Source organism: Oncorhynchus nerka, linkage group LG12, assembly GCF_034236695.1.
Source record: "Oncorhynchus nerka isolate Pitt River linkage group LG12, Oner_Uvic_2.0, whole genome shotgun sequence".
NCBI classification, from domain to species: Eukaryota; Metazoa; Chordata; class Actinopteri; order Salmoniformes; family Salmonidae; genus Oncorhynchus; species Oncorhynchus nerka.
In genome coordinates, this window is record NC_088407.1 from 42,694,617 (window position 1) to 42,766,705 (window position 72,089).

A 72,089-nucleotide genomic window follows, 5' to 3' on the forward strand; every position below is an offset into this window, starting at 1 on the left:
CGTTACTGTACTTTTCATTTGTTTTGTTTTTGTTATCGAAGAGCCAATATCCTGTATTGACTGCAGGCTTACATATATATTTAAAAAAAAATAAAAAATGTTTATGTTTAAGAATAAAACTCAAAAGCCCCCCCAAAAAAACAAGAAAAGAAAGGGGGGGCGGGGGGAGTAATTTTACAAATGCATGCACAAGGCTGGGAAGTCATATTTTGAATAACAAATGGCAGTGCCTTTTTTGTACTCTAGACATTTACCCCAAATGTAAATAATTTTCTATGGATGTTAGAAAACTGTAATATTATTACATGAAGCAACCCAGTTAGAGCTATGTTGACAGTTACATGGTGGCATCCTCCAAACTGCATACGAGCTCCTCTAGGACACTTTGAAACTTGTCTTGTTGGTGTCACGTTTTCAGACAAAAACGATATGGAACACTTGTCTTCTTCTGGCTGGCCTTGTGTTGTCAGCAGATTTTTTTGGTTTCTGTACTCTGTAGGTATTTTCAATGCTGATATGAAGTTATGAATTGTACCTGTCTGTACAACAAACAGATGTATATGTTGTGTGTGAGAAAGAGTGTGCTTGCGCATCATGCTGTAACTGTAAAATACATCTTGTCAAATGTGCCAGAAATGCTGCGACATGACATGGCCCGGTCCAATAGAGGCTGCTGTTATTCGGCCCTGATGCCCGGCCAAAAGCCTGTCTCAGGTTCTGTGTTCCTGTAACTTGGCTACTTGCGTCGGGCAGGGTTTGGCTAGTGAGAGGAAGTGTAGATGGTCATCTGTCCTGTTCTACATGGACCTATGGAGACTCCTGTGTAAATTGCCATGTAGTCAGAATGGGAGAGCTGTTAAGTGTGTGAGTGAAAGATACTGAATGTTTTGTGGGGTCTGTGTTAAAATGCTTGACGTCTTTGTGATAACCACAGACAAAAAAAAAGATTAAATAATAACTTGTAAAATTGTCTGGATAATTTTTTTTTTTTTACTCAATTCAATTTCTAATGAAAGTGATACTACGTCTTGCATTCTGGGAGGTCACACCATAGCAGGAGACGATTCTACTGGCTGCTCATCCAAAAATTCCACGAATCAGAGGAACTGAAGCACATTCATAAAACCTGTTGCCAAGAGACGGGTTCCAATGTTAATTTATCTGGGTGTCTGTCACCAAGTGGGAGGTGGGAATTTACGAGTTGGATGCATACGTGTGCTTTGAACTCGTTGAGAAACGCTGATTGGCTAATGGCCAACAAGCTGCGTAAACCATAAACTAAGGGCTCTACTCAATCAGATCCGCTGTAGCCGACATCTGCATAGTGGTTTTGACAGGAACTTAGAATTTGTGTTCAAAAACCATATTGCTATACTGAACAAAAATAAACGCAATATGCTCAAAGATTTTAGTGAGTTACAGTTCATATAAGGATTTCAGTCAATTGAAATAAATTCATTAGGTCCTAATCTATGGATTTCACATGGCAGGGGTGCAGCCATGGGTGGGCATAGGTCCACCCACTTGGGAGCCAGGCCCATAGGGCGATGCACAAATGGCCGGGGTAGGCCGTCATTGTAAATAAGAATTTGTTCTTAACTGACTTGCCAAGTTTAATAAAGGTTAAATAAAATAAATATTACTTTTCATAGATAATGTTTTGTTGCATTTAACTGCCGAAACTTGTCAGAGGTCAGCATGTGGGAGCTCAGGATGATAGACGAGTTCCCCATTAGTAAATTATCAGTTTGGAGGGCTATTCAAGTGGATTTTTCCCAGTCGTATTATGTAAATTCCCACTTGGTTACTAACACAGCATTAAGCACCGGTTATATTATGCTAGCATCCTGTGATCACAACCAGTTATTTTAATTATTTAGACCAATCTAAAAATGAGCCCAATCAGAATGTGGACAAGATCAGGACAGGCATGTCACCACCAGGTATAAACGGGGCTTTACAAATAATAGCACAGTACCCATGTTCCTAGTTCACACATACAGATTTATTTTCCTTTGTTGAAAACTCTTTCAAATGAACACAGTAAGAAGTGTAATGTAAACGACAGTAGTGAAGGAACCCAAAGAACAAATCCTCCTAAAGAAGGCCACAGAGACGATACAGGAGCTGTCTGACTGACTATAGCGCTCATCTACTCCACACACACAGAACCCCAATGATCAAATCACATTGGTTAAAACCTCCCCATTTCAATATGAGTGTTATATATTTCCAATAAATAAAAAAATATACCGCTCATCAGCATATGTTCCTTGCTACTAAACCTATTTATCCTAACACTGTACGTCATTTTCATGTAGGTTACTATATTTTAATATCCCTAATTTGCTGAGATAATACATGAAATTGCATACATACAATATATGTGACGTAGCAAAGAGGGATGTACTGTACTCTGTAAACTGCAGAATATTTTTTACATTTAAAAAGGTAACTACAATTCTGAAACATTTATACACAGACATACGTAGATATTTAGAAGTGTAACAGAATTGACATTAGAAGGGTAAGAGAGTAAAACGTGTTTCTTTTCCAAGAGATGAGTGGAGACAGCCGATTCCTTTGTGTCTAGTCTCTTCAAATTCATAGTCGGAAGTGAACTCTACTTATCAAGTGAAAAATCAGTAAGGCAGAAGGACAGCAGAATATATACTGGGCTGGCCTTCAACGCACACAAACAAATACACACGCACATAGGCCTATACAACTTACAGAGAGATACAAAGGGGTGCCCAATAGAAATCCTCTCTGAATGGCGAAATGCCCACTTGAGGGATACAGAAAAAGAAGACTATATCAGTCACACGTCTGTGAATCTGTACTATTGTGACATTTTCAACAAATAACTACAATAGTGAGTGAGACTATTAGCGAATAATCTAGGGTGTCCATATTAAGACAGGGTGACCTAAAATGGACACTTTTTAGTCCCGTCTGATCATCCTTCATTGCACTAGCCAGTTATCGTCCAGTCACTTTAACTGCACCCTTGGAAACCTTGGTCCTTTGGTTATAGAACAAATGCAAAACTAACAGTGACATTACCTCACATAATTTGAACACCACAGTTAATTAAGGATCGGGGACCCTTTTTTTTTTTTTTCGCCTAAAATGAATATGCATATTCTTGTTACCATTTGAAAGGAAACACTTTGAAGTTTGTGGAACTGTGAAATTAATGTATGAGAATATAACACATTAGATCTGGTAAAAGATAATACAAAGAAAAAAAGTGTTTTTTTTGTTCCATCATCTTTGAAATGCAATAAAATGCCAATATATATCTAGGCGCAATTTAGATTTTGGCCAATACATGGCAGCAGTGTATGTGCAAAGTTTTAGACTGATTCAGTGAACCATTGCGTTTCTGTTCAAAATGTTGTGTCAAGTCTGCTCAAATGTGCCTAATTGGTTTATTAATACATTTTCAAGTTCATAACTGTGCAATCTCCTCAAACAATAGCATGGTATTCTTTCACTGTAATAGCTACTGTAAATTGGACAGTGCGGTTAGATTAACAATAATTTAAGTTTTCTGCCCATAATAGATATGTCTATGTCCTGGGAAATGTTCTTGTTACTTACAACCTCATGCGAATCACATTAGCCTACGTCAGCTCAACCGTTCCCCGGGGGGACACCGATCCTGTATAGGATTTATTCAGTTAACCCTCGGAAAGCCATCATTGTTAGTTCCCTGAAGTTGCAGGGTGCAGTATACTGTATTTAAAGCAGTGGCTACCAAATTTGAAAGCGAGCATTTTGCTCTCCTTCCTTTACTAGTTAAAGATAATTACAGTAGACCAGGACTGAGCCTTGTAACCAGCTGACAGATTGACCAAAGTGTTGATTGTTTGACGAATGGGTTTGATGCATTTGGCTTGAGCAGGAATATGATGCCATGTGAAAAGGGCACTTGCCACTTTTGAATAGGTTTGGCTCAAGGCAAATTCATGTAGTGTTGTGTTATCTCTCTTGTCTTGATGTGTGTTTTGTCTTATGTTTATATATATATTTTCATTTTAATCCAAGCCCCCGTCTCCGCAGGAGGTCTTTTGCCTTTTGGTAGGCCGTCATTGTGAATAAGAATTTGTTCTTAACTGACTTGCCAAGTTAAATAAAGGTTCAATAAAATAAATAAAAAAGTTAAACTGACATATGGTCCTACTGGGCCTAGCTTACTTTGGATAAAGATATTGATTTTAATGTTAGGATGGTTCTACGTAGGTGTAAGTATCTTTACCGTACTTGGAGGTTCAATCTAATGAAAAGTTACAACAACAAAAAATGTTTTTTAACAGGATCAAAGTCCTTTAAATTAAGTAACCATAAGAAACACTAATCATTGATCCAAACGATTCATTTTTAGGTTAAGCCAGCTGACAGACACCGTTTAGTAAGACTGTCATGTACACACACAAGACAGCTATGTCATGCGACCATGTGATGTGTGTGATTATTTGGAAGGGGGTGGAGGGATAGACACACACATACACACAACTCACATACACTCTGCAAGCCCGGACTCTAGGCTTCGTACCAAAACTGCTGTGTGGACTGCTCTAGCTCCAGGCAGGCGACAGGGAGATGGGTCTGTGCTGGGCTGGGCAGCAGGTTTGTGGGCCAGCCGTCCCTCTCAGTTCCTGATTAGGGTGAGGAACTCGTCCCGTGTCTTCGGGTCCTCCCGGAACACCCCCAGCATGGTGCTGGTCACAGTCTTGCTGTTCATCTTCTGCACCCCCCTCATCACCATGCACATGTGACTGCATGCAGGAAGAAGGGAGGAAGAAAGGCATCATTATCCATGACTGTTATAGTTATTAGATTTGGGTGTATGGGAAATATTTGGTTAATGACACATTGAAGATTGTCCAGATGCGGCCTCTCCCTTTATCTTTGGTTTCATTTGTGCGTGTTTGTGTTTTGACTGCCATGATTGCATCATTTTAAAAAGGGAATAAGGTACTTTTACCTAATGGGGTATACCTAAATGGACACATTGAACAGAAAGAGCACACCTTGTGAGCAAAAGCATTTGGTTTTCCTAAGGATTTGTGAGATTATGTATTAATATTAATTTGTGTGTATGCACCATCCAGCCTACATTCCAGAAAAAAATTGACAAACGATTAGCAACTAAAATTCCATAGTGTATCTTTAATGTCTGCCTGTATGGGCCTGTTAGTATCAGTGGTGAGTGTAAAAAACAAAAAGGGAGAAAGAGACATACGTTGCCTCGATGACGACGCCCACCCCAGCAGGCTGCAGAGCTTCAGTGATTGCCACAGCGATTTGTTTGGTCAACCGCTCTTGAACTGAAAGAGAACAGACGGATAAACAAGGTCTAAGTCAGAGAACGTCAAAGAGCAAAGTCAAACCTCTGACATCATCGCCTATGACATGGTAGGTTCATGTTAGGTTATTGGTAAGGTTTGTTCTAGGTTCCAACAACAACACTGTTACCAGTCAACCAACTGACCTTCTCCAAAAAGTAATAGAATTTTAATGGAATTACTCAAATGTTGTTAGTGTAGTAATTACAGTGTAAGTGTACAGGTATAAGAACAACTTAATGTAAAATGTTACATAAAACAACAATAAAAATACACAAATACACAAAAGCTCTAGGTGCAGCTCATTTTATTGTCCGTCAACTATCAAGTGTATAAATTGATTATTAAAAAGTATGGAAGTACCTTGCAGTCGACGGCTGTAGATTTCAACAATCCTGGGGAGAGATGAGGGGAAAAGGCAGGATGAAATACTTCCATTACATGGGAAAACCCAAGTGGCAGGATTTACAATGAGAGGCACAGAGAGGCTTACATAGACAAAGAGGGATTACACATTCTTCAGGGACAGAGTGGAGACTTGAGAGAGACATGGGAGCTCTTCACAACAGAGGTCGCATTTTACAGTGTCAGTCAAATAGGTTGTTTTGTACTGGTTCGGGCAGGTTGAAGTTCCTAAGAGATTACGCTTTTTACAAGTGGGTTGGTATGCTGTTGTAATTTGTGTGTTTAAAGAGTAGACATCCAATTCATCACAGCAATGATTATACAGAATTTGTGCATATACAATGACTGTGAAATTAGATGATCTATCAACAATAGGAGTTCATCTGCTACAGTGTTTCTTCAAAACCCATATTCTTCAGATCCAATAATAACTTTGATTTTTTCATGTATATGGTGGTAAAAACTGCTTTTGACATTTTATTGAAAATATTCTGCAATTAGTCTTTGATTTAAATAAGCCCCAAGTCAACATTCACCACAGGCCTGTCGGTAAACTTTCCAAATGTCGACAAAACAAAATACATTAGACATGGTGGGATCTGTCTGTAAAATGATATTTATGAGCCAATATTGATACAATAACCATTATATCGACGTAAACTTGGAGTCATGAGATGGTATGTATGTGTGGTCCTCATACTATGACTCAGGAAAATATGCAGTTTTAGGCTACAGATGAAAAACTTCACTGGGGGTTGAAAGTGCACATGAGCGTGATGCTCATTTCCAATAACTATCAAGGGTTTTATTCTGATGACATGATTGATGCTTGACTGCTGTTTGACAAATAAAAATAATCTTGCTCTTTTGTCCATAATAATCTCATCATATAGGCTACACCCCACTGTATCTGTGATGAAGCTGTTGGCTGGAGCACATGTGCCAAAACCTGAGCAGGCACAATTGCTATACAGTACAACTTTTTTTGCGACAAAAAGTACCGAATATATTCATTTTTTTTATTCAGTACATGGCTATTTAACAGCAAAAGTTATTGTTATAATTTTTTTACATTTTACATTTTAGTCATTTAGCAGACACTCTTATCCAGATTGACTTACAGTAGTGAGTGCAGACACTATTCTTACTTTTTCCCTTTTTCTTTTTATGTGCGCCACATCATGACGCACAGCCTTTTATCTGCAACAAGTCAATTTGATGAAAACATCTCTGGTGGGAAAATGCGCATATTGTTTTTATGTAGAATTTGTTATATTTGCATGAATATCTTTCGCCAATTGGATCAAAACTTAGCTACTAATACTGATAACCAGCTGCACGTTCCAACCACCAGTGAGTCAACGTGAGTAGGAGAACGGCGGGTCATACTAGACTCGTTATAGTTTGACATCCCTTCCACTTTGAACCAATGCTCTTTTCCAAACATGACCTCTCCTATCGCTGTAGCTCTGTCACTCTGCGCAGCAAAATGCCACAGAACAAGAGGAATCCGAAGACTTTCAAATGGGCAGATGCATCGATATGAAGGTATAAAGGTGTTGCATCCATCTCAAAGAAGCTCATTGGTTTTTTGGGGGGGATGCAAAGCCAAACTCTGAGTTCACTTCATAGAGGCCGATACCTCAAGTGTACTCTACAAAAAAAAGTACTGCAGGTGTAGGACAGCCCAACCCCCAAAGTGACTCTTTACACTGTATACAATAATTCCCTAGTATTGTCTTAGGAAGTCAGTCTTCTCTGCATAATCTCACCAACCCCCTCTTGTCTCACCTCTAAGAAGCAGAGGTTCTGCTGTCTTTAAACCCTGTAGGTCTGACATCTGATTGGAAATTAAATCAACAGTAATGCCACTGGTCAACAACTCCAATTTTGAATCCAAACAACTCAGATGTTAGTTATCACTTTTGCCTTATGGCAAGGTGCTCCATCATGCTGGAAAAGCCATTGTTCGTCACCAAACTGTTCCTGGATAGTTGGGAGAAGTTGCTCTCGGAGGATGTGTTGGTACCATTCTTTATTCATGGCTGTGTTCTTAGGCAAAATTGTGAGTGAGCCCACTCCCTTGGCTGAGAAACAACCCCACACTTGAATGGTCTCAGGATGCTTTAATGTTGGCATGACACAGGACTGATGGTAGCGCTCACCTTGTCTTCTCCGGACAAGCTTTTTTTCCGGATGCCCCAAACAATCGGAAAGGGGATTCATCAGAGAAAAGGACTTTACCCCAGTCCTCAGCAGTCCAATCCCTGTACCTTCTGCATAATATCAGACTGTCCCTGATGTTTTTCCTAGAGAGAAGTGGCTTCTTTGCTGCCCTTCTTGACACCAGGCCATCTTCCAAAAGTCTTTGCCTCACTGTGCGTGCAGATGCACTCACAACTGCCTGCTGCCATTCCTGAGCAAGCGCTGTACTGGTGGTGCCCCGATCCTGCAGCTGAATCAACTTTAGGCGACGGTCCTGGCACTTGCTGGACTTTCTTGGGTGCCCTGAAGCCTTCTTCACAACAAATGAACCGCTCTCCTTGAAGTTCTTGATGATCCGATAAATGGTTGATTTAGGTGCAATCTTACTGGCAGCAATATCCTTGCCTGTGAAGCACTTTTCGTGCAAAGCAATGATGACGGCATGTGTTTCCTTGCAGGAAACCATGGTTGACAGAGGAAGAACAATGATTCCAAGCACCACCCTCCTTTTGAAGCTTCCAGTCTGTTATTCAAACTCAATCAACATGACAGAGTGAACTCCAGCCTTGTCCTCGTCAACACTCACACCTGTGTTAACGAGAGAATCACTGACATGATGTCAGCTGGTCCATTTGTGGCAGGGCTGAAATGCAGTGGAAATGTTTTGGGGGGGGGGATTCAGTTCATTTGCATGGCAAATAGGGACTTTGTAATTAATTGTAATTCATCTGATCACTCTTCATAACATTCTGGAGTATTTGCAAATTGCCATCATACAAACTGAGGCAGCAGACTTTGTGAAAATTAATATTTGTGTCATTCTCAAAACTTTTGGCCACATCTGTAGGTAGAGTAAATTAAAGTGACTATGCATAGATGACAACAGAGAGTGGCAGTGGTGTGAAGATGGGGGGATAATGCAAATAGTCTGGGTAGCCATTTGACTAGATGTTCAGGAGTCTTATGGCGAAGCTGTTAGAAGCCTCTTGGACCTAGAATTGGTGCTCCGGTACCGCTTGCCGTGTGGTAGCAGAGAGAGCACTGAGAGTGAATGCTTACTTCATCCTTGAACCACAGACTAAGATACCACATTCTTTGAGACCGTTTGAAGCAGAGTTTAGTAACAAAGTGTTACAAGCATCTGAATAGTTTCATAATTGTATTAAATGATGATATTATCACACAATAATGTGAGTGTCTGGAGTCTTTGACCATTTCTAGGGCCTTCCTCTGACACCACCTGGTATAGAGGTCCTGGATGGCAAGAAGCTTCGACCCAGTGATGTATTGGGCCATTCGCACTACCGTCTGTAGTGCCTTTTGGTCGGAGGCCAATCAGTTGCCATACTAGGCAGTGATGCAACTAGTCAGGATGCTCTTGATGGTGCAGCTGTAGAACCTTTTGAGGATCTGAGGACCCATGCCAAATCTTTTCATTCCTGAGGGGGAATAGGTTTTGTCGTGCACACTTCACAACTGCCATGTTGTGCTTGGACCATGTTAGTTTGTTGGTGATGTGGACACCAAGGAACTTGAAGCTCTCAACCTGCTCCACTGCAGCCTCTATGAGAATGGGGATGTGCTCGGTCCCCTCCCCCTTCCTGTAGTCCACAATCATCTCCTTTGTCTTGATCACGATGAGGGAGAGGTTGTTGTCCTGGCACCACTCGGCCAGGTCTCTGACCACCTCCCTATAGGCTGTCTCGTTGTTGTCGGTGATCAGGCCTACCACTGTTCTGTCATCGGCAAATTTAATGATAGTGTTGGAGTCGTGCCTGGTTGTGCAGTCATGAGTGAACAGGGAGTACAGGAAGGGGCTGAGCACGCACCCCTGAGGGGCCCCTGTGTTGAGGATCAGCGTGGCAGATGTGTTGTTACCTACCCTTACCACCTGAGGGTGGCCTGTAAGGAAGTCCAGGATCCAGTTGCAGAGGGAGGTGTTTAGTCACAGGGTCAAGGTGTTGACACAAGGTGTTGAACGCTGAGCTGTAGTCAATGAATAGCATTCTCACATAGGTGTTTCTTTTGTACAGGTGTGTAGAGTGAAAGGGCAGTGTGGAGTGCAATAGAGACTGCATCATCTGTGGATCTGTTGGGGCGGTATGCAAATTGGAGTGGGTCTAGGGTTTCTGGGATGATGGTGTTGGTGTGAGCCATGACCAGCCTTTCAAAGCACTTTATGGCTACAGACGTCATTTATGCAGTTTACCTTAGTGTTTTTGGGCACAGGCTCTATGGTGGTCTGCTTAAAACATGTTGGTATTAAAGACTCAGACAGGGAGAGGTTGAAAATGTCAGTGAAGACACTTGCTAGTTGGTCAGCGCATGCTCGCAGTACACGTCCTGGTAATCCGTCTGGCCCTGCGGCCTTGTGAATGTTGACCTGTCTAAAGGTCTTACTCATATCGGCTGCGGAGAGCGTGATAACACAGTCTTCCAGTACAGCTGGTGCTTTCATGCATGTTTCAGTTTTATTTGCCTCAAAACGAGCATAGAAGTAGTTAAGCTCGTCGGTAGGCTCGTTTCACTGGGCAGCTCTCACGGCTGTGCTTCTCTTTGTAGTCCGTAATGGTTTGCAGGCCCTGCCACATCCGACGAGCGTCAGAGCCGGTGTAGTACGACTCGATCTCAGTCCTGTATTGATGCTTTGCCTGTTTGATGGTTCGTCGGAGGGCATAGCGGGATTTCTTATAAACTTCCGGGTTAGAATCGCGCTCCTTGAAAGCGCCAGCTCTTGCCTTTAACTCAGTGTGGATGCTGCCTGTAATCCATGACTTCTGGTTGGTGTATGTACATACGGTCACTGTGGGGATGACGTCATTGATGCAATTATTGATGAAGCCCATGACAGATGTGGTGTACTCCTCAATGCTATTAGAGGAATCCCGGAACATATTCCAGTCTGTGCTAGCAAAACAGTCCTGTAGCTTAGCATCTGCTTCATCTGACCACTTTTTTATTGATCTAATCACTGGTGCTTTCTGCTTTAATTTTTTCTTGTAAGCAGGAATCAGGATGATGGAATTATGGTCAGATTTGCCAAATGGAGTGAGAGGGAGAGCTTTGTATGCATCTCTGTGTGTGGACTCTAGGTGGTCCAGGTTTGGTAAAACTTATTTAAGTTTCCCTGGATTCCGTTTCTACTAAGAGCGCCGCCTCTGGGTGAGCGTTTACTTGTCCGCTTATGGCGGAATACAGCTCATTCAATGCTATCTCAGTGCCAGCCTCTGCCTGTGGTGGTATGTAAACGGCTAGAAAGAAAAAAAAAATACAACTCTTTCGGTAGGTAGTGTGGTCTGCAGTTTATCATGAGAAACTCTACCTCAGGTGAGAAATTGCTTGAGACTTCCTTAGATATTGTGCACCAGCTGTTGTTTACAAAAATACATAGACTGCCAACCCTTGTCTTACCAGACACCGCTGTTCTATCCTGCCAGTACATCGTATAACCAGCCACCTGTATGTTGATATTGTCGTTGTGCAGCCACAACTCCGTGAAGCATAAGATGTTACAGTTTTTAATGTCCCGTTGGTAGTTTAATCTTCCCAATAACTCGTCCATTTTATTGTACAAAGATTGCATGTTTGCTAGCAGAATTGAGGGGAGTGGGGGTTTATTCGATCGCCTCCGACTTGTCAGAAGGAAGCCCGCTCTCCGGCCTCTCTTTCTCCTCTTCACGCAGATCACTGGGGGTCAGGGCCTGTTCCCGAGGGAGCCGTATATCCTTCGCCTCGAGCTCGTCAGTCGTGAAAGAAGAAAAAGGATTCTGCCTGTCCGTGGTAAGTAATCGCAGTCCTGATGTCTAGAAGTTATTTTCAGTCATAAGAGACGGTAGCGGCAACATTATGTACAAAAAGAGTAACAAAAAGTTACAAATAACGCAGATAAACGAGAAGGAGAGCTTCTGTTGTCTTTACATCCTGTAGGTCTGATAACTGATTAGAAGTTAACTCAACAGTAATGCTATTGGTCAACTAGTCAGATGTTATAAAGGGTTCTCAGATTCCTTGTCTCTTTCTCTTTTTCGTTCCTGACATGTACTGGTAAAATACACTCTTTCTTTCTCTCTCCGATAAACATTTTAATAGGCTGATTGCATAGTATTATCATGGGTCGCATGTGAGGTATATACAATACCTTCAGAAAGTATTCACACCTCGAGTTATTCCACATTTTGTGTGTTTAAAATTGATTTAGGTGTCATTTTTTGCCAGCAATCAACACAAAACACTAATGTCAAAGTGGAAGAAAAATTCCAACATTTGTAAATAAATAAATAAATGTAATATATCTTGATTAGATAAGTATTCTACCCCCTTGAGTCAATACATGTTAGAACCATCTTTGGCAGCGATTACAGCCATGAGTCTTTTTATGGTAAGTCTCTAAAAACTTTGCACACCTGGATTGTACAACATTTGCCCATTATTCTTTTAAAAATTCCTCAAGCTCTGTGAAATTGGTTGTTGATCATTGCTAGACAACCATTTTCAGGTCTTCACATATGTTTTCAAGCAGATTTAGGTCAAAACTGTAAATCGGCTACTCAGGAACATCCACTGTTTTCTTGGTTAGCAACTCCAGTGTAGATTTGGCCTTGTGTTTTAGGTTATTGTCCTGCTGAAAGGTGAATTCATTCATCTTCCAGTGTCTAGTGGAAAGCTGACCGAACCAGTTTTTCCTTTAGGATTTTGCCAGTGCTTAGCTCCATTCCGTTTATTTTTTTGCGGACGACACAACAGTGGTAGGCTTGATTACCAACAACGACGAGACGGCCTACAGGGAGGAGGTGAGGGCCCTCGGAGTGTGGTGTCAGGAAAATAACCTCACACTCAACGTCAACAAAACTAAGGAGATGATTGTGGACTTCAGGAAACAGCAGAGGGAACACCCCCCTATCCACATCGATGGAACAGTAGTGGAGAGGGTAGTAAGTTTTAAGTTCCTCGGCATACACATCACAGACAAACTAAATTGGTCCACTCACACAGACAGCATCGTGAAGAAGGTGCAGCAGCGCCTCTTCAACCTCAGGAGGCTGAAGAAATTCGGCTTGTCACCAAAAGCACTCACAAACTTCTACAGATGCACAATCGAGAGCATCCTGGCGGGCTGTATCACCGCCTGATACGGCAACTGCTCCGCCCACAACCGTAAGGCTCTCCAGAGGGTATTGAGGTCTGCACAACGCATCACCGGGGGCAAACTACCTGCCCTCCAGGACACCTACACCACCCGATGTCACAGGAAGGCCATAAAGATCATCAAGGACAACAACCATCCGAGCCACTGCCTGTTCACCCCGCTATCATCCAGAAGGCGAGGTCAGTACAGGTGCATCAAAGCTGGGACCGAGAGACTGAAAAACAGCTTCTATCTCAAGGCCATCAGACTGTTAAACAGCCACCACTAACATTGAGTGGCTGCTGCCAACACACTGACTCAACTCCAGCCACTTTAATAATGGGAATTGATGGGAAATGATGTAAAATATATCACTAGCCACTTTAAACAATGCTACCTAATATAATGTTTACATACCCTACATTATTCATCTCATCTCATATGTATATACTGTACTCGATACAATCTACTGTATCTTGCCTATGCTGCTCTGTACCATCACTCATTCATATATCTTTATGTACATATTCTTTATCCCCCTACACTGTGTATAAGACAGTAGTTTTGGAATTGTTAGTTAGATTACTTGTTGGTTATTACTGCATTGTCGGAACTAGAAGCACAAACATTTCGCTACACTCGCATTAACATCTGCTAACCATGTGTATGTGACAAATAAAATTTGATTTGATTAGATTTGATTTACAGGAAGAATTTACTGTATTTGGCTTGCAAAAAAATATATATGTTTTTTAGAGCCTAATTCATACAGTCCCAATTTCACCACATTCTTACCGGGATAAGCCTTTTGTATCTCCTGTGCACATGCCAGCAAGTGCAGGAGTGGGAGCAGACGTGGGGCAATGTGGGAAGGCTTCTATTTTAATAGATCCATTGAATCACAAATAAACCCATTATTCATTGGTTTTAGGCAGGTCCTCAGAAACATTATAAGACTAATAAAATCTATTTTCAAAAGAATAGACTGGCATATTGTGAGTTGAATTATGTTATTGGCCTGTACAGCCTATATGCTACATGGCAGCGTCATGCACATGAAATCAATAGTTATTATGTTCATTAAACAGACAAGACACACTTAGGCTACCCTGACCACAGTAAACACACATATATTTTATAGTATTCTAAGAATATAATGAAACATAACAGAATAAAATACAAATTATATTTTTCCCACACAACTTGCGTCACGGCAACGTGTGGAACCGCTGTCATATAAAAAAGTTATATTTTGAAACAGAGCCCAAGGCAAGCCCATACTTTTTCGATCCCACTCTGCTTTGTTAGAGAGCAGGCATAGCCTACAGGGTCTTACATTGAGAGTATCAATTCAATTCAAGGGCTTTATTGGCATGGGAAACATATGTCAACATTTCCAAAGCAAGTGGAGTAGATAATAAACCAAAGTGAAATAAACAAAAATTAACAGTAAACATTACACTCCAGGCACGGCGCCAGGATTTTCTCTCTCCGGGTGATACGGTGCGGCTTGACCAATACGTGGGGGTGCTAAGAAAATAGTACATTTTCGTGACTATTTACAAGTGCATTTATGCCATATGCATAATCAGACAACTGTGCATCTGTAATAATGTTTCGGGTGAAATGGCTACGTCAGAATTGAAATTAATAATATCCAAAGTACAGCCACAACGAGAAGTGCAATGCATTTAGCCTATGCCTGTTAACTGTGCACACACACTTGTAAAACGAACTGGCTATCATGCCCAATCTTAGTGATTATATTTCTACTGCAAACAAAAATAACGCGTAGGCCGACGATATACATGCATCCTGCTGTGCATTGGTTATAATGTTACGGATTAAATGTCTAATGTCAGAAATTAAAGGAATAAGATCCACAGTGCAGCCACAACGAGAAGTGTATTTACCCAATGCCTGTCAACTGTGTACACATGGTGTAAAACGAGCTGCCTATCATCACAATCTTAGCGATCATATTTATATTGCAAAAATACTTGTAGGCCGACAATATGCATGCGTCTTTTTGATCCATTTAGATCCAGATCAGCGAGATTGAATAATGTTCCCACAACCGGACAGGCACACTCTGTCAACAAATAAAAGACCTTTCAGTTACTCACCAAGTGTTGTTTTATAGAAGGACGATGTTGTTGTGGTTCAGTGCACATGAGTCTATAATCTACTGGACATCCAGGGCCTTGGTTCTTTCTGCTTATATGGACAGGCAGGCAAGGTTGTAAAGTTGAGGGTTTGCCCAGTATTTCATTCTGTATATCATGCATGATGTGTGTATTTAGCATTTCTAGGATTATCTGAGATTTTCTGTGCAACTGTTTTGTCGAATTTGCCTATGACCTGTAACAGTTCAAGGAAGTTTCCCTTGTTGACAGCCATGCTTTCTACTGTATGTCTCCTCTCTGTGAAACACAGGCAGTTAGGAAAGCTGATACTAACTTTTTTAACTGAAATTTGCATCCTGTAGTTCAAACTCAAAAAGGTTCTGGGACACTGTAAAGTCCATGGAGAATAAGAGCACCTCCTCCCCGCTGCCCAATGCACTGAGGCTAGGAAACACTGTCACTACTGATAAATCCACAATAATTGAGAATTTCAACAAGCATTTTTCTACGGCTGGCCGTGCCTTCCACCTGGCTACCCCAACCCCAGTCAACTGCACAGCGCTCCTCGCAGCAACTCGTCCAAACTCCCCCCACTTCTCCTTCACCCAAATCCAGATAGCTGATGTTCTGAAAGAGCTGCAAAATCTGGACCCCGACAAATCAGTCGACCTAGATAATCTGGACCCTCTCTTTCTAAAATTATCTGCCGAAATTGTTGCAACCCCTATTACTAGCCTGTTCAACCTCTCTTTCGTATCGTCTGATTGGAAAGCTGCCGCGGTCATCCCCCTCTTCAAAGGTGGAGACACTCTAGACCCAAACTGCTACAGACCTATATCTATTCTACCCTGCCTTTCTAAGGTCTTTGAAAGCCAAGTTAAACAGATCACCGACCATTTCGAATCTCACCGTACCTTCTCCGCTATGCAATCTGGTTTCCGAGCTGGTAATGGGTGCACCTCAGCCACGCTCAAGGTCCTAAACGATGCAGCCATATTCATCAACCTGGCTAAGGATTTCGACTCTGTCAATCACAACATTCTTATTGGCAGACTCAACAGCCTAGGTTTCTCAAATGATTGCCTCGCTTGGTTCACCAACTACTTCTCAGACAGAGTTCAGTGTGTCAAATCGGAGGGCCTGTTGTCCAGACCTGGCAGTCTCTATGGGGGTGCCACAGGGTTCAATTCTCGGGAAGACTTTCTTCTCTGTATACATCAATGATGTCGCTCTCGCTGCTGGTGATTCTCTGATCCACCTCTACGTAGACGACACCATTCTGTATAACTCTGGCCCTTCTGAGGACACTGTGTTAACTAACCCCCAGATGAGCTTCAAATGCCATACAACTCTCCTTCCGTGGTCTCCAACTGCTCTTAAATGCAAGTAAAACTAAATGCATGCTCTTCACTGCCCGCACCTGCCCGCCCGTCCAGCATCACTACCCTGGACGGTTCTAACTTAGAATATGTGGACAACTAGAAATACCTAGGTGTCTGGTTAGACTGTAAACACTCCTTCCAGGCTCACATTAAACATCTCAAATCCAAAATTAAAATCTAGAATCGGCTTCCTATTTAGCATCAAAGCATCCTTCACTCATGCTGCCAAACATACCCTCGTAAAACTGACCATCCTACCGATCCTCGACTTCGGCGATGTAATTTACAAAATAGCCTCCAACACTCTATTCAACCAATTGGATACAGTCTATCACAGTGCCATCCGTTTTGTCACCAAAGCCCCATATACTACCCACCACTGCGACCTGTACGCTCTCGTTGGCTGGTACTCGCTTCATACTCGTCCCCAAACCCACTGCCTCCAGGTCATCTACAAGTCTCTGCTAGGTAAAGCCCCGCCTTATCTCAGCTCACTGGTCACTATAGCAGCACCCACCCGTAGCACATGCTCCAGCAGGCATATCTCATTGGTCACCCCCAAAGCCAGTTCCTCATTTGGCCGCCTCTCCTTCCAGTTCTCTGCTGCCAATGACTGGAACGAACTGCAAAAATCTCTGAAGCTGGAGACTCTTACCTCCCTCACTAGCTTTAAGCACCAGCTGTCAGAGCAGCTCACAGATCACTGCACCTGTACATAGCTCATATATAAATAGACCATCTATCTACCTCATCCCCATACTGTATTTATTTATTTATTCATCTTGCTCCTTTGCACCCCAGTATCTCTACTTGCACATTCATCTTCTGCACACCCTACCATTCCAGTCTTAATTGCTATATTGTAATTACTTTGCCACCATGGCCTATTTATTGCCTTACCTCTCTTATCCTACCTCATTTGCACATGGGGTATATTGTTTTTCTACTGTATTATTGATTGTATGTTTGTTTATTCCACGTGTAACTCTTGTGTTGTTGTATGTGTCGAACTGCTTTCTCTCTGACTATTTTCGAATGTCCATCACTTAGAGCTTTGCATGTTGTTGAGCCAGACCCTTTCTGAATAGTCCACACATTCCACGCTGTCATCGCATATTTATGCTCCACACTAGCATTGTGTGTCTTGAATGAACTTGTTGCCTGCTTCCAGTTCTGGTAACCATCATGGGTAAATGCTGCCTTCTCTCCACCATGGTTTCCTGGATGTTGAAAGTGGCAGCAGGCAAAGCACAAAGCACGGTCCTTTGAAATACTGTAGAATATTCCACCCATTTGTAATCCTCATACCAGCTATGATTGAAGTAGCGATACTATCTAGAAGTTAGCTCACAATGTAGCCTAACATGCGCAAGCACACACACCACCCACCCACACCAGGCACCACACACACACACCCACGAGCACAAAGCTAGAGATCGGATTGGGAACGGAATGGCTGGTTATTTACTTTTACATATTTTTTATGGCGGTTTTGGAGCAGTGGCTTCTTCCTTGCCGAGCGGCCTTTCAGGTTATGTCGATATAGGACTCATTTAACTGTGGATATAGATACTTTTGTACCTGTTTCCTCCAGCATCTTCACAAGGTCCTTTGATGTTGTTCTGGGATTGATTTGCATTTTTCGCACCAAGTACATTCATCTCTAGGAGACAGAACGCGTCTCCTTCCTGAGCGGGATGACGGCTGCGTGGTTCCACGGTGTTTATACTTGCGTACTATTGTTTGTACAGATGAACGTGGTACCTTCAGGCGTTTGGAAATTGCTCCCAAGGATGAACCAGACTTATGGAGGTCTACAATTTGGCTGATTTCTTTTGATTTTCTCATGATGTCAAGCAAGGAGGCACTGAGTTTCAAGGTAGGCCTTGAAATACATCCACAGGTACACCTCCAATTGATTCACATGATGTCAATTAGCCTATCAGAAGCTTCTAAAGCCATGTCATCATTTTCTGGAGTTTTAATACAGTGAATTATAAGTGAAATAAACTGTTTGTAAACAATTTTCTGTAAACAATTGTCATGTTTGTGCATGACATTTACTTGTGTCATGCACAAAGTAGATGTCCTAACCGACTTGCCAAAACTATAGTTTTGTTAACAAGAAATTTGTGAAGAGGTTGAAAAACAAGTTTTAATGACTCCAACCTAAGTGTATGTAAACTTCCGACTTCAACTGTACACTTGATTTAGGCAACATTGTTGCATGGAAAATCTTTCTGATCAGTGATACATGAGCAAACAAATAAGATGAGTAATACCACCTCCACTTATTTGCCCAGCCAGAGAATTAACCAAATATACAAACGGAGATTCAGTGAAACAAAATCACATTGATTGATTAATATGAGTCACAGGCTTTTGGTTGGAAGTAGACCTAGGCTACTCAGCGACTGAGAGTGAAGAGCAAAACAATCCACTTGCTAAACTACATAACATGCTGGCAAAATGTTCTGATCAGTGATAATACATGAGCCAAGTAAAGAGGACCATTAGCAGGACTCAATTTTCTCCAGCCGAAATGTAGCCTAACCAATATCCAAATGGAGATTCAATGAAAACAAAAATCTGACATTGGTTGATTTATCAAGACGAGTCCCCACGCTTGTCTCAAAGCAGCGTGAAACGGTGCTGAAATAGATGAACACACGCGGGTAAGCTACTGCTTCAAATGAATCATGACAATTGGATGACTTTTGGAGTTTCAGTATGCAACAATTTGATGCCTTCAATTGCATTAGCCTACTCTATTCCAATATTTACGTCATTGAGTGATATTTATTAATAATTTATTTATGGGTCCACCCTGTTGTGGTTAAGAAAACAATTTGTAAGTCGCTCTGGATAAGAGCGTCTGCTAAATGACTTAAATGTAAATGTAAAACAGTTCATGGGGGTGGGCTATGCAAAGAGATGGGTGAAGTGACATGCCTCGCTGTCACGTCCTGACTTTAGTTCCTTTTTTTATGTCTCTATTTTAGTTTGGTCAGGACGTGAGTTGAGGTGGGCATTCTATATGTTGTTCTATGTTTTTGTATGTCTGTGTTTGGCCTGTTATGGTTCCCAATCAGAAGCAACTGTTTATCGTTGTCTCTGATTGAGAACCATACTTAGGCAGCCTGTTTTCCCACTATGATTTGTGGGTAGTTATTTTCTGTTTAGTGTTTTTGTTGCACCATACAGAACTGTTTGTTTGTCGGTTTGTTGTTTTTGTTCAGTATTCATCTTTATTCAAATTATTATGAATACTTACCACGCTGCACTTTGGTCCTCTTCTCCTTCTCCCGACGACAATTGTTACACTTGCAAAGTTTACAACTGGCAGGAGGATAGTAGTAACGGTCACTGCCTAGCAACTTTCAAGAGTGTAGTGCGTGCCAATGCCGCATCAGCATTACAGCTACATTTCATAGGAAGCCGTTCGCAGAACTTTACCACAATCATGACTACGGCGGTTGGCAGTAATAAAAATAGAGGCTTTGTCGCTGGCAAAAGTAGGCAAAAAGTTGGCAGGATGCTTTAGTTAGTAGAAAAATATCTTAGTTGGAAAGGTGTATGGGTGTATTAATACATCAGACAAAGTGTAATTAATAGCTTCAGCATGCTTAATGGGATATTTGATGTCTGATTTATTATTTTTACCCATGTACCAGGAGGTACCCTTCTTTGTGAGGCATTGGAAAACCTCCCTGGTCTTTATGGTTGAATCTGTGTTTGAAATTCACTGATCGACTGAGGGACCTTCCAGATAATTGCATGTGTGGGGTACAGAGATGAGGCAGTAATTAAAAAAGCACTTACTGCACACAGAGTGAGTCCAGGCAACGTATTATGTGACTTGTTAAGCACATGTTTACACCTGAACTTATTTAGGCTTGCCATAACAAAGGGGTTTAATAATTATTGACTCAAGACATTTCAGCTATTACATTTGAATGAATTTGTAAACATTCCATTTTGACATTATGGGGTATTGTGTGTAGGACAGTGACACAAAATCTAAATTTAACCATACCAGGTAAAAATGCAGGCTGTAACACAACAAAATGTAGAAAAAGGCAAGGGGTTTGAATACTTTCTGAAGGCAATATATAATATGCACATTAAAAATTAAAATCTAAAAGATTTAGATGCACTATTGTAAAGTGGCTGTTCCACTGGATGTCTTAAGGTGAACGCACCAATTTGTAAGTCGCTCTGGATAAGAGCGTCTGCTAAATGACTTAAATGTAATGTAAATGTAAAATATATAAATATTACTCCACTTTACAGGTATTGTAAATCACATCACTTGGAGGTATCTTTGTGGTTTTGGATATATATTGTGTTATGTGGTGTGTGTGGTCTGTGTGTTTGTGTAAGCACTGGAGTATCAGCTTGTGTGCTACCAGAGTGTATAAGACCATGTGCTTAAAGTTTGCATGCGTAACTGTCTGTGTGCGTGCCTGGTGAGATGTCCGTGAGTGAGACTCCAGGCCAGGGAAGGGAAGTAAGAATAGGTGTTAGTGAAAGGGGCTCAGGTATTGGGGTCAGGTGGGATCAGAGTCCTCGCTTGTCACTTACACACTCCTAATCAGCTTACAGCTCCACCATGAGCAGCCTCTCCACTTAAACAGCCCTACCGTAAACACTAGCGCTATGCTAAAACTATGTTATCTGAATGCTACATTGTAGAAGCTAATGTACCGCTAACCCACTAAACCCAGGACCAGCTTACTCCGAGTTACAACATGAGTCAGGTTCTTAGTTCAGACTCATCATTGCTAAGTGTTCTAGTTCCTATTATTTAATAAGTGACCGTACTCTACTGTCTGAAGGACTCACAAAGAACAGATTATATATTCACACATGATGATACTGCACGAGTCTAGGTAATCCCAATCCCTCCAATATCACAATATTCAACCTTCCTGTTATTATTTTTTTGTCATATGAATTCGGAACCTTGATCGGTTCCCTGGTATATTGACAAGAATTTAAATAGCTAACGATACCTACACACTGAAGAAGGATATTAAAGCCTCTACAGGATCGGTGTCCCGACCTCGGGACGGTTGAGCTAACGAAGGCTAATGTAATTAGCATGAGGTTGTAAGAAACAAAAAAAATCCCAGGACACAGACATTTCGGATATGGGCAGCAAGCTTAAATTCTTGTTAATCTAACTGCACTTTCCAATTTACAGTAGCTATTACAGTGAAAGAATACCATGCTATTGTTTGAGGAGAGTGCACAATTATGAACTTGAAAATGTATGAATAAACCATTTAGGCACATTAGGGCAGTATGGATACAACATTTTTAATAGATATGCAATAGATCATTGGATCAGTCTAAAACTTTGCACATACACTGCTGCCATCTAGTGGCCAAAGTTTAAACAGTGCCTGGGCTAGAATAATTCATTATGGCCTTTCTCTTGCATTTAAAAAATGATGGTAAAAAAATATATCTAAAAAAAATATGATATTTTACCAATGCTTTATATTCTCCTACATTCATTTCACATTTCCACAAACTTCAACGTGTTTCCTTTCAAATGGTATCAATAATATGCATATCCTTGCTTCAGGTCCAGAGCTACAGGCAGTTAAATTTGGGTATGTCAATTTAGACGAAAATTGAAAAAAGAGAGCGGATCCTTATTAAGTCGAAAAATGTGGTTATGAACCAGTCAACATTATTTAGAAAAACGAAAAATTAAGTACGTTTTTTGCGACATCTTTTTGTGTGCGGAGTGCTGACCCATTAAATGTTTTGTTATATCTTTGGCAACAATAGAAAACAAACTGTTAAACTGTCCATACTCTCTTACCTGGCCAGCTTGCTGAGGCCCAGCACCCTTTTATTGGGGAGATAGCCTATGTGGACCTGGGGGAGAAAAGAGAGACCATGTCTGTCATTAGTGATGTCCAAGATCCTTACTATAGCATATCCACAACCACAGACAGCAAATCATGTTGCCCCAAATTCTGCAATCCCCAGACAGACCTAACTGGTATGTCAATGTACAGTATACACTCAGTGTACAAACCATTAAGAACAACTTCCTAATATTGAGTTGCACCCCCCATTTTGTCCCCAGAACAGACTCAATTTGTCGGGGCGTGAACTCTTCAAAGTGCCGAAAGCATTCCACAGGGATGCTGGCCCATGTTGACTCCAATGCTTCCCACAGTTGTGTCAAGTATGCTGGATGTCCTTCGGATGGTGGACCATTCTTGATACACACAGGAAACTGTTGAGCGTGAAAAACACAGCAGCGTTGCAGTTCTTGACACAAACCGGTGCGCCTGGCACCTACTACCATACCCCGTTGAAAGGCACATCAAACTTTTGTCTTGCCCATTCACCCTCTGAATGGCACACATACACAATTCATGTCTTAATTGTCTCAAGGCTTCATAAACCTGTCTCCTCCCTTCATGTACACTGATTGAAGTGGATTTACCAAGGGAAATCAAAAGGGGATTATAGCTTTCACCTCAATTCACCTGGTCAGTCTATGTCATAGAAAGATCAGGTGTTCTTAATGTTTTGTACACTCAATGAATCTCAGTGGTTGACTGTGTTAGCTCGCTAGGCTAAAGCCTAGGCAACCCAAGCCTTCAGGTCTCAGGCAAGGTTACTCATTACACAAAAAAATGTATTATATTGGGGACCTATCATACCAGTGGAGGCTCCTCGGAGGAGGAAGTGGAGGACCATCCTACTCAGTGAATTACATATAAATGAAAATGGTAAAAAAACATTGAAAAAGTTATCCTATTTAGATAAAACTATACTAAATATATTCACGTCACCAAATAATTGATTAAAACACACTGTTTCGCAATAAAGGTCTACAGTAGCCTCAACAGCACTCTGTAGGGTAGCACGATGGTGTAGCCGGAGGACAGCTGGCTTCCGTTCTCCTCTTGGTACATTGACTTCAATACAAAACCTAGGAGGCTCTTGGTTCTCACCCTCTTTCATAGACTTACACAGTAATTATGACAACTTCCAGAGGACGTTCTCCAACCTATTATAGCTCTTGCAGCATGAACTGACATGTTGTCCACCCAATGAAAGGATCAGAGAATTAATCTAGTACTGAAAGCAGAAGCTACAGCTAGCTAGCGCTGCAGTGCATAACATGTGGTGAGTAGTTCACTCAAAGAGAGAGAGAAAGACAATAGTTGAACAGTTTTCAACAAATTAATTGCTTCAAAAATGAAGGAGAAGCAAGAGAGAGAGAAATATTTAAAAAATGACAAACTTTCAGTCTCACTTACTTAGCTAGCCAATGCAGCTGGCTAGTTTAATTACTCAAACACCCAAACAGAGGGATGCTATGTTAGCTAGCTGGCTATGACTATCCAACACAACACTGGAACTCTTCCAAGTCAAGGTAAGCTTTTGGTTTAACTAATTTATTTCCACCGGGGCCCATCGGTCTATGTGCTTACTGACTATACACTAACGTTACTGCATGATTGTAGCAGGTTTACTAACACATTAGTTCTATTAGCTATGTTGACTATAACGTTACTTTAGCTAATATGGGGACAACGATGTAGGCTGTGTGTAGCGGTTATGACATGGTTTGGGCTTGGAAAGGTTTTTTCACCTGGTCACATACAGCTGATGTGTTGTTCATTCAAGTCCACAAAACAAGGGAAAAGGTGAGAGGAGAGTGAATAGAGGCTAGAATGAAAACAGCCGCTGATTCTGTAAAAAAAAAAATCTTAAAAAGGAAGCAAACGAAACATGGATAGAAATACTTGAATTTGTCCAATATACTGTTGGACTAAAGATTACACCCTAGATAAGCTAGGTGCAGGCAAGTGTGCAAGGCGGTACTGACTTGTGTCACGGTCTGTCATCTCAAATTCTTCTCTCAACCTGTGTGCACCTACTTTGTAAACTTTCATTCATAGGCTAGGTTCAACCTCATGATGGTTATAGGGGAAATTAGAGTATCATGTAGTAGCCTAAACCTATCGATGTTACATTGAACTGGGTGAATGTAATATGAATGGCAGTCAACCAAGGCCTTGCTCATGAAAAAAATAAAATAATCCTCCCTCATCATAAACGGCACTGACCGCCACTGCATCATACAGTATGAAGTAGGCAAGCTAAACATTTGTGTTTCACCATGACAGGCGTGGTAAAGACATGAATCATAAGACGCCAAGACAAAAGGCAACATTATCTAAAGGCCATCGGAGGAGTACAGGAGAGGTAAGGGAGTCACATCTGCCCATGGATAAATAAGCAGCAGATAAAAGATTAGAAGCGGATCGAGATCTAGACTCTCCTCCCCATCCAGCTGGTTGAGCCTGCTTCTGCGTATGACTGGGAGGCTAAGTGGCACCCCTCACCCTCCATCCTCCATTCAAATGTCAGCAGCAATTTGATGAAACAGGCTGAGAGAAAGGGCATGCATGCAAGGATTTATCCTCCTCTCCTGTCCCCCTCCCCCTCTCTCTTTCTGGTTGGTTGTGATAAAGACAGCGTCATTTAACTATCTTCGTCCAAGCTCTTCAGCTTCTTCCTTTCGGCTCACTGCTGCACGTTTAAAAAGCGAATTTCTGAACTGGGTAAATAAACAACACTTTCACTTCACTTCGAAAAGACGGGTTAAAAGTAGGGTTCAGAGATAGGTTTCATGGTTTTTCAAAGGTATGGGGTGTAAAGGTATACATTAAAGCCAAACACAAAGAAAAACAATATCAAGTTGTCGCGAGGTGATGACAAACACTAAAAGCGTTATTAAAAGACAACTGACTGACTGGAGGCGTGACGAAAATGAAAAAAAGAGCGCACCAAACGGCTCCATATTTCAGTTGGCGGGGAGAAATCGGTGAGTCATTATAGCACTCAGCGGGCAGCATGGATAGACGTGCAGGGAAATAGATGAGTGCGTGGATAACAGGCGACTAGGCTTGTGACGACGACAGGGAGCTATCAGCGGGGGAAGGAGATGAACGGAAACAAAGTGGCCTTCTGACAGCCAGCTGCTGACAAACAAACACACACAGCACAAAGAGAAAAAGTCACAGTCTGTGTGTGTGTAACGCTTGCTCCCTCTATGATCATGGCCCTTTTGCAGGTGTGAAAGGGATGTGAAAGTATAAATTGCCTCCCTCTTTGTCTTAAATGGCAAACACCTGCACTTTGTCTTAAATGGCAAACACCTGCAGGGTAAGATGAGGGGAGAATAGAGGGCCGAATGCTAGGTCTACGGTACTAAATGTCAAACCGGAGAATTTCCAGAGGCAAGCGTGTCTCACTTGAATCCCTGCTAATGGGATTTCATCTGATTTGCGTGGCGTTCCAAATGTCACCCTTTTCCCAATATAGTCCACTACATTTTCTTAGAGTCCTATGGGCCCTGGTCAAAAGTAGTGCAATAGGGTGCCATTTGGAACACATCCTTGGTCGGTGCTGCGGGACATTTTTATTTACCAGTAGTTTAATCACAGCTGGGCTCAATTACAGGCTCATCAGTGGACAAAGAAAGCCTTTATCAGTAGGTTACTCCTCTCACAATTGTGGCATCATCAGTGGCGATTTTAGTATGCAAATCTTGGTGGGGAAAACTCCCCCAAAAATGTTTAGATGCATGCCAGCAAAGCCACTATGCAACACAACACTAAACAATACATGAATTGCACTATAACAGTGACAAACGGTGCCCACAAACTGTTAGGGCCTACATAAAGCTGTCTTTTCAGCACCATAGAGTGAATCCTTACCACTGCTACACCTGGCTATCAGTGGAGCCTTGTATGGCAGCGAAACAGTTCATTCAGCCTCATTTACAGCCTTTAAAAAAAACATAGCTGATATGGCTGACTTGCATAAACAAATGTGGTTTCTACTGACAATTGAGATGTACAAACTATGGCATAATTAAACATTAACCTCTTCAACCTATGGGGGCGCTATGTCATTATTGGATAAAAAAACGTGCCCGTTTTAAGCTCAATATTTTGTCACGAAAAGATGCTCGACTATGCATATAATTGGCAGCTTTGGAAAGAAAACACTCTGACGTTTTCAAAACTGCAAAGATATTATCTGAGTGCCACAGAACTCATGCTACAGGCGAAACCAAGATGAAACCTCAAACAGGAAATGAGCAGAATTTTTGAGGCTCTGTTTCCCATTGTCTCCTTATATGGCTGTGAATGTGTGATGAATGAACCTAAGCTCTCTGCCCTTCGTCCAAGATGTCTGCAGCATTGTGACGTATTTGTAGGCATATCATTGGAAGATTGGCCAGAAGAGACTACATTTGCCAGGGGTCCGCCCGGTGTCCTTTGTCTAAATTGTTGCGTAATCTTCAGCTGCATGCATTTTGCCATGCGATTCAGAGGGGAAAGGACACTTCCACGAACCATATATCATCGAAGAGATATATGAAAAACACCTTGAGGATTGGTTCTAAACAACGTTTGCCATGTTTCAGTCGATATTATGGAGTTAATTTGGAAAAAAGTTTGGCGTTTGGATAACTGAATTTTCGTTTTTTTTTGGTAGCCAATCATGAAGCACCAAACGGACCGATTTCTCCTGCACAAATAATCTTTAAGGACAACTGAACATTTGCTATCTAACTGAGAGTCTCCTCATTGAAAACATCCGAAGTTCTTCAAAGGTAAATTATTTATTTGAATGTTTTTCTGGTTTTTGTGAAAATGTTGCATGCTGATGCTAACGCTAAATGCTAACGCTAAATGCTAAATGCTAGTTTTGCTATGGTTGAGAAGCATATTTTTGAAAATCTGAGATGACAGTGTTGTTAACAAAAGGCTAAGCTTGAGAGCTAGCATATTGCTTTCATTTAATTTGCGATTTTCATGAATAGTTAACGTTGCGTTATGGTAATGAGCTTGAGGCAGTATTCACGATCCCGGATCCGGGATGGCTCGCCACAAGAAGTTAATGAGCGAGCTAGTACGAACGTAGTCAATATAACAACTTTTTCAACACTTTTGAAATGTACATCGACAGAATTCAGAACATTCAGAACCGTAGGATAAATAAAGGGGGCATATAAGCAGACAATGAAAGCTTACAATATTCAATGATTACATTTCTCTAAAACAGGCACCACCAAGTCAGAACAGTAGGCTACATTATGAGGGGGCAAAAGCCTAAATAATTAGGGTGAGGCACATGGGCTACTAACAGCTTACTACACAACATACACTTAGTATTACTTTCTTTGCTACAGGATACAGATCTCCCTGGAAAATTACAATTTATTCAGCAGCCTACAATACATTTTTGGACTCACCTTGATGTGCTGTGCTCACTTGAACAGGAAGGTGGCACAGCAGTCCTTGTAGGCAAATTTTGTCATCAAACTTTGTAATCAAAAGGTAGGCATTCTCTGGATTTATGGTGCATTGAAGACAACTGGGAACTTAAAAAAAAAAAATGAAATAGGCCTGAGTTCCCGACTTGGAATTCCGAGTTGGATGACTGTTCTAAACTTATTTTCCCCAGTCGGAGCTCGTAGAGAAATGCTTTTTGAAATTCTCGATTATCATGGATTTATCAGTGGTGACAGTGTTTCCTAGTCTCAGTGCAGTGGGCAGCTGTGAGGAGGTACTTTTATTCTCCATAGACTTTACAGTGTCCCAAAACGTTTTGGAATTGGTGCTGCAGGATGCAAATTTCTGTTTGAAAAAGCTAGCCTTTGCTTTCCTAACTGACTGTGTGTATTGGTTCCTGGCTTCCCTGAACAGTTGCATATTGCAGGGACTATTCGAAGCTAGTGGAGTACAACACAGGGTGACTTTGACCTTGAGCCTTCTTTCAGTGATTTAACATACAGTATTACCCAGCAGGAAAAACAGGTTCAAAGGACTTTTATGACATCATGGTCAGGTTGTTTACTGGTTGTAAAAGGAATTCAAAATATATTTTTATCTGGTTGTAGCAGAGAACGTGAGTTTGTAATCTTGTTATAAGACGTCTTCTTTTAGTTTTTTTTATCGCTTTGGTACTACTTTCACAAGTACAACACACAAAATCACACAGTAACGTTTTCACCAAACCTACATCTATAAACACCTTTCATATAAAGTAATTGCCTTTCACAATAGATTTTAAACTGGTTTGTCTACTATATATGGATTTTGAGAATGGACACCATCAAAGAGGTCAAAGAGGTGGGCATGGGCCCCATCAAAGAGGTCAAAGAGGTGGGCATGGGCCCCATCAAAGAGGTCAAAGAGGTGGGCATGGGCCCCATCAAAAAGGTCAAAGAAGTAGGCATGGGCACTGTCAAAGAGGTGGACATCAGAGAGAGGGAGGCAGACGGCTTGGAACTGTTGGGTCTAATAAACAGAGACCTTACCATACATAGCAGAGGCTGCCAGATTAGTTTACCCCAATCTGAAAAGATCAATTGTCAATTCGATCATGAGAACAAAAAAACAGATACATCTACAGGATATGCACTATGCGTTACCATTACATATATACTAAATTACATATTGTAATGCATGTAAATTCACAAAACATTTCACAGTATTCTTACAGTATGATATATTGACAGTATATCTGTTCTACCCTCAGAATTGACAGAAGACCCCATATGGTGGTGGCCGTGACTGTGTGCTGACCGATCAGCAGGAGTGGGCAGTGGTGGAAATGGTAAGGGCCAGGAATGACATACGGCTGTCTGAAATAAAGCAGGTCATTGAAGAGAAAGATGACACCTTTGCCAATGTGGCATCCATCAGCCTACCAACAGTCACACGCCCTTTGAAGAGGAACCAGGTATCTATGAAACACATTTACCTGATGCCCTTTGAGAGAAACAACGACCGGGTGAAACAACTGCAGGCCGAGTATTTTCAGGTACCACACTATATACTGTATTACTGTTACTATTTAATGCACATGCTACTTCACAATTTGATGTTGGAACTACTGTAAAAATAACTAACCAGGGTGATGGTGCTTGATACTGCTGTGAACCATAACAAGCATATCTTTGTTGACGAAGTGGGCTTCAACCTGGCCAAAACTCAGCGCCATGGGCGTACGGGCGACCGTCCAAGTGCAAGGACAACTTGGGGGAAACATCTCCATGTGCGCAGCTATCTCTGAAGATGGTGTGGTAGGACGTAGGCCATTACTTGGATCCTAAAACGCTGCACACCACATTGTGATACTCAATGAAATTGATCAGGCCTGTCAAGGTGAAGGGAATGAGAATTTATGGCCAAATTATTAAGACCGGCTTGATGCAAATGAATGCGTGCTGACCATTGTTTTATTTTCATAAATTTTCATTTCTTTCATTTGATTACAGACAGTATACCTATGTTGCAATTATATCCGAAAAATACAAATGATTTTTTTTGCAAGAATGATTTTAGAGGATGTCTTCATTGATCACACATTGTATAGATATTATGGAAATGTCACGTTCTTTCAAAATCGAACCCAGAAGCAGACCAGGACAAGGAGAGTAGGAAGAAGGTGAGTATTTATTTACAAGTGAATGTGAATGGGTAGATATATCCAGGTGGCGTAGCGGGCAGCGGTGGTGAGTTGATGGGAGTAAATAGGTGGATCCAATGGGGTAGCGGAATCCTCCGACGACCAGGCGGGAATGGGGTAAATGATCCGGGTGAGTAATGTTCATGGCTAACGATCCGGCAGGGAATGGATGTCAGGTCAGAGCTTTTGAAGGGGAGAGGTGATGATCAGGACAGGTGTGCAGATTACTGATGGGATACAGGTGCGGGTGAACATCGATCTCCCAACAAGCTAATTCGCCCGGCAACCAGACAGGGTGCGTTCCAGGACACCGGAAACACACTCCAGGACAGAAACACAGGCAAACACAGACTCAGGAAGCGGGATTCGTGACAGGAAATTATACTTGATAATTTTCTTGGTAATGTAAGTGTATTGCCTAATAAGTGTATTGCCTAAGTGTGTAATCTATTGTAATTTACAGTATTGTCGCCTCGTGGGTCTTCCGGTCGCGGCCGGCTGCGACACAGCCCGGGTTTGAACCCAGATCTGTAGTGACGCCTCGAGCACTGCAGTGTCTTAGACCGCTACGCCACTCGGCAGGCCCACTTTCAGCACTTCTAAGGCCGATTTGAAAGACATCTTACATTGTTTGTTATTGGATTAACTGGTAGTTAAAACGACTACATTGAAAAGATATCATTATGTTGTGTTTTGGTGATTAAACCAATGTTCTCCTTACATTATAAGTGTGACCAGTTTGGAGTTTTGTACTAAGAGTTGTGAAAATTTACCACACACGTGAAAATATTACCAAAGAGATACATAAAAACTGTGATGAGAAAATAATGTAATGTGCCAAATGTCTCCCACTGAGTAATGTACCTTTTGGGTTATGTGTGATGAATCCAAAGTAGAAGAGATCAGAGTTGTGGACTCGAGTCACATGCCTTGGACTCAAGTCAGACTCGAGTCACAAATATGATGACTTGCAACTCGACTTTGACTTTAACACCAATGACTCGTGACTTGACCTTGAGCCTTATGACTCGACCTGCCTTGATACCCTCCCCAAGCTCAAATATTAAAACTGATGTTATTAAAAAAAGTGTGCAGTGCATCAACTCTTCATTTAACGGATTACAGTTTGAATCGGACAGAGGTCAATCAAATTGTGCCAGCTGAGAAAAAGTTGTGCGTGGCAGTGCAGAGGATCGTCGGTGGGTGAATTCAGATGGAGCCCTTGGAAAGATGATACCCCAAATTATTATTTTCGGATATAAAGACTACGCTGTATCAACAAAAAACGGATTGCAACTTGCAAAACATGCGGGAAGAAAATTAGACGGAGGCGCAACCATTTCCAACTTTGTTCGACATTTGAAGCTGCACAAAGAATGGTAAGTCGTGGCTAATATAGTCGACAGCTATATATTTTATTACTTTACTGGTGTATCATGTAGGCTAACGTAACGTTAAAATCAATGAGCCTCCACACAGTCAGTCAGTGCGGGAACGTGATCATTGCACCCAAGATTGAGCTACAACTGGATAGGCATTTGGTAGCCTAAATCCTGCCTGATGTTACTGCTGTTCCTAAAACCATTGACATATGTTAGCCTACTGTAACCACACAGAGTGTGTGTGTGTGTGTTAAGGTTGGGTGATTGTGTACAAACCTACATCGCCCGATTGCGCCCCATAACACTCCTCGATAGTCAATCACTATATTTTTTTTGGGGGGGGGTGTATCTTTCTCATGGCTAACCATGTAGTTCCATGGGAATATAACGTTTATTTGGAAAGTAATAAATATAGAGATATTTTTAAAATCATTCATGATTTGCGTAAATGTAATATACTATTACTCTTGTTAAAAATATGAAATGGTATTACATTTGGTGAAGAGCACATTATGACTTGTTTAGGACTCAAAACTCAAAGTTTAGGACTTGAGACTTGACTTGATACTTGACAGTCTTGACTTGAGACTTGACTTGAGCGCTAAGACTTGAGACTTACTTGTGACTTGTAAAACAATGACTTGGTCTCACCTCTGGAAGAGATTCTCCATAACTGGTGATTAAATTGTACACCTTTGGACTGGTGTAGTGCTGATAGGGGCATGTGTGTGTGTGTGTGTGTGTGTGTGTGTGTGTGTGTGTGTGTGTGTGTGTGTGTGATATTACCCTGCCAAAGATGGGCACCAGGTGGTGCTCGCACATGGAGAACATGTCGATGTCCTTCACGATAACCATCTCATCGTGGTCCTCGTCGAAGATGGCATCGTTCAGCACATCTGCGAAAGCAAAAGAAAATGAGAGCGAGACGGATGAGTGCGAGGGCCATCGAGTCGACGCCATAAAGCTCCGAGACCCTTGACGAGACACTCAAATGAGACAGCCCCCCCAACCTAATCACTCTCCATCCATTCCATATGACATACAGTGCCGTGATAAAGTATTTGCCACCTTTCTGATTGTCTATTTTTGCATATACTTCTGACACTAAATGTTATCAGATCTTCAACCAAAACCTAATATTAGATGAAGGGAACCTGAGTGAACAAATAACACAACATATTGATACTGCTTTAATTGACTTAATAAACAAAGTTACGCAACACCCAATGCCGCAGTGTGAAAAAGTAATTGCCCCCTTACACTCAATAACTGGTTGTGCCAACCTTTGTCGCAGGGGGAAATTTGAATATCTGAACATATATCTGTCCTTTAGTCTGATGAGTCCAAATTTTTGGTTCCAACTGCTGTGTCTTTGTGAGACGCAGAATAGGTGAACGGATGATCTCTGCATGTGGGGTTCCCACCGTGAAACATGGAGGAGGAAGTGTGATGGTGCTTTGCTGGTCACACTGTCAGTGATGTATTTAGAATTCAAGGCACACTTAACTAGCATGGCTACAACAGCATTCTGCAGCGATACGCCATCTCATCTGGTTTGTGCTTAGTGGGACTGTCATTTGTTTTTCAACAGGGCTATTTGACCAAGAAGAAGAGTGATGGAGTGCTGCATCAGATGGCCTGGCCTCCACAATCACTCGACTACAATTGAGATGGTTTGGGATGAGTTGGACTGCAGGGTGAAGGAAAAGCAGCCAACAAGTCCCCAACATATGTGGGAACTCCTTCAAGACTGTTGGAAAAGCATTCCAGGTGAAGCTGGTTGAGAGAATGCCAACAAAGAATGCCAACAGCGTGCAAAGCTGTCATCAAAACAAAGGGTGGCTACTTTGACGAATCTAAAATCCCAAATATATTTTGATTTGTTAAACACTTTTTTGGTTACTACATGATTCCATGTGTTATTTCATCGTTTTGATGTCTTCTTCACTATTATTCTACAATGTAGAAAATAGTAAAACTAAAGAAAAACCCTTTAATGAGTAGGTGTGTCCATACTTTTGACTGGTACTGTATGTTTCATCATTTTTTTATGTTGAAGGGAAGCAATAGGAAGAATATTTTTTTTATATTGTTTTATTATACCAAATAAGGTAACACATTACTTGACACCCAGTGTCATAAGATGAGATGACAAGGTCATAACCATGTCATAACGTGTCATAACTTGAAATAACCTGTCATAATATGGTTATAACACTGTTATGACCCATATATTTACACCTGTTGTGACATATATTGCGTTATTTTATGGCTGGTTATGACACCTACATAAGTGTCAAAACTCACATTTATTCAAATTAGTTATTTCCCTGCCAAGAAGTTTAATTTTAAAGTTTGCTCATTAAATCCTTTCTAGTTTTTGTTGTAATAAATTCTTTACATTCATGTTTTTTTCATCATGTTTTAAATAACATGTAGAAAATAAACTTTGTGACACTGTCAAGAAGCATGATGACCAACATAATCATATAAGCTAGATAGGCCTATCAGGTACAGGCCCTTAAATCAGTCATCAATCAAAAAGAGGGTGTCTTGTCCTGCTCCTGAACTCTGCTCCTGCATTCATCCCAGTCATCACATACAAGAGCATTTGGGTAGGTACATGTCTGACATCAATGTGTGCGCAATTACAGTGATAATTCAATTTTGTTAATAAAAAAAATGACTTCATATAACATAAACATACTGTTGACACGTAGGCTACGGTGTAATGGAATGTTTTGCCTTGTGTGGTAGGTTTTGTGGATTTTGACACTTATGTAGGTGTCATAACCAATGTTCCCTAAAATAAATGTCGGCCCTGAGTAAATTTCAGGTCTGCGGAGTGCAAACTTGAACTTTGTGAAAACTTCCAGCACGCATTTACTGTGAACATTGAGGCTGTACCCTCTTTAAATTAAAGTTTTCACAGTGGCCAAGTAGACAACTGTGGCTATTTGATCATAATATAGGCCTACCAGGGTGGCCACCATCAAAAACAATGGAGAAAAAACACACTCCATAACATGTTAAAATGTTAACAAAATAAAAATCATTATTATTCCCATACCATTATTACAGATAATCAGACAAATTATGCTACACTCTGCCTATTGGCTACTTAGCTTATTCAAGACGTCTCAAAATACAACACTTGCCCTTTTAAACACACATTTTGTGCACTTGTTTGAGGCAAACACTCTCCCACTGTTTAGAAATGAGCTACAACTGGGCTAATAACTCACTAACTAGCAAAGAATATGAACAACTGTGCACAGGTGGCTACACACAGCTCTCACTTTGATCTCAAAACAAGCACATCTACTCATGACTACTGTAGCCTAAACACAGTCCAGTTCAAAGACAATGGCACAGATCCATAAATGCCAATGGCTATTTGCATATAGGACTACTGCAGCTCTGATTGGTTATGGCGCACAGGTTTGTGTAGAGTATGTGCCTGAGTCTAGTCGTGCCTGTCAATGCAATAGAATCCTACTGCAATGCGCTCTGCCTAGAAGAAAATCTCTTGCAGTTAGTTTAGCATGCTAAACTTGCAATCTTGTTTGTTTTGTTTCAGTATATTACATTGAAATGGGCTAATATTGCGTTTATTTGATCAGAATTTCCACAGTAGAGTGAAAAAGTCGATAGTGTTAACTAAAGTGGAAAACTGTAGAAAGTTTAGTGAAGTTAAATTTCGTGCTTCTCTCTTGAGAATGGCGCTGAAGGAGATGGCTGCCGTTTTACGATCCCGTAACCAATTGTGCTATTTTGTATGTTTTTTTTAGTTATTTGTAACTTATTTTGTACATAATGTTTCTGCGACCGTGTCTTATGACGAAAAAGAGCCTCTAGATATCAGGACAGCGATTACTCACCCCGTACCGGAGTAATACCTTTTCTTCAACGAGTCGGATGGGAAGGATTTACTTCAGATGCCCGACAAGGTCCTCATCCCAGTCATTCAAATCAAATCAAAGTTTATTTGTCACGCGTGCCGAATACAACAGGTATTACAGTAAAATGCTTACTTACAGGCTCTAACCAATAGTGCAAAAAAAGGTGTTAGGTTAACAATAGGTAAGTAAAGAAATAAAACTGTAAAAAGACATTTGAAAAAAAGAGTAACAAGGTAGTATGTACATGTAGGTATCGTTAAAGTGACTAAGCATATATGATGAACAGAGAGTAGCAGAAGTGTAAAAAGCGGGGTTGGCGGGTGGTGGGACACAATGCAGTTAGCCCAGTTAGCCAATGTGCGGGAGCACTGGTTGGTCGGGCCAATTTAGGTAGTATGTACATGAATGTATTGTTAAGTGACTATGTTCAGGAGTCTTATGGCTTGGGGGTAAAAACTGTTGAGAAGCCTTTTTGTCCTAGAATTGACACTCCGGTACCGCTTGCCATGCGGTAGTAGAGAGAACAGTCTATGACTGGGGTGGCTGGGGTCTTTGACAATTTTTAGGGCCTTCCTCTGACACCGGCTGGTGTAGAGGTCCTGGATGGCAGGCAGCTTTGCCCCAGTGATGTACTGGGCCGGTGTACTGGGTCATGCCCTATTCACGACTGTCTTGGTGTGTTTGGACCAATCTAGTTTGTTGTTGATGTGGACACCAAGGAATTTGAAGCTCTCAACCTGCTCCATTACAGCCCCGTCGATGAGAATGGGGACGTGCTCGGTGCTCCTTTTCCTGTAGTCCACAATCATCTCCTTAGTCTTGGTTACGTTGAGGGATATGTTGTTATTCTGGCACCACCCGGCCAGGTCTCCGACCTCCTCCCTATAGGCTGTCTCGTCGTTGTCATGATCAGCAAACTTAATGATGGTGTTGGAGTCGTGCCTGACCATGCAGTCGTGGGTGAACAGGGAGTACAGGACGGGACTGAGCACGCACCCCTGGGGAGATCCAGTGTTGAGGATGAGCGTGGCAGATGTGTTGCTACCTAACCTCACTACCTGGGGTGGCCTGTCAGGAAGTCCAGGATCCAGTTGCAGAGGGACGTGTTTAGTCCCAGGATCCTTAGCTTGGTGATGAGCTTTTTGAGGGTACTATGGTGTTGAACGCTGAGCTGTAGTCAATGAACAGCATTCTCACATAGGTGTTCCTTTTGTCCAGGTGGGAAAGGGCAGTGTGGAGTGCAATAGAGATTGCATCATCTGTGGATCTGTTTGGGCGGTATGCAAATTGGAGTGGGTCTAGAGTTTCTAGGATAATGGTGTTGATGTGAGCCGGACGTGAGTGCTACGGGTCTGTAGTCATTTAGGCAGGTTGCCTTTGTGTTCTTGGGCACACGGACTATGGTGGTATTACAGACTCAATCAGGGACATGTTGAAAATGTCAGTGAAGACACCTGCCAGTTGGTCAGCACATGCCCGGAGCACACGTCCTGGTAATCCATCTGGCCCCGCAGCCTTGTGTATGTTGACCTGTTTAAAGGTCTTACTCACGTCGGCTACGGAGAGCGTGACCACATAGTCGTCCGGAACAGCTGATGCTCTCATGCATGCCTCAGTGTTGCTTGCCTCGAAGTGAGCATAGAAGTAATTTAGCTCGTCTGGTAGGCTCGTGTCACTTGGCAGCTCGCGGCTATGCTTCTCTTTGTAGTCTGTAATAGTTTGCAAGCCCTGCCACATCCGACGAGCGTCGGAGCCGGTGTAGTATGATTCAATCTTAGTCCTGTATTGACGCTTTGCCTGTTTGATGGTTCGTCGCAGGGCAAAGCAGGATTTCTTGTAAGCTTCCGGGTTAGAGTCCCGCACCTTGAAAGAGGCAGCTCTACCCTTTAGCTCAGTGGCTTCTGGTTGGGGTATGTACGTACAGTCAATGCACTTATTGATAAAGCCAGTGACTGATGTGGTCTATTCCTCAATGTCATCAGAAGAATCCCAGAACATGTTCCAGTCTGTGATAGCAAAGCAGTCCTGTAGTTTAGCAATTGCTTCATCTGACCATTTCTTTATTGACCGAGTCACTGGTGCGTCCTGCTTGAATTTTTGCTTGTAAGTATATTGAATGAATATTGAATGAATGAATGAATGAATGAATGAATGAATGAATGGTCTGACAATTTACACATCAAACAAACGTTTCACAGCTCAACGAAATCGCCTTTGGATAAGCTCAAATGCATAAACACCTTGATAGCTTTACAAAATTAAATATTAAAGCCAAACAATACAGGCTTTCAATCACACCAAAGACCAAAACTGTATTGACAAATTATACATACTGTAGCCTAACTATTAAATGTGGACGAGCATCCACACTGGGGGAAGTTTGTTTTACAGTAGGCCTACATCTGTCAATCAACTGTTAGGAATTTTATGAATAAATGACTAAACAATATCCCCATTTGAAATAGAACTGTAACTAAGTAAACTTATACTCTGTTTTATTATATCTGATTAACAATATGAATTCATAAGTGAGGGATTGTGGAGCCTGAAACAGGGGGTAATTAAATCAAATAAATACCATTCCAGCCAGGTTGGAGAATATTGGAAGTGTTTTTTTTAAGTAAACAGAAAAGGTATTTAACCTATGGTTGAACCGACGAAACTTAGCTCTGGGGTGTTTTAGATAAGGCAGTGAGTGCATTCCCAGGTTTTCTGTTAACTAGAACTGTCAGCTAAGTGGTGATCGATAATGGTGAGGGGTCAAGAGTTAATTTTATTGTGTGTCCTGTGTGTGCGCTAGTGGGTCGGAATGAACTTTTAAACTTGCTCTGTCTTCGTCGGGAGGAGGAGATTCATTCTAGAACCTGTGACGTCATATTTTGTATATAAACTGTTGTTCGTGGTTACATGGCAGCGCGCTCTGAGAATAAATAATATTATCTATTTCTGATAAGACTGGTCTCTGTCTATTTTATGCAAATAGGAATCTTACAAATTCTCATAAAATAGATTAAGTGAATTCAATTAATGAAAACATATTGGAATAATGAAAATAAACCAACATCAACTGAGGGACCAAATCAGCTCATCAACTCAGCCATGGGAACACAGATGCCTATTATCGGTTTTCACACCTTTCACCCTTCATTGGATAGGCTAGTGGGTAGACTACAGAATTTAGCCAATTGGAATATAATCAAATAACAAGGGACCTTCTTGCAACTATTGATGGCACTGTCACCAGCTGATGTCTCGTTAAACCATCAATACACGCTAAAATAAAAATCAATAATCTTTGTACATTTGAATGTTGCAGAAATAGGACATACAGTATGCCTAGCATTTGAGTGAGCGAGAGACAAAATTATTTGGATAGCATGCCCCGATCCCAATTACTCGACTGCCCCCCGCATGGAGAGAAAAATAACTGCTCTTTTTCAGGGACTCATTTTAATTTCCTGATGCAGCAAGAAAATTCTCTGCGACAAAAGAGTGATGAAGTTAAGATCCGACATCTGTAGGTGCAATGACTGCAACCAAATGCTTCCTGAAGTTGTTACTCAGTCTCTCACATCCCTGTGGAGGAATTTTGGCCCACACTTCCATGCAGAACAGAGCTCTACAGTGTGACCATTTTACTCGCATATGTTCGTAAATATTTTACTGTGCAACCTGGAATTTTAGTTTAGGAGCACCAGTGGTGCCTAGAAAAATTAAGAAATTAATATTTCAAATCTTTTTTTATTGTGCTCCTTAATATCTTTGTGTCCACCTCTATTTTTCAAGGTCAGCGTATAGCCCTGAAGAACTTCTTTAACCCTTTACACTTGTGGGAATTGGCCCATACGGATAGGGCTAAATTGAAATTGTTCTTACAGAAGAAATATGAAAAGCATATGCATAACCATGGTAGCATTTGAAAGGGAACAGTTTGGAGATAATGGGGAAATTATTAGACCAAAAGGTGAGTACAAAAACAGTTCACCTGACAAGACTGAATCCAAACATTACACTGTTGATTTTATGTGCATTTCACATTTAATGTACTTTTTGAAGCATTTGTTGATAAAGAAATCTGAAAATACTCTGGATATATTCAGTACTATGACAAGATTGATCAACAACTACAGGAAGCGTTTGGTTGCAGTCATTGCAGCTAAAGGTGGCACAACCAGTTATTGAGTGTAAGGGGTGTCACGCCCTGACCTTTGCTTTGTATGTTTATAGGTTTTGTTTGGTCAGGGTGTGATCTGAGTGGGCATTCTATGTTGTATGTCTAGTTTGTCTGTTTCTGTGTTTGGCCTGATATGGTTCTCAATCAGAGGCAGGTGTTAGTCGTTGTCATTGTGGGTTTTGGGTGATTGTCTATGTTAGTTGCTTGTGTCAGCACAGTTCTTATTATAAGCTTCACGGTCGTTATTCGTTTATTGTTTTGTATTCAGTGTTCAGTGCTTTCTTTAATTAAAGTATCATCATGAACCCATACCACACTGCATTTTGGTCCGCTTCTTACGACGACGACAGAATCACCCACCACAAAAGGACCAAGCGGCGTGGTAATGGGCAGCAGCAGCAGCAGCGATGTCAGGATTTCTGGACATGGGAGCGAGATCTGGACTGTGTCACTACTTGGGAGGAGATAGACAGGTGGGCGGTCGACGCAGGGAGAGTGCCGGAGCCCGCCTGGGATTCTCTGGAGCAGTGTGAGGAGGGATACCGGCGAATGGAGTCAGTACGGCGGGGCGGTAGGAAGCCCGAGAGGCATCCCCAAAAATGTCTTGGGGGGGAGGCACACAGGGAGTGTGGCGAAGCCAGGTAGGAGACCTGCGCCAACTTCCTGTGCTTACCGGAGAGCGAGAGAGACCGGGCAGGCACCGTGTTATGCTGTGGAGCGCACGGTGTCCCCGGTGCGGGTGCATAGCCCGGTGCGGTACATTCCAGCTCCTCGTATCGGCCGGGCTAGAGTGGGCTCTACGCATCTGGTCTCCAGTGCATCTCCTTGGGCCGGCATACATGGCACCAGCCTTACGCATGGTGTCCCCGGTTCGCCAGCACAGCCCAGTGCGTCCTATTCCACCTCGCCGCAGTGGTCAGGCTACGGGGAGCATTCAACCAGGTAAGGTTGGGCAGGCTCGGTGCTCAAGAGCTCCAGTGCGCCTGCACGGTCCAGTCTATCCAGTGCCACCTCCACGCACCAGCCCTCCGGTGGCAGCCCCCCGCAACAGGCTGTCTCTCAGTCTTCTGCCTACAGGTGCTTCCTCCTCTCCAGCGCTGCCAGAGCCTTCCTCCTCTCCAGCGCTGCCAGAGTCTCCCGTCTGTCCAGAGCTGCCAGAGTCTCCCGTCTGTCCAGAGCTGCCAGAGTCTCCCGTCTATCCAGAGCTGCCAGTCTCCCGTCTGTCCAGAGCTGCTAGAGTCTCCCGTCTGTCTAGAGCTGCTAGAGTCTCCCGTCTGTACAGAGCTGCTAGTCTCCAGTCTGTCCAGAGCTGCTAGAGCCGCCCGTCTGTCCAGAGCTGCTAGAGCCGCCCGTCTGTCCAGAGCTGCTAGAGCCGCCAGTCTGTCCTGAGCCATCAGTCAGCCAGGAGCTGCCAGAGCCGTCAGTCAGCCAGGACCTGCCAGAGCCGTCAGTCAGCCAGGAGCTGCCAGAGCCGTCAGTCAGCCAGGAGCTGCCAGAGCCGTCAGTCAGCTAGGACCTGCCAGAGCCGTCAGTCAGCCAGGACCTGCCAGTCCTGAGCTACCCCTCAGTCCCAAGCTGCCCCTCAGTCCGGAGCTGCCCCCCAGTCCGGAGCTGACCCTCAGTCCGGAGCTGACCCTCAGTCCGGAGCTTACCCTCAGTCCAGTGGGGCCCTTTAGTAGGGTTGCCAGTCCAAGGTCGGTGGCGAGGGTCGCCGTTCCTAGGAGGCGACAGAAGTGGACTAAGACTGTGATGGAGTGGGGTCCACGTCCAGCGCCAGAGCCGCCACCACGGACAGATGCTCACCCAGACCCTCCCCTATAGGTTCAGGTTTTGCGGCCGGAGTCCGTATGTTTATGGGTTTTGTTTGGTCAGGGTGTGATTTGAGTGGGCATTTATGTTGTATGTCTAGTTTGTCTGTTTCTGTGTTTGGTCTGATATGGTTCTCAATCAGAGGCAGGTGTTAGTCGTTGTCTCTGATTGGGAACCATATTTAGGTAACCTGTTTTGTCATTGTGGGTTGTGGGTGATTGTCTATGTTAGTTGCTTGTGTTAGCACAGTTCTTATTATAGCTTCACGGTCGTTATTCGTTTATTGTTTTCTATTTGGTGCTTTCTTTAAAGTATCATCATGAACACATACCAAGCTGCATTTTGGTCCGCTTCTTATGACGATCGTGACAAGGGGACAATTGCTTTTTCATATAGTGGCATTGGGTGTTACATCATTTAAATAAATCTCAACATTGTCTTATTTGTTCACACGGGTTCCAATTTTCTAATATTAGGTTTTGGTTGAAGATCTGATAACATTCAGTGTCAGAAATATGCAAAAATAGAGAACATCAGAAAGGGGGCAAATACATTTTCAAGGCAATGTATGCCTGTTGTTTCTCTCTGGCAAACACTAATTATGTCTCGAGTCTTGACCCCATATAGGCCTACCAATCTTTGTTTTGTTTTCCCTCGTAGTGGAGCTCATATAATTGTTCAAATCTAACGGTTATATCGGTTTGTGGGGACGCGCCCTCCTTTCTCCCTGACTGAGGTTTTTAATTTCCTGGCCGCCTATCTACGGAGGTTGGGGTGGGAGGAACGTTTCTGTGGTAAGCCAACTGTCTGACTTGTTGCTTCAGGGCCCTGCGGGGTTGTTGCAGTGTTGTCGTCTTGTTGCCTGAATGAGCAGCAGCTGCCAGGTTTGGGTGCCATGATGATGAAATCATCAACAAAATTAAAAGGTAATAGCTTCTCCATACGTCGTAGGGTGTGATAAGTCAGTCATCACCATCTAACCAAGTTTAGATGACGGACTATGCATGTTTAGACCTATGCCTTCAGAAAGTATTCATATACCTTGACTTATTTTACATTTTGTTGTGTTACAGCCTGAATTCAAAATGGTTTAAATAAATAAAAATCTCACCCATCTACACACAATACCCCATAACGACAAAGTGAACATATTTTTTTTTAAACATTTTTGCAAATTTATTGAACATGAAATACAGAAATATCTAATTTACATACACCTGGATTGTGGAACATATGCTGATTATTTTATTACAATTCTTCAAGCTTTGTCAAATGTGTTGTTGATGATTGCTAGACAACCATTTTCAGATCTTGCCATAGATTTTCAAGTAGATTTAAGTCAAAATTCTAACTCGGCCACTCAGGATCGTTCACTGTCTTCTTTGTAAGCAACTCCAGTGTAGATTTGGCCTTTCGGTTATAGTCCTGCTGAAAGGTGAATTCATCTCCCAGTGTCTGGTGGAAACCAGATTGAACCAGGTTTTCCTCTAGGATTTTGCCTGTTTATATTGATTTTGTATCCTGAAAAGCTCTCCAGTCCTTAACAATTATAAGCATACCCATAACATGACGCAGCCACCACTATTCTGATGCACACACACACACACACAGGAAAAGAACAGGAAACCAAATCAGCATCTCCCCAAGTAATCTCAGACAAACACACACAATCACAAACATTATGACTCCAACACAAACAACCTCATACACACACAATGAGTCTCTATGGTTACACCTCAAATTGTTCAATGTCAAGCAGAGGGATTGAGAGGGCTGGTGGCCGTGTTGGCTCATACTCAGCTCTCTCACGCTCTCCCTTTCCCTCTCATCCTCTTCTCTCCTCTCCCTACCCATTTCACAGTCTCTCCCTTTCCCAGTCTTTGCTCTCTCCTCTCTATCCCTTTCTCTCCCTCGTCCCCCACTCTCTCTCAACCCCCTGAAGGAGTGATGTCCTCCCCCTGCTCCTTCAACACCTAATGACGACATTAAAGCCTGAGGCCAGTCTTCCCAAGTGACTGAGATAATGACAGTATTACACATCCTCCCACTCCTCCATCAATCTCAATGAATGGCTCCTAGTGTGGGCTTTTCTTTCTTTATAAAAGAGGAGTCGACATGGAAGGATACCTCCTAATTAGGTGAAAAGAGAGATCATGCTTATTGCTTACAGGCCTCTGTTCAAATGCAGTTCTGAAGGATCTGTCATTCAGATTTTTCTTGGAAGGTCATGTGTGTTGATAGCATCATACACGAACGGTAACACTTCCTACGAATAATTCCTAAATAATGCTTTATAAGCGCATAGCATCATACATAAACATTAACCCTAACACATGAATACCATCTTCATAATGCATTATAAGCGCATAGGATCATATACAAATATGAACAGTAACACTTCCTATGAATACCCACTTCACAATGTATTATAAGCACATTTATAACACCTTACGAGCTAGTCTTCATGCATGACATAGGTGCTAATAACTGCCCAATAGCATATAAATAAACAATGAATTAGCAACTAGATTCATAGGGCATTATGACCAGACCTTATAAACCAAACTGTATAATGCACTATATGAAAATAATAAGAACAGAGAGCATCATAGGGATTGATTTTCATTCCTTTACACACCCTTTTTGGCACAGTCTGTCTTGCACATCAAACATGAGTGAATGTTTTTATTAGCACATGGAAATGACAAAGTCTTGGTCGGCAAAAAGGTATTTTAATGGAAATTCTGTGACTAAGTGAGAGTCCACTGTTGGAGCAAGAAGATCCAGTCCTGCATCATTCAAACTCACTTCCTGTATTCCCTGGGCACTCAATGAGTCACTCATATGAGCACACACAAAGACACACATGAAGACTAGGATCGGGACGATACCAGTATCGCAAAAAAAATTAAATGACAAGAAGCAGACCAAAGTCTTCGCTCCTTTAAAAACCTGCTATATGTAAAATATTGAGTGCTTGGAAAATAAATAAATGTGACTCTGGATGACAAGATAATGAGGTTTGTTTCCCCATTACACTGTTTTGTTTCCCTGCCACGATACTAACCCGTATCGCTATACTGGTATAGTCCCGTCCCTATTGAAGACACATATGCACACACACATACACACGGACGGCACACACACACGGCATGTGCTAGTCCCGCATTGCGCGTTTAAACAAAGGGGTGGTGCAAAATAAGAGCCAATCCAAAAAGGGGGAGAAGACCACCACTGAGGTCTGTGCTGAACACACACATTATATCATCATGACTCTTCACTTTTTGCAGGGTTTACAGTTCGGTTCGTCCCCTCATGTTCCCAAACCACACATACCTCAAACAGGGGGGAAAGAGCATTGAGTACATACATATAAACCAGGCAGGTTCCAAGCATTCTCAAGCTATTCCAGATGCATGTCTGTATGCTCCGGAGAGCCAGAGAGAGCAACTAACACATTCCTTGTGTGTGTCTCTCTCTCTCAAAATGTAATACACAGAGCCTCAAAGTGTTCCACATGAAACCAACTCCAGATGAGAGGGGGAGGAGGAGGAGGGTAGGGTGAGGGGTACTAATATTGTGAGGGGCAGCTCCCTGGCTCCACCACTAAAACAGTCCCAACCGTAGAAAAGAGAACCAATATGGTCTGGTCAGGGGATATGTTGAGCCTGGATGTGCACGTGATTTATGGAGAGATGGGGGTATTGTGTAGAAAGGGGGATTTTACAGATGGATCGGGGGAAAGTACATCAATTGAGAATCTGAGATACAACACCATATTTCTAGTAGGGTTAGGTTACTTGTCTATAAATGTATGATGAACATAATACATTGTGCGTCCTTCCTTCTTGATGTACTCTTTTTCTACTTGACTGCCTAAATCACATTGGTCAATTTAATATTTCGTATTATTATTATTTCAGTGAATGCGGTCTCTCCAGTGGCAATAATTATTTACTATTTTGTACAGCTCAGCACTAAATATGAATCTGTAGCTCTAATACTGATTATTGTATAGCTTCACAAAAACAACACATTTAATTGATTGCGTACGGTGTCCCCGGTTCGCCTGCATAGCCCAGTGCGGGCTATTCCACCTCGCCGCACTGGCAGGGCGACCGGGAGCATTCAACCAGGTAAGGTTGTGCAGGCTCGGTGCTCAAGACGTCCAGTGCGCCTGCACGGTCCGGTCTATCCAGTACTACCTCCACGCACCAGCCCTCCGGTGGCAGCTCCCCGCACCAGGCTTCCTGTGCGTGTCCTCGGCCCAGTACCACCAGTGCCAGCATCACGCATCAGGCCTACAGTGCGCCTCGCCTGTCCAGCGCTGTCAGAGCCTTCCTCCTCTACAGCGCTGCCGGAGTCTCCCACCTGTTCAGCGCTGCCGGAGTCTCCCGCCTGTCCAGCGCTGTCGGAGTCTCCCGCCTGTCCAGCGCTGCCGAAGCCTTCCTCCTCCCCAGCGCTGCCGGAGTCTCCCGCCTGTCCAGCGCTGCCGGAGCCTACCTCCTCTACAGCTCTGCCGGAGTCTCTCGCCTGTCCAGCGCTGCCAGAGCTGCCAGTCTGCAAGGAGCCGCCAAAGCTGCCAGTCTGTGGGGCCCTTGGTTAGGTTTACTAGGCCAAGGTTGGCGGCGAGGGTCGCCAATCTAAGGACGTGAATTAAGCGGACTAAGACTTTGTTGGAGTAGGGTCCACGTCCCGCGCCGGAGCCGCCACCGTGGACAGAGGCCCACCCGGACCCTCCCCTATGGGTTTAGGTGTGCGGCCGGGAGTCCGCACCTTGGGGGTTCTGTCACGCCCTGGTCTTAGTATTTTGTGTTTTCTTTATTATTTTGGTTCAGGCCAAGGTGTGACATGGGTTATTTATGTGGTGTGTTTTGTCTTGGGGTTTTTGTAGGTTTTGGGATTGTGGTATAGTAGAGTTGTCTAGGTAAGTCTATGGTTGCCTGGAGTGGTTCTCAATCAGAGGCAGGTGTTTATCGTTGTCTCTGATTGGGAACCATATTTAGGCAGCCATATTCTTTGAGTGTTTCGTGGGTGATTGTTCCTGTCTCTGTGTTTGTTTGCACCAGATAGGGCTGTTTCGGTTTTTTCACGTTACGTTTATTGTTTTGTATTGTTCATTATATTCTTTAGTAAAGATGTATCGAAATAACCACACTGCATTTTGGTCCTCCTCTCCTTCGACGGAAGAAAACCTTAACAGACAGTCCTTTTTCGCGAATGAGCACCGCATCGATTATATGCAATGCAGGACACGCTAGATAAACTACTAATATCATCAACCATGTGTAGTTATAACTAGTGATTATGATTGTTTTTTATAAGATAAGTTTAATGCTAGCTAGCAACTTACCTTGGCTTCTTACTGCATTTGCGTAACAGGCAGGCTCCTCGTGAGGCAGGTGGTTAGAGCATTTGACTAGCTAACCATAAGGTTGCAAGATTGAATCCCTGAGCTGACAAGGTAAAAATCTGTCGTTCTGCCCCTGAACAGGCAGTTAACCCACCGTTCCTAGGCCGTCATTGAAAATAAGAATGTGTTCTTAACTGACTTGCCCCTTTTTTTTTTTTTGCGGCAAAATCGGAGTCCAAAAATACAGATTTCCGATTGTTATGAAAACTTGAAATCGGCCCTAATCAGCCATTCCGATTAAATCGGTCGACCTCTACTCCACACCATCACACCTACTCCCCCATACTTCACGGTGGGAACCACACATGCGGAGATCATCCGTTCACCTACTCCGCGTCTCACAAAGACATGGTGGTTGGAACCAAAAATCTCAAATTTGGACTCAGACCTAAGGACAGATTTCCACCGGTCTAATGTCCATTGCTCGTGTTTCTTGGTCCAAGCAAGTGACTTCTTATTGGTATTGGTGTCTTTTAGTAGTGGTTTCTTTGCAGCAATTCGACCATGAAGGCCTGATTCACGCAGTCTCCTCTGAACAGTTGATGTTGAGATGTGTTGTTACTTGAACTCTGTGAAGCATTTATTTGGGCTGCAATTTCTGAGGCTGGTAACTCTAATGAACTTATCCTCTGCAGCAGAGGTAACTCTGGGTCTTCCTTTCCTGTGGCGGTCCTCATGAGAGACAGTTTCATCATAGCACTTGACTGAACATTTCTTCAAGTGCAGTCGCAAAAACAAAGTTCTTGACATTTTTTCCGGATTGACTGACCTTCATGTCTTAAAGTAATGATGGGATTGTCGATTCTCTTTGCTTATTTAAGCTGTTCTTGCCATAATATGGACTTGGTTTTTTACCAAATAGGGCTATCTTTTGTATAATAACCCTCCCTTCTGTATAATACCCCTCCCTCCCCAACCGATTGGCTCAAACGCATTAAGGAAAGAAATTCCACAAATTAACTTTTAACTTGGCACATATGTTAATTGAAATGCATTCATGAAGCTGGTTGAGAGAAGCTGTCATCAAGGCAAAGGGTGGCTACTTTGACGAATCTCAAATATATTTTGATTTGTTTCAAAAAAATTGGTTACTACATGATTCCATATGTGTTATTTCCTAGTTTTGATGTCTTCACTATTATTCTACAATGTAGAAAATAGTACAAATACAGAAAAACACAGGAATGAGAAGGTGTGTCCATACTTTTGACTGGTACTGTATATAGATGGGTAATGGTCAGATCAGCACCATAAATGTCATATTTGCATATTGCATAGGTCTTAGATGAGTTGGGTAACCAAATCTAAATACCACATGTAAATTAAAAGGTGAGTTGTCACTTTTTTGACAACATAGAAGATTGTTGACAATATTTTAGTTTAGACAAAGGGCATTCCGAACTGACTCACCTATTATTTTCTCCTGGTATCCCTTGGTGAAAAACTGCATCGCAGTTGCGGCTCTCCAGGGAGTTTTGAGAAGTCCCTGTCTTTGCGGGTCTTCGCCGAGTCCCCGGATAATAGTGGTATAAGCAGCTGCCAGACTAGGCAAGCTCGTCTCGTTGTCTTCTATACTTCGGGTGCGCTCATGCTTCCAGTTTTCCACGACTGACGACCCTGTGTGCGAACTCGACTCACCGGCGGTCCCCGTCCCTTGACATCCCACATTCCGGGTGTCTTTTTTTACCAAGCCGTCAAAGTGTCCGTTTAGAGAACTTTCGTTTGTAGTCGGTCTACTGTCAGCTTGATTGTCGTGACTCTGTTTTGAGCGCTCCATAGTTCAGAATTGACGAGAGGTCCCTTCACGTTCACCTTTTCTCCGTATTGGAAGATGCGCTTTCCAGTGTTCTCGCTTCGCAAACTCAGCTTTGTTTAGGGCACACCTACCGAGTACCCTGCCGGCAGCTGAACGTGTAAAATTATTTGAAACAAGCACGCGTTGGTAGTACCCACTGGCTTTATAAATATATAATCCTTGTGCATTTCTATTGGTCGAGCATTTTGAGTACGTCACGTTCTGTCAGTGCTAAACAGATGGAGAACATGCACTGCTCGAATTCTGTATGGATCCGAATATTCCCATATTCCCATGCCACAGGTAGCCATGATATTCACAAATTAAAATATAAGCCATCATGTATTCATATAATAAACAACACTGTCAACGATTCACACGTCAATCTTTGGAAATGGTGTATATTTCAATATTGCAGTGTGTTTTTCTAAAAATAATCAGAATTGACTAATAGTTAAGAAACCACAGTGAATCACAGGCTACCACACACTTTAGTTGTTGCACTCTGACAAAAGGTGCAAACGAATGTGACAAACAGCTCTGTTGTACAACAGATCAATAAATATATTTACGAAGGCAGAGGTGTAGGAAGAAATTGCTGTGTTGTTGGGAATAAGTAAAAGTGACTGGGCCAACATTTTCCAGCAAAAATACATGTTTAAATGAAAATGTGTGCAATCACATTGCATCATTTAACACATAACAGAGGACAAATTTGACCAAAAAACACCACCAATTTCCATTGAAAAACAAGCCTGTTATTATTTATGTAATAAGGTACGAGTGGGTGTGGTATATGGCCAATATACCATGGCTAAGGGATGTTCTTATGCACGACGCAATGCCTGGATACAGCCCTTAGCCGTGGTATATTGGCCATATACCACAAACCCCCAAGGTGCCTTATTGTTATTATAAACTGGTTACCAACATAATTAGAACAGTAAAAACAATGTTGCAGCCAATCATCATTCAGGGCTCGAACCACACAGTTTCTAATGCCAATTATACAAGGGGTGGGTCTAATCCTGAATGCTGATTGGTTAAAGTACATTCCAGCCAGTGTCTATTCCACAAGTTACCACCGGCTAAATCTATTTACTCTGTTCCATCTGACTGCACAATCCACTCTCATCAGCCCAGCCAGGCAATTCATAAACTTCATCTCCACTGTAAAAATCATCTAGACATGTTCTCATTATTGTTTCTTTTAGACTAATATATCGTTTTCAACAGCAGAGATTTATATAAATCTTGCAGTCTGTCTCTCTGACATTTGCAACATTGTTTCAAAATTCAAATTCGATCTCCAGCTGTCCCATAGTAATGAACTTGTAGGGGTCGGGAGTCGGAACTAGACAGACAGGTAGGTAACATTTCTTAGCCAATCAAAATCATGAATCAACTGGCATCCTTTTTATGGAGATATATAAAGAAATGTCAATTGAAAAAAGGTCAAATGAACCGAAGTGCAGCTAGTTTGCAGTCTTTCCTGCTTCAGTTTGAAGTTATTGTGTTAGTTGTGTTGTTGACTAGCTCCTCTGGTCAACGCTGAGGTAAAAACAGTTTCAGGTTGGATATTCAACGGATATTCACACTTTCAAACCTCAACAGCTTTCAAACCACTTGAGCCACAGACTCCAAATAAGTGTCATGATGTTGGAAAAATTGCGCACAACATTGAACAGGACTTATTTTCACGATTTGGACATTCTTTTGCTTTGCAAAGCTAATAAACATGTGTAAATGTGAGCAGAATTATTATTATTTTTTTAATTACAATCAAATTTCAATAGCTCCTTGGTCATGTGACATACTGACCTCAAACAAGGTTCAGAATGTACACTCGGTGGGCCTACACATCGCACACCCTTTAGATTGTCCCTTTTCATCTCACACTATTTACATTAATTTTTCAAACTTTCACATTTCAAAAGCTCCTTGGTCATGTGACCTACTGACTTCAAACAAGGTTCAGAATGTCCAGTGACTACACTTCTATATTGCACACCCTTTAGTTTGTCCCTTGTCAATCTCAAACGATTTTACACTATTTTTTCAAATTTTAATAGCTCCTTGGTCATGTGACCTACTGGACTCAAACAAGGTTCAGAATGTACAATCAGAGGGCTTACACATTGCACATCCTTTAGTTTGTCCATTTTCATCTCACACATCTTTACATAAATGTTTCTAATTTTCTCATTTCAGAATGTCCACGGACTGGAGACGGGCGCTAAGAGGGCACCCAGTGTGGTAACGCGACAGATCCCGGGGGAAGGGTACAAACTAAAGGGTATGCAATATAGAAGGGTAGTCAGTGGACATTTGGACCCTTGAGGTCAGTAGGTCACATGACCAAGGAGCTATTGAAAAATATAGAAAATTCTTGTAAAATTGTGTGAGATGAAAATGGACAAACAAAAGGGTGTGTGATGTGTAGGTCCACTGAGTGTACATTTTGAACCTTGTTTGAAGTCAGTAGATCACATGACCAAGGACCTATTGAAATGAGAAAGTTAGAAACATTCATGTAAAAACACGTGAGATGGAAATGGACAAACTAAAGGGTGTGCAATTTGTAGGTCAACTGAGTGAACATTCTGAACCTTGTTTGAAGTCAGTACGTCACATGGAATGTCCACAGTGCAAGGTGTTCTACATTGGACGGACAAAGAGATGCCTTCAAGACCGCTTAGCAGAACACAAGTACGCCATACAGGTGGGCAATGAAGACTACCCCATGGCAAGGCACTACAAGTTCTTACACTATGACAACCCTGCCTCCCTACAAGCTATGGGTAATTGATCATGTTCCGGCCTCAATTAGAAAAGGGGACCATCTTCAACAGCTAAACCAAAGGGAACGTTTTTGGATTTACAAACTACAGGTTACTAAGTACCCTGGTTTAAGGGTCGCGATAGGTCCATTTGCTGTCATCTAGTGGACATTTTGCTCTATTGCCCTCAGCTATGTTTGGACTGTTGTTGTCCATGTTTGTTGTGTTCTAGTGTACTATGGAATAGATTGCTTTCTTATTCTTGGCACTTTTCCCAGTCATATTTAAGGTTAGAACTACCTTTCTAGGTGTTCTGATGCTTCTAGCTTTGAGTTGACTTTTTTGATAACATATCTACAGTACTTCACTTTTTAATGTGTATAGTATCGCTTCCTAGGTATTGTCCAATGACTTCTGTAACCACTTCCTCTTCAAATCAGGTCTGATTGGAAAAAGCTGTTCAAAAGAGGATATTGCATTATAATTTCTTTGTACTCCCTGACAAAAGCCATGCAGCCAAAACGTGCCAGAGTTTTAAAACTTTGTTTCCATTGAACATGCCATACAAATGAAGACATTTTAATTCATCACATTAAGAGTGCATTGGTCCTCCTTTCTTTTTGATGACAAATTTACCCCTTTTACCAAAGAGCACCTTCTGTTTCCCAAAATCTACTATTGTGTACCTTAGCAGCGCTTCCCTTCATCCTCTTTTTTTAGGCATTCAGGTGTGAAGTCATGAAATCATAAATAATACCACAGCGGTTTTGAATACACTAGCTCACTTGAATCAGCAAACATATACAGTGCCTTCAAAGTATTCATCCCCCTTGGAGTTTTTCCTATTTTGTTGCGTTACAACCTGTAATTTAAATGGATTTTTATTTCGATTTCATGTAATGGACATACACAAAATAATCCAAATTGGTGAAAGTGAAAGTGAAATGAAAAAAAAATAACTTGTTTCTAAAAATTCTACAAAACAAAAAATGGAAAAGTGGTGAGTGCATATGTATTCACACCCTTTGCTATGAAGCCCCTAAATAAGATCTGGTACAACCAATTACAACCAATTACTACCAGAAGTCACATAATTAGTTAAATAAAGTCCACCTGTGTGCAATCTAAGTGTCAAATGATATGTCAAATGATCTCAGTATATATATACACCTGTTCTAAAAGGCCCCAGAGTATGCAACACCTCTAAGCAAGAGGCACCACCAAGCAAGCGGCACCATGAAGACCAAGGAGCCCTCCAAACAGGTCAGGGACGAAGTTGTGGAGAAGTACAGATGAGGGTTGGGTTGTAAAAAAATATCTGAAACTTTGAACATCCCACGGAGTTTCTGAACCCTGCCTTAGGAAGGCCACCAAAAATCCTGACATTTCCATCCCCAGCTACAACATTTTCCGACAAGATAAAACTGCCAAAGGGGGCGGAGTTGCAATCTACTGCAGAGAGCCTGCAGAGTTCTGTCCTATCCAGGTCTGTGCCCAAACAATTTGAGCTTCTACTTTTAATAACCCACCTTTCCAGAAACAAGTATCTCACTGTTTGTCATGCCCTGATCTGTTTCACCTGTCCTTGTGATTGTCTCCACCCCCTGCAGGTGTTGCTATTTTTTCCCCAGTGTATTTATCCCTGTTTCCTGTCTCTCTGTGCCAGTTCATCCTGCATGTTTCCAAGTCAACCCGTGGTTATCCCGTTCTCCTGCTGTTTGCATTCTCCTTTTTCTAGTCCTCCTGGTTTTGACCATTGCCCGTTTCTGGACTTTACCTGCCTTGACCATGAGCCTGTCTGCCACTCTGTACCTAGTGGACTCTGATCTGCTTTTGACCAGATCAGATGGCCTGTCCACGACCATTCTCTTACCTACCCCTTTCGATTAATAAACATTGTAAGACTCTAAACTTCTGCCTCCTGTGTCTGCATTTGGGTCTCGCCGTGATACCGTTGCCACTTGTTATAGACCCCCCCCCCAGCCCCCAGCTGTGCCATGGACACCATATGTGAATTGATTGACCCCCCCCCACCTATCTTCAGAGTTCGTACTGTTATGTGACCTAAACTGGGATATGCTTAACACCCCATCCACCCTACAATCTAAGCTAGATGCCCTCAATCTCACAAATTATCAAGGAACCTACCAGGTACAACCCCAAATCTGTAACCATGGGCACCCGCTTAGATATCATCCTGACCAACTTGCCCTCTAAATATACCTCTGCTGTCTTCAACCAGGATATCAGCGATCAATTCCTCATTGCCTGCGTCCGTAATGGGTCCGCGATCAAACGACCACCCCTCATCACTGTCAAATGCTCCCTAAAACACTTCAGCGAGCAGGCCTTTCTAATCGACCTGGCCCAGGTGTCCTGGAAAGATATTGACATCATCCCGTCAGAGGATGCCTGGTTGCTCTTTAACCTCTCTGGTATCATTGGGACGCTAGCATCCCACCTCGACAACAGCCAGTGAAATTGCAGGGCGCCAAATTTAAACAGAAATCCCATAATTAAAATTCCTCAAACATACAAGTATTATACCCCATTTTAAAGAAACTTCTTGGTAATCCAACCAGTGTCAGATTTCAAAAAGGCTTTACAGCGAAAGCACACCATGCGATTATGTTAGGACAGCGCCTAGCCTCAAAACACCATACAGACATTTTCCAGCCAAGGAGGACTCACAAGTCAGAAATGGTGATTAAAGTAATCACTTACCTTTGATCTTCATCTGGTGGCACTCCCAGGACTCCATGTTACACAATACATGTTTGTTTTGTTTGATAATGTCCCTCTTTGTCCAAAAACCTCTTTTGTTGGTGCGTTTAGTTCAGTAATCCAAAGGCACAAAGCGCGCTCTCAACATCCAGACAAAGTCAAAAAAGTACAATAAAAGTTTGTAGAAACATGTCAAACTATGTTTAAATCAATCCTCAGGTAGTTTGTCTTAAATTATAAAAATTTCAACCGGACAAAAGCTTCGTCAATAGAAAAGGAGAAACCAAGAAAGGCGTGCTCCCGATCACGCGCTGGGCTCATGTCTGGAAATGTCCACTCATTGAAAGTGCTCTCTCCCTCATTTTTCAGAGTAAAAGCCTGAAACAATGCCTAAAGACTGGTCACATGTAGAAGAAGCCATAGAGACTGTCAACTGGGTCCTAAGTATTTGTATGGTGGATAGGCTTTCAATGGAAAAACAGCCTTTCAAAATAATAGTACTTCCTGGATGGATTTTCCTCAGGTTTTCACCTGCCATATCCATTCTGTTATACTCAGACATTACTTTAATGGTTTTGGAAACTTTTGCGTTTTCTATCTATATCTACCAATTATATGCATATCCTAGCTTCTGGGCCTGAGTAGCAGGCAGTTTAATTTGGGCACGCGTTTCATCTCAATTTCCAAATGCTGCCCCCTACCCTAGTGAAGTTAAAGGTGCTTTCCTCACCATCTTAAATAAGCATGCCCCGTTCAAAAAATGTAGAACTAAGAACAGATATACCCCTTGGTTCAACCCAGACTTGACTGCCCTTGACCAACACAAAAACATCCTTTGGCGTTCTGCACTGAATAGCCCCCGCCATATGCAACATTTCATGGAAGTTGGGAACCAATATACACAGGCAGTTAGGAAGGCGAAGGCTAGCCTTATCAAAAAGAAATTTGCATACTGTAGTACAGTGCCATGAGGCACTGTTCAGGGCTCTCACTCCCTCCTTGTAGGCTGTCTCATCATTGTTGGTAATCAGGGCTACTACTGTTGTGTCGTATGCAAACTTGATGATTGAGTTGGAGGCGTGTGTCGCCACGCAACCATGGGTGATCTGAGAGTTTTCATGACTTTGGCCTGTGGGTAAGGTTTATGACCCCCTCCCATAAATACCTTTCTCCCTTCCCTCTCTCTCTCTGACTCTACTGAAGGACTCTTGAATAGACTTTTGTTAAACATCAAACAAGTGGGGGGAAAGGAACCATATTTCGGTAATAGAACCAGTTGAAAATATGCGTTGGTACTTAATGAATATGATGTCAGTTCAGTTGTCATCTGAGACATTATGACTGATGACATAAGCTGTATCAGGGGAAAGTCTACACATTCCAGATTCACATGGAATTGTTGTGCAATTTAAATGTTTGAATATGAAACCATTTGTGAAAAGATTAAATGTAATTTTAGCTTTCAAATGAGATAATTGGGTTTTCATAAGGTTAGAGCTCTGCTCAATCAGTGGCCGGCCCATGTGAAGAGACATGGATTATAAACTATGAAACCCACCCTTCACACCCTTCTCTCCCTCCACTATATAAGCCCTTGACGAAAATGTAACCTTCTGTTCCGAGTACGCGAGGTCTGCAGCCTCTGCGTTAAAAGGGCGAATAACTTTCTGTTCCAGGTACATTAGGGCGACCATCCGATGTCAGGAGGATTCAGATAACTACAGAACTAAGCCAACCTCAGTGTGAGCTTTGGTTGCGAATGGTATGAACATTGAACTCTTATTCACTACAGAAGTGATACCTCCTAGCCGTTGAGTTAGCAGCGGCCACAGTAAATGTGGGCTAGGAAACGACAGACAACGTATCCAGTCTAACACACAACGACGATACTACAATGTATCCAATGTACCACCAGAGACATTCTTCCAAGGACAGGAAGATCTCTGTTGGCCAGCATCTATGACTAACCTACCGAAGCGCAGCTCGGAGTAAATATTTATTGCATTTTCCTTTTCCAAATGGGCAGTCATTTAGAATGCATAAGATACTGTATTTACGATAGCATAGTCTCTCCCTTTGTTCCTCAGTCTTCCCACTCTTTCACTCAAACCCAACCCTCTTCCCTTTGTGTAACCAGCCGTCATGTCGGCTCCGTCCACCAGGGACATTTTCTGTATGACAGTTATGTCGGCCACGGACAATGAGAGCCCACAGTCCTTGGGAGTGGGCTGCGCCGATGGCACTGTGTTATCCTCAAAGCGGGCAAAGAAGGTATTTAGCTTGTCCAGGAGCAAGACGTCAGTATCCACGACGTGGCTGGTTTTTCCTTTGTAGTCTGTGATTGTCTGCCACATAGGTCTCGTGTCTGAGCCATTGAATTGCGACTCCACTTAGTCTCTGTACTAATGCTTTGCCTGTTTGATTGCCTTACGGAGTGAATGACTACACTGTTTGAATTCAACCCTATTCTGAGTCACCTTGCTGTGGTTAAATGCGATGGTTTGCACTCTCAGGTTTGCTGAAGGTTGCCATGGTTTTTGGTTTGGGCAAGTTTTAACAGTCAATTAGAACATCCCCTATACACCTCCTGATGGGTACTTCCTGTTTTTTTTAGTTTCTGCCTATGGGAAGGGAGGCGCAGGATGGAGTCGTGACATGAATTTATGAAAGGGAGGGTGGGGGAGTGCCTTGTAGCCATTCCAGAAAGGAGAGTCATCCGCACTTCTGTCTGCACTTCGGTCTGCAGGTAGTATAACTTTTCATTACATTTCATTACATTTCATTATAGTACAACGGTTTGATTTGTCTAATCTTAGCAATTTCTTCTTAGCTAGCTACATAGCCGTCTTTGTATCAAAGATAATTGCGTAATTATCGTATTTCGTCGTCCTAACGTATCTGCCCAGCAGCTAGCCAGCTAGCTAACGCCCACCGTCTACATAGCTAGCTACATAGCCGTCTCTGTATCAAAGATAATTGTGTAGATAATTGTGTAGTCTAGAGCGATTTTCTAGGTTACCTAGCCAGCTATTGTCGTTCTTTTAACGCAACGTAACGTAATCAACACTGCTAGCTAGCTAGCCAGCTAGCCCCTGAATCAACAACGCAGCCAGCTATTTGTCGTCCTTAACGTAGGAGACACTGCTAGCTAGCCAACAGCTAGCCAACGTCTACCGATTAGAACTCAACAACCCGGTCGCATTCCGCCTCGCTCCACAGGTAGTATCACATTTTCATTTCATTTCATTACAGTACAACGGTTTGATTTGTTTGATCATAGCTAGCTACATAGCCGTCTCTGTATCAAAGATAATTGTGTAGTCTAGAGCGATTTTCTAGGTTACCTAGCCAGCTATTGTCGTTCTTTTAACGCAACGTAACGTAATCAACACTGCTAGCTAGCCAGCTAGCCCCCGAATCAACAACGCAGCCACTGCCAGCTAGCCTACAAAGTCAACAACGCAGCCACTGCCAGCTAGCCTACTTCAGCAGTACTGTATCATTTTTAATCATTTTAGTCAATAAGATTCTTGCTACGTAAGCTCAACTTTCTGAACATTCGAGACGTGTAGTCCACTTGTCATTCCAATCTCCTTTGCATTAGCGTAGCCTCTTCTGTAGCCTGTCAACTATGTGTCTGTCTATCCCTGTTCTCTCCTCTCTGCACAGACCATACAAACGCTCCACACCGCGTGGCCGCGGCCACCCTAATCTGGTGGTCCCAGCGTGCACGACCCACGTGGAGTTCCAGGTCTCCGGTAGCCTCTGGAACTGCCGATCTGCGGCCAACAAGGCAGAGTTCATCTCAGCCTATGACACCCTCCAGTCCCTCGACTTCTTGGCACTGACGGAAACATGGATCACCACAGATAACACTGCTACTCCTACTGCTCTCTCTTCGTCCGCCCACGTGTTCTCGCACACCCCGAGAGCTTCTGGTCAGCGGGGTGGTGGCACCGGGATCCTCATCTCTCCCAAGTGGTCATTCTCTCTTTCTCCCCTTACCCATCTGTCTATCGCCTCCTTTGAATTCCATGCTGTCACAGTTACCAGCCCTTTCAAGCTTAACATCCTTATCATTTATCGCCCTCCAGGTTCCCTCGGAGAGTTCATCAATGAGCTTGATGCCTTGATAAGCTCCTTTCCTGAGGACGGCTCACCTCTCACAGTTCTGGGCGACTTTAACCTCCCCACGTCTACCTTTGACTCATTCCTCTCTGCCTCCTTCTTTCCACTCCTCTCCTCTTTTGACCTCTCCCTCTCACCTTCCCCCTACTCACAAGGCAGGCAATACGCTCGACCTCATCTTTACTAGATGCTGTTCTTCCACTAACCTCATTGCAACTCCCCTCCAAGTCTCCGACCACTACCTTGTATCCTTTTCCCTCTCGCTCTCATCCAACACTTCCCACACTGCCCCTACTCGGATGGTATTGCGCCGTCCCAACCTTCGCTCTCTCCCCCGCTACTCTCTCCTCTTCCATGCTATCATCTCTTCCCTCTGCTCAAACCTTCTCCAACCTATCTCCTGATTCTGCCTCCTCAACCCTCCTCTCCTCCCTTTCTGCATCCTTTGACTCTCTATGTCCCCTATCCTCCAGGCCGGCTCGGTCCTCCCCTCCCGCTCCGTGGCTCGACGACTCATTGCGAGCTCACAGAACAGGGCTCCGGGCAGCCGAGCGGAAATGGAGGAAAACTCGCCTCCCTGTGGACCTGGCATCCTTTCACTCCCTCCTCTCTACATTTTCCTCTTCTGTCGCTGCTGCTAAAGCCACTTTCTACCACTCTAAATTCCAAGCATCTGCCTCTAACCCTAGGAAGCTCTTTGCCACCTTCTCCTCCCTCCTGAATCCCCTCCCCCTCCTCCCTCTCTGCAGATGACTTCGTCAACCATTTTGAAAAGAAGGTCGACGACATCCGATCCTCGTTTGCTAAGTCAAACGACACCGCTGGCCTCCAGAAAAAAAATCCTAGGCCCGGCCCTGTCAAAGAGAGAACGGAATAATGGCGAAAAGGTTAGGTAAGAGAAAAATTGATTCAGAATGCAGGGTATTTAACCTGCAGTGGACAAACAATTTTTTTTTGTTCAATGCAAAGAAAAGGCTGTTTGTCTCATCTGTCAAGAGACGGTGGCGGTATTCAAAGAATACAATCTTCGCCGACACTATGAATCCCGTCACAAAGACAAGTACGATAGCTTGCAAGGCCAAATACGAGCAGACAAACTCTCAAAGCTAAAAAGTGGACTACTATCTCAGCAGAATACATTTGTACGCCAAGCTCAGCTGAACCAGGCATCCGTTCGGGCCAGCTTTCGGGTTGCTAAACTGATAGCAAGAAGCGGTAAGCCTTTCACTGACGGAGAGTTTGTTAAGAAATGTATGGATCCTGTCGCGGAGGAGGTGTGTCCCGAGAAGAAAGATGCATTTAATGCCGTAAGTCTGTCGGCGAGTACAATCACCAGACGCGTTGAAGAAATCGGGAGTAATGTATATGCCCAGCTGCAGCAGAAGACGAAAGAATTTGACTTTTTTCATTAGCACTGGATGAGAGCACGGACGTGCAAGACACAGCGCAACTGCTCATTTTTATTCCCAGCCTTCATATCAGTTTGAGTTGGCTGAGTTACAGAACTGTGATGTTCTGAAAGACGCATTCAAGCCCAACAGTCTCATTGACTTCTATGCCGCCCTCCCAAACGACACATATCCAAACATCAAAAAACACGCAATGAAAATGTCCACAGTTTTTGGCAGCACGTATATCTGCGAGAAAACCTTTTCTCGCATGAAACTGCTGAAAACCCCGATGAGATCAAGATTGACAGATGAACATTTGCATCAGTGCTTGAGACTGGCTGTAACTAGAATGGAACCTGATATTCAACTTCTCACCAGCCAGATGCAGGCCCACAGTTCACACTGATGAACATACATAGGTAAGCTCACTTTTCTGACTTGAATGAGTCATTCTGAGCATAAACAAATATAATCATAATAAAATCTACTGGGATAAAATCCATCTTTACAACCATACTGGTAGTGAAATGTATTGTGCTGTGTAGGTGCTGTATCACTTAGTTCAGTTTCTCAACCTGCTTCTTTTGTGGTTTTCACAGGGAAGTTGATGAGAGAGAGCTGCAAACAGCGGTGTCTACAAGCCTACTGGAACCTACAAAAGGATTATAAGGAAGGAACACAAGAACTTTAAGAGACTGCTCATATGTGTCAGAGAGATTCTGCTCTGACAACTGAGCTGAACTTTTATCTGTTAAGATTGTGCATGGCACGACAGAAAGTTAATGTTCCATGGCTTTTTTTTCTATGAAGAACCCAGAGAGAGTTATTTAGTTATTATTTATTTCCTGTTTTTTCTGTGAAGAACTCAGAGAGGGTTATTTAGTTATTATTTATTTCATTAATAGTGTTATTATTTGTTTCCTGACTTTTTTTCTGTAAAGAACCTGGAAAGGGTTATTTGGTTATGTGTGGCTTTCTGGAAAACAATAAATTTTTTAAGCTCCCCTACGATCGTCACACTTTTTCTGTTACAAACTGACACCGGCCCCCCATCAGAGAAGGGAAAAGTTATGTGGCCCTCACAGGAAAAAGTTTGGGGACCCCTGTTCTAGACCTATCGGCTGCCTTCGATACTGTGAACCATCAGATCCTCCTCTCCACCCTCTCCGAGTTGGGCATCTCCGGCGCGGCCCACGCTTGGATTGCGTCCTACCTGACAGGTCGCTCCTACCAGGTGGCGTGGCGAGAATCTGTCTCCTCACCACGTGCTCTCACCACTGGTGTCCCCCAGGGGTCTGTTCTAGGCCCTCTCCTATTCTCGCTATACACCAAGTCACTTGGCTCTGTCATAACCTCACATGGTCTCTCCTATCATTGCTATGCAGACGACACACAATTAATCTTCTCCTTTCCCCCTTCTGATGACCAGGTGGCGAATTGCATCTCTGCATGTCTGGCAGACATATCAGTGTGGATGACGGATCACCACCTCAAGCTGAACCTCGGCAAGACGGAGCTGCTCTTCCTCCCGGGGAAGGACTGCCCGTTCCATGATCTCGCCATCATGGTTGACAACTCCATTGTGTCCTCCTCCCAGAGCGCTAAGAACCTCGGCGTGATCCTGGACAACACCCTGTCGTTCTCAACTAACATCAAGGCGGTGGCCCGTTCCTGTAGGTTCATGCTCTACAACATCCGCAGAGTACGACCCTGCCTCACACAGGAAGCGGCGCAGGTCCTAATCCAGGCACTTGTCATCTCCCGTCTGGATTACTGCAACTCGCTGTTGGCTGGGCTCCCTGCCTGTGCCATTAAACCCCTACAACTCATCCAGAACGCCGCAGCCCGTCTGGTGTTCAACCTTCCCAAGTTCTCTCACGTCACCCCGCTCCTCCGCTCTCTCCACTGGCTTCCAGTTGAAGCTCGCATCCGCTACAAGACCATGGTGCTTGCCTATGGAGCTGTGAGGGGAACGGCACCTCAGTACCTCCAGGCTCTGATCAGGCCCTACACCCAAACAAGGGCACTGCGTTCATCCACCTCTGGCCTGCTCTACTCCCTACCACTGAGGAAGTACAGTTCCCGCTCAGCCCAGTCAAAACTGTTCGCTGCTCTGGCCCCCCAATGGTGGAACAAACTCCCTCACGACGCCAGGACAGCGGAGTCAATCACCACCTTCCGGAGACACCTGAAACCCCACCTCTTTAAGGAATACCTAGGATAGGATAAAGTAATCCTTCTCACCCCCCTTAAAAGATTTAGATGCACTATTGTAAAGTGGCTGCTCCACTGGATGTCATAAGGTGAATGCACCAATTTGTAAGTCGCTCTGGATAAGAGCGTCTGCTAAATGACTTAAATGTAAATGTAAATGTGAGAGTGACAATGATTGAGAGTTTATGAAGCGTGAGTACTGCAGGCAATCTGATAGAACTTCGGTAGCATTTTTCTCAAATCTGATTTGTTAAAATCCCCAGCTACAATCAATGCGGCCTCAGGAGATGTGGTTTCCAGTTTGCACAAAGTCCAGTGTAGTTCCTTGAGGTCCGTCGTGGTATCGGCTTGAGGCGGAATATAGTCGGCTGTGACTATAACCGAAGAGAGTTCTCTTGGGAGGTGCACCCAGCGAGGGGGCCCCAGAACCGAGTTTGCAAAACCATGCTTTAGATGTCGACGTTGCTGAAAAACAATCTGATTGGTGTATATACAGAGATTCGTATAGACCTTAGAATTACTAGAAGGGGTATAGGCCCTTAGATCATGGCTAGTATGGGGCTCTGCCTTGGGTGTGAGGAGCGTTCTCAGGCTCAATAGTTCGAAGAAGATCCAATAACACTGGATAATTTTTGGGAGGTCTCATCTCAGAATGCACATACTATAAGGATAACAGGCGCTGTGTCGGAGATGCGTTGCCTGTGAAAAGGGGTTACTTGCTGGTACACTGTTTCGGATGGGAATGTCCGTTCTTCTCATTCTAATTCTATGCGACAATGGCTGTGGTACTGTACCAGTCAAAAGATTGGACACTTACTCATTACAGGATTTTTCTTTATTTTGACTATGTTCTACATTGTAGAATAATAGTGAAGACAAAAAAAGAAAGGGTTAAACAAATCAATATGTTATTTGAGATTCTTCAATGTAGCCACCCTTTGCCTTGATGAAAGCTTTGCATATCTTCAGACCTAACTAAATTGTAAATATCTGGCTGTGTCATTATGACTTTGGATAAGTATTTATGACACTTAATTCATTTAAACAATTCTAGGTGGCAAAGCTAAAAGGGGAGATGATAGGGAGAAAAAATTCAGATTGGATCCTGAAAAAGTGGCAGCAATAACTGGTGAGTAGGTTTTTGTTCACCGATTGTAAATGAGCATTTGACAGATTTGACATGATATTTAAAAAATAATATTATGACTCATGGCATCTCCAAACTGCACGCTGAGACTGGTATTCATTCAAATGATATTCGTGAGTTCATCTCACTCTCAGTATCCCTTTAAAAATGAATACCCCATAACAGGGTTAGTTCACTTTTTTTTAAACGTATAGTCAGATGGCTAACAAAACCACTGTGGGTGGTAGGGGCAATTAGACAAAGTTCAATGTTAGTGGCAAAATCCCCTCAAGTTAATAGTGGCTATTTTTAGCAACCCTAAACCATGGATTGCAGTTTCTCCTGGCCCATAGACTACTTTCAGAGCAAGGAACCAGCAGACTGGCTATAAGCTTTAAAAAAGTTAACTATCCCTTAATTGAATTTACAAATCAATCATTGCAAATAGGGAATTAAAGGTCAAGGATTTCTTATTAAACTGAATCTGAATTTTCACAAGTTTTTCCATAATTTATTTTTTATTTATGACCCCAAACCCAACCCCTAACTGCCCTTTATCTTACAGTAGTGAGTGCTTACATTTTCATTTGTCAGTCGCTCTGGACAAGACTGTCTGCTAAATTACTAAAAGGTCAATATTTGCTGCTTTCCCCCAACAGATGCTGTCATGAAGCACTTCCCATGTAGGGGAAGTGGGAATGGCTTAAAACAGTAAAATGGCTGATTTTAAAGAAGCAGCGCGAGAAAACAATTGAATGAATAGGATTAAATATATACAAATTGGTCATTTGTTCTGTTTTATTACCATGACTACAAGCATCACTGAAATAATGCTCCAGTAACATGTATATTGCATGTTGTTATTTTGTTACTATTTTTTTTTTTAATATTAGCCATTTTTAAAAACTTTTTAACTCTAAAAGGGCTCAAAAGTAAGCATTTCATGGTAAAGTCTACAACCTGTTGTATTTGTAGCATGTGACAAATACAATTTGAGGTACTGTATGTGTGTGGGGAAGTGGGGACCATATTGCGATATAACCCATATTGCGATTAGATCCCAGGAACCTCCTATTGAAGTTATGAACATTTATGATTAGTCAGAGACAATACAAATAACAGCCAGTGTCACGTATACTCCGTCTCCAGCCTCTAGGTCAGCATCTGACTCTGTTTCAGTTTCATGTCTGTGCGTTGTTCGTGTTTCTTGTTTTATATTATGTTTTATTTATTAATTAAATTATTTACTCCCTGAACTTGCTTCCCGACTCCTAGCAGAATTACAGAATTACACCTCACCTAAGGGAAGCATCAGGGAGTGTTTTTTAAAATGTATTTTAGAGTAATGACGTCTTGTCCGGGAACTGCTACAGGCTCTCATGCCTCAGCCGGATTGCCAGGCTCCCCTGCCTCAGCCAGCTCGTTGGGCTTTCATGCCTCTGCCAGATCGACAGGCTCCCCTGCTTCCACTGGCTCGCCAGGTTCTCCTGCCTCAGTCAGATTGCCAGGCTCCCCTGCCTCAACCGATCTGCCAGGTTCCCACGCCTCAGCTGACTCGACAGGTTCCTGTACCTCAGCTGGCATGACAGGTTCTCGCGCATCAGCAGGGGGTGACCGGTCTGCTCCTGATCCCTGGGTTTGTCCCTTTTGACTGCGTCCTGCGGCTGGAGCTGCGTGTCGGGGAGGGGGTACTGTCACGTATACTCCCTCTCTGGCCTCTAGGTCATCAGGCTGCTGATTATCCCGCACACCTGTCACCCTCGTCTCGCGCACCTGCGCCTCATCACCTGGACTCCATCATCTCATTGATTATCTTCCCTATATCGGTCACTCCCCTTGGTTCTTTCCTCAGGTGTTATTGACTGACTGTTTCAGTTTCATGTCTGTGCGTTGTTTGTGTTTCTTGTTTGTATTATGTTTTCATTTATTTATTAAATGATTCACTCCCTGAACTTGCTTCCCAACTCCCAGCACACATGTTACAGCCAGCCTGATTGGGTGGGCCAATATTCTATCTGGAATGGCCTTGCTTCACCTCTGTTTTGAAAGCACTTTTATTTATAAAACAATTATGAATAATGCATTATGAAGGTTGTTATGATACTGAAACGAACACTCAAATGTTTTATGACTGGTTTTATGTACAATACAAGCACAGTAAATATATCATATTTTTTTGTTGACAAAAACAATACAAGCTAAAAACGATGACATTTTCACAGCTATTTCAAGTGCTCGAGATATTTCGCTTTGATGTCATCTATGAAATTCCTCCAACCCTAGGGAATATATCAGAAAAATAATTATACATCGACAATGGCTGCATAACAGGCATACCAAACAGTTCTAATGAGCATTTCTAGACACCTGTGAGACTACATATTATGATAACATATTATACCAAATACATCTTAAAAGTTCTCATACTCCAGTCCACAAATGGTATTTTTGGGAGTAATTATAGCTTTTATTGTTTCCTGTCACGATATAACAATGCAATTGAATTACATTTGGCATTAAACAATAACTTGACAGACATGAATATATGCTATGCACTCGGAATGCACCCCCCCCCCCCCCCCACTCCAAAACAGACCAAATAAAAAACCTTCCTCATCAATCCACACACCCCACAATGACAACGTGAAAACACCTCACAAATTAGAATTATTTCGCTGTGACCTATGACCCTAACTAAACAGACATAGGGAGCAAAATGTATAAATCGGTCCATGATATAGCCTTATATTTCATTTGTGTTGAAGGCGAATGATGAGAGGTTAGCTGAGGTGTCTAGAGGCTTTTTCTTTTTGGCACTGTTCTCTGCCTCGCAAGGTCCGTTCTCGTGTCCGCTGTCCTCCGCTTCTCCACTCTTTCGTTTCTTCAGATCTGCCGTGTCTCCAGACTGTCCTTTCACCCACTCTGTCCAGGACTAAACAAAAAAGAGGGAGGAAACATCTGAAAATCATAATACAGATGCAATAGAAAAATTGTCAATATTCCTCTTCATAAAACCGTCTTAAATGGCACTTAATTCCAAACCAAATGTGACATTTGTTTTGTACACAGCAAGACATCCAAGCGCACGCACAAACACACGGGGCCATGCAGTTTTAAATTGCATCCTGTTATGTGTAATCACTATTGACAGACAGGACCACTTCTCGTTCAGCAGCCTTTTTCTCCTTGTGTTGCTCTCTGGGCAGAGACAAAGGGTGCCATTTGAGACCTAGCCCTGGACGTAAATGGAGCTGTAATGAGTCATCAAGCGAAGCGGCAGGACCCAATCTCCCCATTCTCACAACCTACAATTACTATTCTTCACCCGACTCACTGAATAGTGAATACAAGCCTTAAAATGTGCCCACGGTCGCCTGCTGTATATTTACTAGCTAATTTACGACCACACACAAACACACACACACACACCCTTAAGTGATCATTATCATAAGATCAAGGCACTGTGCCCACAACACAACACACTGGGTTCCCAAGCAACAGACAAATAAAGCCTCCCTTTCTGTCTCATCCCTTCTTCCCCTCCTTTAGGCTGTGTGGAGTGTCATCCACCCTTCCGCTAAGTGGCTTGGTGTGTGCAGGGTCACGAACGGGAGCTCAACACAGGGGCACAAACACAGATGTGAATGCAGAGTGTGTTTTCGCAGGTTACTCTATCACAAAGGTAAAGGCAAGTCATATAATATCAGTTTAGAATATACTGGGGTTTCAGAGGCTCGGGTATGTGGCCAGGGGGCAAGGGGAGGTGGGGATGGCTGCTGGTGCCCAAGTACTGGTCTGTGAAAGTGCCTCTAGAAATATCATTATCTTTCAGATTTTTTATATCCGTTTTTGTCAGGAGGGCAGTTGGGCAGGGCAGAATCCAAAATTGAAGGCAAACTAGGCAATAGCCAGTCAGATCTACCACAAAAATATATCCCGGTGAATATCTTTTGACTTATTGCACATAAGAGGAAGAGACCATTGGCCAACACAAACAAAATATCTCTGCACGGACTTGCAGAAGGTAAAAATAGCACTGGCCCTCAGCTTTACTGAGGCGTCCAACAGATGGGTTAGCTGACAAGGTCACAAAAACGAAGCGCACGCATCCGTGTGTTATGATTCTGGACGGTGAGATAGCTAGCAAAAATGACAAGAAGCAGCCATGTGGGGAATCGACGTTGGCTTTATTTCAGCTCGTTATAGCTTGTTATTGATAACATGTCTTGTTTTGAGGTGTCATGTCGACGCAAAATTTGCTAGCTAGCTAATCAACAACTAACGATGCATGAGAGGCAACAAGTGCTCATGATGCAAAGGTATTTATGTTTCAATAGATTTGGAGAGGAAATAAAGTTAACATGTTGTAAACAATTCTTTGATTCAAAGCCAACTCCATCTGTTTTGCTTCATGGTTGTGCATGTTGCTAAACATCAGATGGTGCCGGAGGAGATGGCTGCCGTTTTACAGGCTCTTAACCAATTGTGCTATTGTGTGTTTTTTTTGTTGCATTATTTGTAACCACCATCTCTTATGACCAAAAAGATCTTCTGGATATCAGGACAGTGATTACTCCCCTCGTACTGGAGAAAGATTTTTTTTTAATGAGTCGGACGCGAAGGGTTTACTTCTGACACCCGACAAGACCAACATCCCCGTCATTCGCAGGACAAAGTGAAGGAGATATCGTGGACGTAGGTCGGGGTGCCTTGTAAGGATCCAACGGCGAGTGGGTAATCTGCCTCTACCACAGGGGTGAACAACTCCAGTCCTCAATTGGCTTGACTGGTGTTACTTTTCCCCCATCCCTAGCAAACACAGCTGACTAATCAAATTGCATTCCATACTGAAGATCATAATTAGGTATTTATTGGAGTCAGATGTGTTAGCTGGGGCTGGGGCAAAACTGTGTCACCAATCAGACCCTCAAGGAATGGAATTGCCCACCCCTGCTCTACCATCAGTCCTATTAACCAACGTACAATCATTGGATGACAAAAGACACGAGCGACGATCACGAATATCCGACCAAAAAATTGTAATATCTAGAGTTTCACCGTTGTGGGTGAATGACGACATGGATCAAATCCAGCTGGTGGGTTTTACGCTGCATCGGCAAGATAGAACAGCTGCCTCCGGTAAGACAAGGGGTATCAGTCTATGTATATTTGTAAACAACAGTTGGTGCACAAAATCTAATATTAAGGAAGTCTCAAGGTTCTGCTCGCCTGAGGTATAGTATCTCATGATAAACTGTAGACCACACGATATACCAAGAGAATTTTCATCTATATTTTTCGTAGCTGTCTATTTACCACCACAAAACCATGCTGGCACTGAGTCTGCACTCAACTGATAAGGCCATAAGCAAACAGGAAAATGCCTATCCAGAGGCGACGCTCCTAGTAGCCGGGGAATGCAGGGAAACTCAAATCCATTTGACCTCATTTCTACCAGCATGTTAAATGTGAAACCAGAGGGAAAAAAACTCTAGGCCACCTTTACTCCACACACAGAGACGCGTACAAAGCTCTCCCTCGCCTTCCATTTGGCAAATCTGACCATTTTATCCTCCTGATTTCTGCTTACAAGACAGAACTAAAGCAGGAAGCACCAGTGACTCGGTCAATAAAGAAGTGGTCAGATGACGCAGATGCTAAGCTACAGGACTGTTTTGCAAGCACAGACTGGAATATGTTCTGGGATTCTTCCAATGACATTGAGGAGTACACCACCTCAGTCACTGGCTTCATCAATAAGTGCATCAATGATGTCGTCCCCACAGTGACCGTACGTACATACCCCAACCAGAAGCCATGGATTACTGACAATATCCACACTGAAATAAAGGGTAGAGCTGCCGCTTTTGAGGAGCGGCATTCTAACCAGGGTGCTTATAAGAAATCCGATAGGAATTCAGGGACTTCAGTGAGGAACGCTGTATATGGCCCAGGAGGCCTGTAAACAGTAGCTATAAAAGTGATTCAGTAGGTTGCATAGATTTCATGACTAGAAGCTCAAAAGACGAAAACGTCTGGGGTTTTTTGTAAATTGAAATTTGCTATCGTAAATGTTAGCAACACCTCCGCCTTTTGCGGGATGCGCGGGGGATATGGTCACTAGTGTAACCAGGAGGTGAGGCCTCTTTTAACACAGTAAATTCATCAGGTTTAAGCCATGTTTCAGTCAGGCCAATCACATCAAGGTTATGATCAGTGATTAGTTCATTGACTATAACTGCCCTGGAAGTGAGGGATCTGACATTAAGTAGCCATATTTTCAGATGTGAGATATCACAATCTCTTTCAGGAATGGAGGAGTTCTTTACTCCAGTGAGATTGCTAAGGCGAACACCACCATGTTTAGTTTTGCCCAACCTAGATCGAGGCCCAGACACGTTCTCAATGGGGATAGCTGAGCTGACTACACTGACTGTGCTAGTGGCAGGCTCCACTAAGCTGGCTAACAGCCTGCTGCCTGGCCTGCACACTCTCTCATGGAGCTAGGGGAGTTAGAGCCCTGTCTATGTTCGTAGATAAGATGAGAGCACCCCTCCAGCTAGGATGGAGTCCGTCACTCCTCAACAGGCCAGGCTTGGTCCTGTTTGTGGGTGAGTCCCAAAAAGAGGGCCAATTATCTACAAATTCTATCTTTTGGGAGGGACAGAAAACAGTTTTCAACCAGCTATTGAGTTATGAGACTCTGCTGTAGAGCTCATCACTCCCCCTAACTGGGAGGGGGCCAGAGACAATTACTTGATGCCGACACATCTTTCTAGCTGATTGTCTCAGTTGTGTTGTGACAAGGTAGGTTATTTCCTTCATTAAGAAATTAACTTTTAATAAGGCACACCTGTTAATTGAAATGCATTCCAGGTGACTACCTCATGAAGCTGCCTTGTCATCAAGGCAAAGGGTGGCTACTTTGCCAACACTTTTTGTTTACGACATAATTCCATATGTGTTATTTCATAGTTCTGATGTCTTCACTATTATTCTTAAAGGCGGGTCCTATTATTCTTCCAAGCAAGTGATTTGGTGCCTTATTGACAAGGGATTACCATTGAGCTGTCCTCAACCTTTTTGACCTTTTCCGATCACTTGAAAATAAGATCTAAGCAATAGTAAGTACTATCCTAATGAAATTAAGTGTTCTGTGTTCATGAGAAGCTGTTTCATGAGATGGAATACAAAATATAACATCAGAACTAAAGTTTAATTTTGACCCCTAACACCCTAATAATGGTTTTGGAATGACAGTCACAGGGACCACAGTCTGAGTCCTGGTCAGGGTACCCCCTAATTAACTACATTGGTGTCAGGAGTTATATAGCATTATTGAAAGCCTGTCCAGCAAAATTAATTTGACATTTTTTGACCCAACTTGCTTACTACTTTTTCCACGTGGCTTCTTCCTTTATAGGCTCCATGAAATGATGACATCTTCCTAAATATTTTGTCAAATTATACATTTTGTGTGTGGTTTTCCAGAAACAAGGGTGTCTCAACTTAACCTACTCTTCCCTATTTATCACACCTTAGAAGTGTTTACTTTGCAGGCTGACTCATCTATTGCGTTGCAATGTCCCATAAATTGTGTGCCCAAGTAAACTTGAAGTATCTACAAAACAGGTTTTGCAACCGCACAATCTAAAAGTAAGGCTAAAGCAAAATATTTGTTCCTAAAATTATTGTTCCCAACTACTAAAACGTCGGAGTGAATTGTTTAGTAAAATTGAGTAAAAAAAAAAAATTCCTTTTGAGAAATGTGAAGAGGAGCATCAGTTAAACAGTAAATGAACTTTGTATGGCCTTACCACGATTTTCATGGATTTTCATCTGAGATTGTAATTTTGTACAGTGCTAATTACTCCCTTCTTGTTCTCAACGTTGTCTGCTGGAGAGGCTGGAGGCAGTGCATCTGCCTGTTTCAGCCTATTCGCTGCCGGCTCCCGGTGCTCCGCTGCTTTCCTATTGGCTGCTATTGGTCTTGGGTCTGCGTGTTAAAATCACCAAATGTCCACATGTCAATGCTGTCATACTCACATCCATTTATTGGGTTGGTGACATTAGCTTACTCACAGTCACTATCCTGACATTTCTTAAGCTTCCATCTGACCAGTGTGTTGTACCTTGGTCTTGGGTCTGGAAGCCAGAGGCTTGAGGAGAGGGGTTTTACTGTGTTTTCCTGCTCCACTGGGCAGTGGGCTTCTTGCTGGACAACTTCATGCTGTCCAGGAAGTTGGTCACCCTGGGCTGACCACCCTCCGATGACTTCCCGGACCCGCCTCTCACCTGAAGTCACAATACAAGTTGATTTAGTACTTCACTTAGTTCTATGAGGGGCCACAGGTTAGAAATTTAGCCAGGACACCAGCATTCAATAGCCAGTTGTCAGCAAGACATTGAAAGAAATTGACTCCTCCACTTCCTTTCTAGTAAGAGGTCGCTCTCTATTTTGGTTTAACTTGCCCCAAAAGCATAAGTGTCTTACGTTGAAAAGGTTCACACACTGTAAAAAATGACCCAAGGGCTTAGTAAATATTGCAAAAGAAAATCAATGATTTTGACTTAAAATAATAGGTTTCTGGTTTTACTTACAATTTTGAAAATAATACTTAATTTGTATGTGTTGAAAAGACTGGCATTTGCAAATAAAAATCCAAGGTAATATGCTGCTAAATTTGAATGAATATTTCTAAGAAACAACCAACAACTTAAAAATATGATATTCAAATTATCATTATTGTGTTGGACTGACATGCTAGATCTAGTTATGAACGTCAATTGTGCTTGGAACATTTCAATGGACGTCGTCTTGATCTTTCTCCTCTGGAATGGCCATGCGGCAGGTAAGGACCAAATTATAACTTGGAATGTAGTTTGGATCTCTCGTTAAATAATATTCTTCAAGTACGAAAAGCCTTTAGCTAGCTATATTGCCAGAGTATGTTATATATTTGCACGTTGATAAGCTAGCTAGTTAACGGCCATGATGTCTGTATAGTTAGCTAGTGGTGGGCATGCTACTAGCTAGTAAGTTAGCAGTGCATTTACTCGCCTCAGCGCTGTTTATAACCTTTGTCATTTTTGTGTAAGTTTTATATTGACCGAAATAGCT

At 42.7% G+C, this 72,089-nt stretch overlaps 1 protein-coding gene and 1 long non-coding RNA gene across 2 annotated transcripts; one reads left to right on the forward strand and one right to left on the reverse strand.

The window, feature by feature from the left end:
* Window positions 1–1,983: 1,983 nt before the first annotated feature.
* Window positions 1,984–48,752, reverse strand: LOC115138249 (GTP cyclohydrolase 1). Its single transcript, XM_029674918.2, has 6 exons — window positions 48,221–48,752; window positions 32,299–32,408; window positions 22,434–22,489; window positions 5,718–5,749; window positions 5,252–5,336; window positions 1,984–4,784 (listed from the first exon to the last, which is right to left on the reverse strand). The coding sequence occupies exons 1-6, from the start codon at window positions 48,585–48,587 to the stop codon at window positions 4,658–4,660; spliced, it is 777 nt and encodes a 258-aa protein (XP_029530778.1). The 5' UTR covers window positions 48,588–48,752; the 3' UTR covers window positions 1,984–4,657.
* Window positions 48,753–59,069: 10,317 nt separating this feature from the next.
* Window positions 59,070–60,633, forward strand: LOC135574178 (uncharacterized). The gene is made up of 2 exons (XR_010465204.1): window positions 59,070–60,047; window positions 60,228–60,633. It is a non-coding gene; the product is annotated as an uncharacterized LOC135574178 (long non-coding RNA).
* Window positions 60,634–72,089: the final 11,456 nt, after the last annotated feature.

Bases quoted from the DNA above. Each gene is read 5' to 3' on its own strand.
- LOC115138249 (XM_029674918.2), bottom strand. From the start codon at position 48,587: ATGGAGCGCTCAAAACAGAGTCACGACAATCAAGCTGACAGTAGACCG. The intron at 32,409-48,220 runs GTGAGTCAGTTC...TTGCTTTCGCAG, and splicing joins ATACCAGGAGAAAATAATAG to ATGTGCTGAACGATGCCATC. The intron at 4,785-5,251 runs GTATGTCTCTTT...TCCTGCATGCAG, and splicing joins GGCGTCGTCATCGAGGCAAC to TCACATGTGCATGGTGATGA.